This window comes from Mandrillus leucophaeus, unplaced genomic scaffold (genome assembly GCF_000951045.1).
Source record: "Mandrillus leucophaeus isolate KB7577 unplaced genomic scaffold, Mleu.le_1.0 Scaffold249, whole genome shotgun sequence".
Taxonomy (NCBI): domain Eukaryota; kingdom Metazoa; phylum Chordata; class Mammalia; order Primates; family Cercopithecidae; genus Mandrillus; species Mandrillus leucophaeus.
This window is the reverse complement of record NW_012102576.1, coordinates 721,067-787,772: the sequence shown is the minus strand read 5'-3', so window position 1 is coordinate 787,772 and position 66,706 is coordinate 721,067. Positions and strand designations below refer to the sequence as shown.

Here is a 66,706-nt window from a genome sequence, read left to right as displayed (position 1 = left end):
ATTCTGTAAAGCAACGCTGTGCAGTAGAAATATTATGCCATACACAATACGTACGTACAGTTTTACTTGTCACTTAAACCGAAAAAAGATCTTGATGAACATGGATGGCATAGATGTGAGAAAAGCACCATTATTAAAGAATATGCATTTATGTAATGCATTAAAAGGTAACAAAATGGATAAGCAGGTAACAAAATATCAAAGACCTAGAGTGAACTGCAGTCATCCACTGTGGAACTGAGGAGTTAGGGTTTCCCATTACAAAACTCCCTGATGGAAGACTATTATTTATCAACTATTTATTGTCTTTCCACTAAATAAAAAGTGATCGTCATCTTTTCAGATGAGCACCACAGGCTTTGCAAAAGGTAATTGCCGATTAACCTTTGTGCCTGGATTTTCTCATTCCTAAAAATAGATAGTACTACATGACTCCAACGTGTGTTGTGAAGTCAATTGGGGTCATGTATACTAAAGTAACAGAAATGTTGACCACATAGGAGGAGGTGGTTAGTGTAAGACTCCCTTTCTGTCAACATATATACATTAAAAGTGTAGTTTAGGTTTACATAAAGACAAAGTATCATGAAAAGGGGTCTTGCAATTGGTAGTACTAACAAAATTTTTAAACTCCAAGATCTTCAATTTTAATGTATAAAAATAATTTAAAAATACCGATCAATAACAAAAGCCCTATAGTCAGACAACATAGGTTCAAGTTTGGCCTTGATCTCAACCAGCGTTTCAATGTTGAAAACAATGCCATGTGGTCTTTCCAACACCATTTCCTTATCTAACATTGGAGATGATAAATTCACCGTTATTAAGAGTTAAATGGAATAGTTCTTGGGAAGGTGTTAGATTGGTTCTAAGATACATGGGTATTATGAGCTAATATTTGTAATACCATTGTAGCATAAGGAAATACCATCTGCTGAGAGAGGCACAATAATGATTATCTTCATGATAAAAGGTTAAGAGCTACCAGATACAGAACGAAGGAGCCATAAAATGATAACGTTATGAATGACTTTAATGCTTACACCAGAATCCTTTCTAGGATAGCTCTTGCCTGAAAAGAACTGGGTCTCATTTCTTTGGAATCACAGGACACTGAGTGTGGCAAAAAGAAAACAAAAGAAAAATATGGAAATCACATATGTGATTTTAAAAGTAAAAAGTAACAGAAGAAATTAGTGATCCATTTTATTTAATCCAATATATCCAAAATATGGTCATTTTAGCATGGAATCAATACAGATTTTAATGAGATAGTCTATGTTCTTTTTTCCTACTGAGTCTTTGGAATTCAGTGTGTATGTACACGGACAGCACACCTCAATTTAGACTGGCCACATTTCCAGTGCTGAGTGGCTGCATGTACCTGGTGGCTGCCACACTGGACAGCACAGGTCTAAGGATTTCATTCCTGGCTCAAGTCCAGACTCCCAGCCTTGGTTTTGGGTGTTTTTCACAAACTGGCCTCTCTTTATCATTCTTTTTCCTGGTACTTCCTCAAGGATGACTGTGTCCCCGCCACTCAAGACCACTTGCCGTTTCACTACATACCTCTGTTCGAGCTGTTCCTTTTACCTGGGATGCTCTCTCGGTTTGTTTTTTTTGAGACAAGGTCTCACTCTGTTGCCCAGGCTGGTGTACAGTGACATGATCATGGCTCACTGCAGCCTCCATTGACCTCCTGGGGCTCAGATGATCCTCCCCCCTCAGCTCTCCCTAGTAGCTGGGACTACAGACCTGCACCACCACGCCCAGCTAATTTAAAATATATATATATATATATTTTTTGGTAGCGACTGGAGTCTATGTTGACCAGGCTGGTCTTGATTCTCCCATCTTGTCCTCCCAAACTTCTGGGATTATAGGTGTGAGCCACTGCTCCCCACCTGGAGTGCTGTCTCTGCACCTTCTCCCTGGGCCTGGTGGAGAGGCACACATTCTGCTAAGAGGCCTTTCCTGACTTCCCTAACCCCAGAAGGGATCTGTCCCTCCTTAGTATTGTACTCATGGCTGGATTCGAGTTTAACTGTTTTTGAGGCTGTTTCCCTGGCTGTTGCATAGTGTCTTATTCATCTTTGTTGTGATCATGGTCTGCACTGAATAGATGATCAGTAGATGTTTGCAGACAGAATGAATTAACCACCAATCAGTCTCTTACTGCTTGAATGGACTTGCTACTTCCTTGCTTAGATTCGTGTCTGTACAATCTTTTCACATGGGTAGTACAGTAAACACACACAGATACCCTCAGATGTGGTAACTAACAAGGAATTCATCTTAAAATGTGTACAGAAAGTATGTCACATCTTTATCCTCCTCCTCATCTTACAGGAGGAGATCTTACAGGTGGGAGAGCTGGGGTGCAGGACTGAGTTAAGATGGCCAGCAAATTACCATCAGTATAAATACAAAGAAGAAGGGGAGGAGAGGAACATTCTTGAAAGGGGTGGGTGGTCTCACACGGTTGGGTTCCTCGGATGGTGAAGGATCAGTTGGCCGTGCCTTGGTTATCTGACAGGAGGGAAGAGAAGTGGGAGGTGAGGAGTAGCTCCTGGGCTCTCATGAGTATTCGAGGCAGGTTCAGGTCTGAGAAGCAGAGGATATCCTTCCTGGAAGCCTGAGTTAGGACGAGGAACTCACTGCTGCAGAAAAAGTTGAAGAGGAAGGAGGACGGACATCTCAGATCATGGGGAGTGCTGGCCTGAGGAGGCTAGGAGAGAACCATCAGGGTAGAAGAAGGGGCTGAGGAAGCCGGCAGGGGGAACAGAGGAGTAGGCGCCAGCATGGTGAAGAGGTGCAGTGCATTGTGTATGATACACACATTATTATTATTATTGGGAATAACCATGTGTCAGAATGCAGTTTTCAGCCTGGAGAACGGAAAATGGAAAAGACCAGAAATTCAGAGAAGGCAACTTACCCAAGGTCTCCTAGCCCTTTAAGGCCAAGTAGAGCCTCCTAGGCATTTCCTGCCAGACTCACCCAGGCCTACCCACACCTCCGTTGCAATGGAGGGCCCCACTGTAGTGCCCAGGAGAGCAGGTCTAGGGCACAGTGCCAGGCCTGATGAATGTCCTTCATACCCTTTTCAAGCAACAGGCTATGATTAGGCCTAATTATGGGGCCTGGTCCCTTAATATTCTGCTGGGCATGTCTCTTGTCAGTCAAATCAGTACCATCTGCAGTGTGATTCCTGCTTTAGTGGCATTGGGGGGAGGAATTTAATTCAACCCAATGTAAAGAGATTCTGCCCTCACCTTGCAATTTGAGGATTTGTCCCTCCTTTCCTGCACCCCCACATGCACCTCCTTCCTTCTGGCTCCCTAAGCTCTAGCCTGGGTGAGCAGCACCTGGACACTCCTGTACCTACAGTCACTAGCCACTGCCCAGTCTGTCTTGAACACAGGCCTCAACTTCCTCAGGGTTAAAGGAGGAGGAACAAATGTGTGCACATTTGCTTTTCCAACCTGGGCACCATTTGGCAGTTGATTCGGGCCATTCTCGCACCACCACCACCCTGCCCATGTATCCCCGTTTCCGGCCTGTTTTCCTCTGCAGCCAGCGCTCCTTTCTTGTGTTGCCAAGTTGGAGAGCTGAACTGCGATCACGTATGGACAGGGTGCCTGGCAGGTACCAAGCACCTTAGTACCAATTCCCCAGTCCCTGGTCTTGCCATCTCCCTCCCTCATTCATTTAGCAGGCATCAGCGGAATCCCATCTCCTATGAGCTCCTGGCCTCCCATCAAACGCTCTGCTGCCACCCACCCCCACCTGATCAGAGGGCCACACCCTGTACTGGGCAGTCCTCTCTCCAGTCCCTGCGACGCAACCTCTGGGAGCAGCCCCTTTGGGGATTCCTGGTCCTGGAGGACCCAGCCGGCTTCCCTGGGTGGGAGGGGATAAGGGGAAAGCCCGGCTTGGAAGCTTTCGCTCCTGACAGCCAGAGAGCTCACCCACTTCCGCTCCACCTAGCCTCCGGATTTCCTGTGGTGGTTCTGGCCCCCCAATCACGCTCCTCCTCCCACGAGGGTAGGGGGGTGTGAGGGTGCTGGGGGGGAGGGGTTCGTCCTGCACTCTTTCCTGCAGTCAGAAAATATGTACCCAACAGTACCTGTGTGCAAGGCAGTGTGCAGTCACTATAGATGCAGTGATGAACAAGGCAGCGTCCCTGTCCAACTGGTGTATACCCTCTAGCAGGAGAGACAGACCTGCATAACCAACTAATGATCAGTTATGTAATTACAGTTGTGATAAGGCCTATTTACAGTATTCTGCAATCACTAATCTTCATTTATCATGGAGCGTGCTCCACCATTGATCTGAGTGCATTAACTCATTTAACCCTTGCCACATTTTATGAGCAGGCACTGCTGTTACCCATTTTATAGATGAGGAAACTGAGGCATAGAAAGAGATCTGGCCAAGTGGCAGAGCCAGGGTTCAAAGCCAGGGATCTTGGCCCTGGGTTCTGTGGGTTATTACCGCCTCTGTGGAGGGGAGATGAGGTGCGGCGAGGCTCGTCATGGGGAGCCTGGCTTGGTCTCAGGGATCAGGGAAGGCGGATGTAAGGAAATAGCATTTGTGGTAAAATCTGAGGGTGAGTGGGTAGGTCAGGAAGAACATTCCAGAAAGAAGGAAGCCCATGAGCTGAGGTGGAGGACCTGAAAGGAGGCCAGTGTGGCTGGAGCGCAGAGAGGCCGTTGAGGGAGCCGAGTGGGAGGGCTGCGGCCTCTTGTATCGGCAGCACTGACCCCGCACAGTCCTTGGGCTCTAGTGACTTTTCAGTGTTTACCTAACTCAAATGAGTGAACGGTGTTTGCTGTTTCCTGCAAAGGTCCCAGGGGTTGTGAGGTACACAGGTCCCGTGTTTGGCCATAAACAACCTGAAGTGAGGCTTGGTCTCCTTCCCTGGAGCCCAGGCTGTGCCTCACGTGGGGTACCCCAGCGTGAAGTATGACTGCCTGACTCAGGTCCCTCTCCTGGTCCAAGTCACCCCCACCCAGCCCCATCCCTCATTGTTGGAAGACCTGGAGTCCCTGCTGCTTCACTGTGCAGGCTCCTCTTCTGTCACCACCTGTCGTCAGGAGGTGACAGGGATGAGGCTGCAGTCGGGACTTGCAGGCAGAGAGGGTTGGGTGAGACAAAACGACAGGATATGGTGACAGACTGGGAATGAGAACGAAGGAAAGGGAGGAGTCGGTGATGACTGGAGTAAGGTGGGAGCACTGACACCGCTCCCCCTCCACTTGCCCCCATCCTGCGGTAATGGACAAGCATGTGGGCTTTTCATTTTCTGTGGGGATGTGACCAACTTAGAACCTCCCCTCCTTACACATGCTCCTGTTTGGAAACCTCCTGCACCGAAGAGACAGGTGGACAGACCTTCCTCCTTGCCCCTTGTCCTCACTTCTTCCATCCTTCTCTCCCATCCTCTCTACTGATTGGCATCTGGTGGCCCCCAAGGTGACACAGCACTGGATCGGCTGCCTGCGTAATTAGCAAATCATTCTTAATTGCCCCAGAGTGGAGAGAATAAAGGTGAAGGCAAGAGCCCAGGTTCAGGATCTGCTTCTTTGGGTTTATGGCAGAGACGAGGGAAGCAGCAGTGAATCTGGGTCAGGAGTGGGTGCTCCCTGCTCCCTCCTCCCCAGTAGCTTGTAGGTCAGCTGCTGGTCTGACTCCAAAATCCACCATCCCTCAGCCACCCGGCCCTCTCAGAAGCTGAAGTCCTTTCCTGTGTGTGAGCACCAAGCTGGAGCCTGAGGATGACGGGGAGGAGGGGCTCGGGGGTCTCCCCAGGTCTCCACGCTGCTCGTCAACACCACAGAGATCCTGTATGGCAGAAAATGGAGTCGCGGCGTGTGGGTGCAAGACCCAGCCTGACTTAATGGGGTCCCAGGACATCACACTCAGGTGCAGTACAGAGGCGGGAGCCAGAAGGTGAGCGGCGTGGCTTGGCTTGGTGGCCTGGGACCCCTCACTGCACAGTGTCCCTGACGACGCGGGAGAGGTAGGTCAGGAACATGGCCTCGGGACAGCAGATGCCGGCTTGCCTGACTTCCACGTCGCCCCTGGAGATACAAGAAGTCTGTCTTCCTGGACCGATTGGCTGGTGCTGTAACAAAGACCCATGTGATGCTGGGGGCAGAGATGGAGGAGAAACTGTTCAGTGTCCCTTGTCCATCAATAAGAGCAGCTGGAGCAGCAGGTGGAGAGGGAGCGGGCAGGGATGGAGGCAGGTGCAGGAGCTGGAAGGCCTGCCAGACTCTTCTCCAGGAGAGGCTCTATTGAACCCCTTATGCCACCACAGCTGTGCAGGGTGCACCTGAGGCCTCACTAGCTGCTCCTGTATGTCCCTGTCATCTCTCACATGTCCCCACCTAATCCTGCAGGTCCCGTCCCAGAGAACCACTACTACATGCCAGACCTGGGCCAAGTGCCCAAGGTCAATGTGCCATCCTACCTACTTGACCTGCCTGGCCGACAACCTCATGTATGGTGCCAGCCTGGGCTCCGGCATCACCCACTCTGCCCCTGGCAACAGGCTCAAGCCTCTCAAGCCAAGTGAGCTGGGTGCTAGGACGGGAGCCAAGCTCCCTGCTCAGCCACCTCCTTCCCTAGGCACCCCACACTCTCCCATTTCCATTTCTGACTTATAAGATGGCACGCTAACAGCACCCCAATCTCCCCGAGCTGCTGCGGTGCTGGTCAGTGCACCCTCATCCCCGCCCCAGGCCCTGGCCACCGCAGTCCAAGGCGTCGGGCAGAATGACAGCAGCAGCATCCTCTTCAGGTGGGAGTTTTCTGAGGCCACCTCAGTCTCATTTCTGGACCCCTGGTGGATTTTCCGTGGGGCTGTTGTCAAAAATCCCTTATTTTTTTTTAATAGTTCTCATTTCGTGTTCTACTTGGCTCATAAAATAGTGGTTTTCAAACGGTAGAGCCCTGGAATGCCCACCTCTATGGGAGAGGGAGCCTGGACAAGTCTGGCCCCGGGGCCCTCATTCTTAAACCAAAGATAAAAGAGGGTCTAATAAACAAAAACACTATAGGGGCAGGAACACAGAGCTGGGGGTTGAATGTGACTGAACCCCACACCCCCCTCTGTGACCTTCCTGTTGCAGTGAGAATCATAAGCCAAAGTAGGGAGCTGATGTGGGATCTCAGCAAGCTGGTTCTGAGATGCACGCGTGGGAGGCAGGGCTGCTGTCTGCTGTGGGCTGGGGCATCATTAATCCCCTCTTGCCTTTTTCTTCCTGTGTTTAAGTCTCTGGGGCATGGGGGAACCAGCGCTCCCCACAAACCATCCTCACTCAGCCTTTGCCCTCCAGCCTTTTCACCACTGGGGCTGGTGAGGGGCTGAGAGGAGAGAGCCCCTATGTCAGATGACAAACCATCTCTGCCAACCCCCAGCAGCCACAGACACAGGAAGAAGAGGACAACTGGAAATCCGAGGGGGATGTGCCATGCCTTCCTCCCCTAAACCCAGACTCTGGCCGTGGCCCGGACGTGGACACAGCCAGAATGGGCTCCTCAGCCCTGCTGCCCTGGAAGGGGCGGGGATGGAACTGGCCCAGGTCTGTGTGAGGACCACCTTCAAGGAGTGCGAGGCTGGCTTGAGGCCACGTGGCTGGGGCGGGGGCTTCTGTCTGCCTGTGCTTCGTCCAGGGATGGCTCCACCCAGCCCCTGCAGCAGTGCGCTCTTCGATTTCCTAAAGAGGCTTCCAGAGAAAAAGGCAGCACAAATCAATTAAAAACTCAGCAGAAACCAACAGTACACTTTTAATTAAGGACGTGTAGCTGTGCAGGATGCACACATCTGGGCATCAGTGACTCTCCTCTGGCCCCTGTTGGTCCCTAATGGCGGCAGAAGATGCCAGCTGGCCATGGCCCCTTTCTCTGGGGTCAGAGGGAGAAGACAGGCGCAGTCAGCAGGGGCAGCTGTTGCAGGTGGGAGGGATATTTTCCCACAGGAAAAAAGGTCTCCGTGATGACACGGGGTCCCTATAGTCAAGTTGAGAGCCTAATGGCCCTTGGCATAATTGATGGTGTGGGGTAGAAGGTGTCTTGGAGTTTGTTTAAGTGGTTGAGAGGGAAGGAGGTGCCACGGACTTGGAGGAACTGGTGCGAAGCCAGGGAGACACAAATCCAGGCAGGGCTGTGGGACGGGTTAGGGAGCAGGGCTGCAGGTGTGACTCAGGAAGGAGGGGCAGGTGACAAGGCCCTGGGCAGGAGCCCTGCGGCCATGGGATCATTTTAAATTGAGACCAGAGAAGGAGGGGAAGGTGACAAGCCCTGGGCAGGAGCCCTGCGGCCATGGGATCATTTTAAATTGAGACCAGAGGATGAGCAGTCCAGGGCAGTTAACCTTGGCTAGAAACGGCAGAGGCAAACAGGCCTGCTCTATCTCAACTCTTAAGAAGGTGGGCAGGATGGAGATGCCACAGTGGATGCCACAGTCGCCACAGCCTCCTGTGGAGACTAGGCAGGAAGCCTGGCTCTCAGCCATGCAGGATGGAAAGGAAGATTCTGTGCCAGGAGGGGAGCTGCCCTGGAATGCCCCAAGGCCAGCCAGGACCCACTGTTTCTTCAGGATTCCCCCATTTTCTCCTACAGGGCTAATGCCCGTGCCTGGGCGCTGGCAGCGCTCTGGACTCCACACTCTCCTCCCGGGTTTCACCCTTGTAACAGGATCCCTGTAGACCAGGCCCACGACAAATACTGTCTCCAGCAGGCAGGGCAAAGGAAGGGCGCGGCGCCAGGCGGTGGTGTGGCTGCCCATCAGGAAGAGGCCGACTTCTCCCGGTGAAACTGGACAGACAGAAGGCAGTGAGAAACGAGATCTCGGGGTGGGGAGGCTCTCAGAAAGAAAAAGGTGGGACTGACCTTCTGCACAGCAGCAATGGCAGGGCCAAAGGTAGCTTTAACCTCCACACGGGCTCGGATCCAGGCTGGCAGCTTGGCCAGGACAGGGGGCCGGGCGTATCGCTGGTCCAGGAGCACTATGCTGGCAAAATCCTTCTGGTGCCTGATGGCCCTGCCTGCACAGGAACAGAGGCTGCGGCTCCGAGTAACACCTGCCTCCCCACAGCACATTCCCATGGCGTCCCCTCCCCTTCCTCAGACTTATTTAGGAGACAGAGCAGGCAACCCCCCTTTCCTGTTCTCCCCTTCTCCAGCTCCCATCTGTCCACCCAGTCGGAGGCAGCCGGGCTCACCTATGGACTGGTTGACGGCCTTCATGCACAGGTTCTCCACCAGATTCTTCCCTGGGGGCGCCTGGCCTGGGGCTCTGGGCTGGGGGTGGAGGGGATGACTCATCAGGACGGTTTCCTGCCTGCAGCTCTCCCTGGGAAGAGACCCTGCCAGGCTTTGGAGCCAGACCAGGAGGCTTCGTGGCCAACGCCAGCAGCATGGGCCCAGGTGACATCACAGAGAAGATCAAGAGGGTGTGGAGGGGCATCCAAGCCTCCGGAGGGGGCAGGAGACGCCAGCACAGTGGGGAAGGCCCGGCTGTATCAGCCCTAAGGGCGACGCCACTCCCACCCACCGCCCACTCTCCTCTCCCGCTCTGCGACACTGGGGTCACTCACGAGGGTTTGATCCAAGTAGGCCATCTTCTCCTGCAGCTCTGGAGACCTGATGTTGGGGAAGGGCATGCCCACCATCACCACACACCTGGAGAGAGGCAGGAGCCCAGGCCGGGTGGGTGTCAGGACCTCCCGGGTCATCACCCACATTTCACCAGCTGCTCTGTTCTACCCCTTCCTCAGCCCTCTCCGACTGTGATCAAAGCTTTGACCCTCCCTGCTCTGTACCTACCGCCTGGAGAGGGCTTGTTCAGCTGAGAGATCCCATCTAGGCCAATGGATTGGATACTGATACCGCAGTGGCCAGCCTGATTTTCCACCTGCTCTCCCAGGGCCAAACCCAGAGCTGCTGAGCCCCTCCTTCCAGCTGGCTGGTCTGAGCAGTTGTAGCCCAGTTGTGGGCTCTAATGGCAACAGACACAGGCAGGGGCCCAGCTGCTGGGAGTGAGGGCCGGCCAGGTATCATAGTCCAGGACAGGAGCAGAACCACTACTTACCGGCCTAGGTTGTCAGAGAAGTTGATCCCTTCACTCATCTTTCCTCCAACAACAGAGAGGAGAAGGGCCCCCGTCACCCGGCCTCTCTCCTGGCCACAGGCCTGCGGGAGACACCCAGATGCTGAGTTCCCGAGCCAAAGCTTGGATGTCACCCACGTTTCCAGCTGCCACCCCCGCACAGTCTCAGACCCAAGCTCAGCATTAACGGCCGCACCTGAATGCACCTGGAATACGCCAGCAGCACCTGCTCCACCTGGTGCGCGCTCTTAGGTTCCTGGAATATCTGAGAAAGACAGAGGACATCTCCCAGAGACAGGTTCAGGGTGCCAGGTCTCGGTTCTGTTGGTGGCCTTGTTTTCTGGCCAGGGGACTGAAAACCTCACAGCCAGGGGCTTTGGGGAAATCCTCTGCAATCAGGGACTGGGAGCACCGGGCATGAGGAGCCAGAAGCCTGTCCTGACTCGATGAGCACAAGAGCTCCCAGGAGGACTCAGTGGCACTGTCCTCAGGAGTGGGAGGGCCGGCGGACAGGCCACTCACCTTCTTCCTGGCAGCCAGGCGGCCCAGCAGGCCACCCTTCTCCCAGTGGGCATGGACCTGGCGCAGGTACTCGTAGGAGGGGAAGAAACAGACCACCCCTCCAGGAACCACACTGCACAGGTTACAGAGGATGCGACCCGCCTCGTCCATCTAACAACGGAAGAGAGGAAGCCCCCATGGAGCCACGTCTCAGTCACCCACAAACCATCTTAACCTGAGACCTAAAACTGAGGAGAGACCCACAGCAGGACTACAGCCAAGGAAGAGGACTTGGCTCCCCTGGGTGGGAACCGCAGGGTGGCAGGTGCCGCCTCCCACCAAACACACCCAGCCGCTGCTGCGGACTGCGCCTTTCTGACACACGTCACAGCACTAGTGTCCCTGGGGGCCTTCCTACTGCCCTGGCACTGAGTCCTCCCGTCTTCACTCCAGGGTCCTGATGGGCACCGCAATGACAATCAGGGGCTGCACGCCCCAGGAGATGCCCCCCAAGCCCCGCATCCCTGCCACCGGCAGGAGCAGATATAACCAAAGGGCAAGAGAGCTAAAGGGAACCAGCAGCTTTCCTCTGCATGAGGCATCCTCAGGGGATGCCTGGAGGTTTTAAGAATATGTACTTCACAGCCTAAGGGGTGAGGGGCGGGGAAGCTCAGACCTTCCTCCATAAGCATCTAGATCGATGCCGCTCGTTCTGTGAGGCTCTATAGTGGGTGCCCTCCTCCCCCCCCAGCCCCACGCAATTTCCCCAACACCTGAAAACACTCAGGGTGGGCCAGAGTGCCCCTGCCCCGGAAAACCCTTTGCTGCCTGAGCCCAGGCTGTGGCACGGCGAGCTGGCTGGGACTGACCATCTGAGGCAGCTCTCTTTTCTGGAACGTGAATTCCAGTGGCTGGTTGGAGATCCCGCTGCAGATGACAAGGGGCAGGATATTGTCTGGAGGGATCACGTGACCTGGTAAGAGCCAGGGAGGGGCCGAAAACTGGAGATGCAGGGGTGCTGAGACACAGTGCAGAAAGGGCATTTCCCCGCCCCATCTTCCAGCACAGGAGCAGCGACTGACAGCGCTCACCCACCCACCAACGCCAGTCACACTGGGCAGCAGGCAGCAGGGAGCAGAGCAGGAGAGCCTGGGCGAGCGCACAAAGGGCAAGGCTCCCATCCCGGGGTCTCCTCCGCCCCTGTGCCTTGTTGCAGTAAGAGGTTACACGCAGAAAACAGGAGCCAGAACCTGACCTCTAGCCTGCCCCACCCTGGGCACGGCTCCTCACCACAGGAAAACTCCACCACGCGTTCAGCTTCCACCCCGGCACAGGCCAGCAGCTGCTGCCGGAAGTCAGACACCTGCAGACCAAGGCCACAGCGTCACGGCCTCGTGACCCCTCAGAGGCCCGGCAGAAAGGAAGCGAGAAGTCTGGGCTAAGAGACAGCAAGTACACACACACTGAAAGAAGAGGTCAAAGAAAAGGCTGACGGCAAACTAACAAAAAGAAAAATGGTGACTGATACCCAGTGCTGACAGCCTCGTTTAAACTATGTGCAGGAACAGCAAAGGAAATCCAGCAAATCTGGCACAGTCAGTCTCAACCCTGGCTATGCAGCAAAATTATAGTGAAAATTTTCAAAAATATAGGTGGCCAGGTCCCAGCTCAAACTACTGAATAAGAATCTCCAGGTTTTCACCTGTTAGACGGGCAAAAATCCAGAAGTAACCAATCCAAAAGAGAAACAGGCATTCCTAGACGTTACTGGTGGGATACAGAATGTCCAATTCTTATGAAGGGGAATTTCACAATAGTTAACAAATTAAATGTATTTATACTTTTAAACCCAGGATCCCATATTTAAGAGTTTACTGAAAATATACAGCCACAAATACCAAACAGCATGTGCCCCGGGCCTTTCCCTGTAACCGTGCACCTGCCTCTCCAGAGAGTACTGGTTGAATGAGCTCCCTACATCTGCCAGACGGAGAACCACGCAGCCCACTAGAGGAGCAATGGCTGGGACAACTGACTAAGATGCCTTCTATGTAAATAAAACAGGAAAGGGAAAAATGAAGACACATTTTTGCTTATTTGGGGGAAAAAGAAAGACTGCAAGGACAGGCTAGCAAAACTGACTCCCTGTGGGGGTGGGGAATGGGCTGGAGAAGGACGAGAGTGAGGCTTTCCTGAATAGATCTTTTTATATTAGCTTTGACTTTTGAACCACACAAATATTTACATAGTTAAAAACTACAAGTCAGAAAAGAAAAAAGCATATTCTAAAATTGAAAAGAAAATGAAACAAAAACAGCCTAGCTCTCTATGAAACGGACAATAGAAGCACACGGAGAGAAGCCTGGCTCCACGACTTTAGAGCCTAGTGACCAGACATCCTTAGTGCGTCAGACTGTTAAGGGCAAAGAGGAAAGGCAATTTCAATCAGATTTATTGTTAGAAGTAATATTGGTATTATGATTTCAAAACTTTTAAGTATATTATAGGATAGAGCAGATAAGTATGTTAATGTACCACAAATGTTCAGGCTTAAGAGAAAAAGAGGTACAATATAAGCTCAAGTAAACAAATGCTTTGATTTTTACTTAGAAATACCAATATGCGCCAGGCGTGGTGGCTCATGCCTGTAATCCCAGCTCTTTGGGATGCCAAGGCTGGCGGATCACCTGAGTTCGAGACCAGCCTGACCAACATGGTAAGACCCCATCTCTACTAAAATACAAAAATTAGCTGGGTGTGGTGACACATGCCTGTAATCCCAGCTACTCAGGAGGTTGAACCACGAGAATTGCTTGAACCCAGGAGGCAGAGGTTGCAGAGAGCTGTGATCCACATCTAGATGTGTATAAGAGACAGCTGCACTCCAGCCTGGGAGACAGAGCAAGACTCCGTCTCAAAAAAAAAAAAAAAAAAAGGAAAAAAAAGAAATACCAGCATGGATTCATTCTGAAACATTTCCTAGATCTGTCTACTGAAATGTCCCAGGAGCATGACAAACCCCTAGCACCCACAGCTTGATTTCCAAACGTCATTCCCCATTACAAGAAACCAGGGCAGCTTGGAGAAATGAATCCAGTGTGGGGGCAAGGACACCCATGGTGAACCCTGGACATTCTGTTGTGCTGGAGGCAAGACTGACTGGGCCACAGCGAGGACCTGAGCTAGCAGGAAGGGGCTGTCACATCAGCTGAGACAACGTGAATGTCAGAAACAATAATGACTATGAACAACTTTAGTATGCTGAATGAATAGAACTATGAATCTATAAATACAAAAATATAAAAATCAAAAGCTAAGGCAGCTGGGGCTGGGAAGCACTGCTTCAGGATTCCCAACAGCTTTTCGTCCAGGAGACCCTTTCCTAGGTGGGAGTCACCACTGTGCAGAGATGCCGTTATATTCATCCCAATCATGCTCAAAACAGAAAACTGCAAATAACCTGCACACCTAGTGAAACAGGAGCACCTACATGAAATGCTATATATCTGTGTAACTGGAATCCAGCACAGCTCCGATACTGAAATACGCACATGCTTGCTGACAAGGAGACAGGTTTATGACCCTCTGCTGCTGAGTGAAAAGAGCGAGTTCCAGTGACAGCACGTGGAGGGAGCCGCACTTTTGTTTTTAAAATAGGTATGCACATAAGTAAAAATTATGCCTACAAAGACTATTATATTCATATACATCAAAATGAACCTTTTAAAAGTGGAATCCTAATTTTTTTCTTTGAGTTTCAAGCCACAGAACAGCTTTCTCTGGGAGACATGTGATCCTGGCACTAGAGAATGGAGCAGCAGAGGAGTCCCTGCTGCCCCTCCAGCCTAAAAGGCACAGCAGTGAGACAGAATAGCAGTGTCACCCAGTGGACACCACTGGGCCTGCTCGAGCTGACCCTTTCTGGCTTGGGGCCCCAGGAGAGAACAGGACTGAATATGCATCTCTCCAAAGCCCCCATCTCATCCCAACACATGGGGCACAAGGGGCTGGGAAAGGCGTCCTTACCGGCTGCATGGTCCCCCCTGCAATGACCACTGCCCGGCACTCCTTCACCACTTGGGCAAAGTGCACAGCTGGATTCAGGAGCAAAAACTTAAGGGTGCTCTGACTGAGGCTGCCTGGAAAAACAGATCGGTGGGGAGGTGAGTGCAAGCCAACAGACACTTCTACTGTCCCAGCAAAGGGGGTCCCCAGGTAAGTCCAGGTCTGAGGCACAAGTGCTAGTGCCTTCTCTTTAAACACCATTTAATCTCTAGGACAACCAGCCCACAGAGGTGGACCATACTATCCTCTCCATTTTCTTTTTTTGAGATGGGGTCTCAATTTGTTGTCCAGGCTGGAGTGCAGTGGTGCAATCTTGGCTCCCTGCAACCTCCGTCTCCTGGGTTCAAATGATTTTCCTGCCTCTGCCTCCCAAGTAGCTGGGACTACAGGTGTCCGGCTAATTTTTTGTATTTTTAGTAGAGACGGGGTTTCGCTGTGTTAGCCAGGATGGTCTCAATCTCCTAACCTCGTGATCCGCCCACCTCGGCCTCCCAAAGTGCTGGGATTACAGGCGTGAGCCACCGCGCCTGGCCTATCCTCTCCATTTTCATACAAGGAAACTGAAGTTGAGAAAGAAAACAGTCCAAATCACAAAGCTCATAGATGACAAAACCATGACCCAAACCAAAGCCCATCTGCCCCACAATGTAAGCTTCCCTAGGACTCTTGCCCGAGAGGACTCCCATCCCAGCCCCTCGATCTTCTCCTGTCCGCCTCCACTGCTTGCCCAGGTCACAGCAGGCCAGTGCCCACTGCACTGCTTCCTCCTAACCCGGAAGTTCCCACGATGGAAGGAAAGAATCCTTTCACACTGCGGCTCCCTGGCTCAGCTTGGCTCCTTCCTGGGAACTGAACCTGGCCAAGAAGCACCTGATTACCTTGGCGGCTCAGGATGACCCTGCCGTCCTGGTTGGCTGTAGTGAGAGCTGCCAGGAAGCCTTCGATGTGCATCAGTGGGGAAGCTGGTCGCGGGGCGCTAGCCTGACTCTCGTCTGTGGGGGCTGCAGGAGCTGCACAGAGCAGAACGGGGAGGAGGCCTCCTTGTGGTCAGGTCCACATGCAAGGAACCGACGTCCTTGCCCAGGTTTGCAGCTGGCTCTGCTTGCCCACCCCACTGCCTTACCTTCAGTCGTCCTGGGCTGCAGGCTCTGCAGGAATTGCTGAAACCCAGCCAGTTTGGGCTGCTCCCGGGATGAGAGCACTGCTCCATACCGTTCTGTGAATCCAAAGAGCTGGGTGGAATGAGAGCGAGCAGCGGAGAGGAACGAGGAACAGCCGTGAAAGAGAGGCTGGGCGGATCGGAGGCTCTGCCAGGCCCAAGACGCCTGCAGCACACATCCCACCACCCCAGCAAGGCCCACTGCACCAAGGAGGGTGGAGATGAAGGGGACTCCGGAGTTCCCTGAGGGCAGGGGAGGAAAGCATGGCAAAGGCAGGGGGTCGGGGCACAGTTGGGTCACGTTCAGGACCGTAAGACGTGAGCAGTTACCTTTCTGCTGATCATGCTCTTCTCACAGTATCGCTGCACCTGCAAAAACCAAGTCCAGCTGTAGGCATGTGTGCAAACTGAGCAAGCTGTAATCTTCAAAACAAAACAAAAAAAACACACACCACTTTTACCACCCAGGCAGCACAATGCAGTGCCACCTTCTGAGGCACCCAGAGCCTCCCTGCCAGCAACCCTGTCATCCCCTCTCCGAGGCCACCCCCTCCTCTACTGCCCCTGCCCACAATGCAGTGGCCTCCTCCTTTCGGAAAGGGGAGACCCTCTTTCCAAAAGTGTTTCTCAAGTCTAAGAGTGCTCAGTACAATCTAGGTCCCCTTGGCTTTCCTTCCAGGTGACAGAGTTAAAAAAAGGAACTTCTATGAGCAAAGCCACCAAGTTGGTGCATCCAGTATGTGTGGTTTGGTGCCAGATCTCAGCTGGGGATGCAGAGAGGGGAGTTTGGAGCCTTTAAACTGGTTTCTAAAAAGAGCGACATCCTTCGATGAGGATTCCCTTGATGGTGGGTGATGAGACCCATGGGAAGGAGAGAGAAGGAAAGCAAGAGGGGCAGAGGGATGGCGAGGAAGGAGCGCCTGCATCCATGTCCCAGCTGTGAGTGAAGCGCAGTGATGGCAGGACTGTCTGAGGGCTGTTGGGCCTGGCGGCTATCACAGGCATGTGGCAAACAAGGGAAGAAAGGCATCAACGATGACCTGGATCCAGCCTGTCTGGCAGGGATGGTGGCAGTGACAGTGACCCAAATGGGTAATTCAGGGGGAAAGCTGGTTTTAAGAAAAAAAACGCAGGCAGGATGGGATGAATGCGGGGCCCCGACTCAATGTAGCCAGGTTTGGACGCTGTCTCTGCCGTGTGCTATTGGCTCACTTGGGGGAAGACTGTGCTCGTCACCCTCTTGAAGTCACCTCCCTGGGCCTGTTTGCTTTCCTTGCTGGGGCAAAAGGATATCCTAGCTCAGAGCCACAGCACATGGCATGCCGCCTAGAACACAAGCAGAACCCTGTACCCGGGGACAGTCACTGTTGCTGATCTGAGTTACAAAGTTGGGGTTCAGGCGGCAGTGGCCATGTTCCATGTGGGGAGTGCCGGGTATGCAGACCTGGAGTGAGCAGAGGTCTGAGGCTGCAACCAGACCCAAGGTCCAAGTGGGAAGACGTGATGAGTTGCACAGAACAAATCAATGTCCTGCTCCTGTCCATAAGCCTGAGAGACTGTGCCAGAGGACGGAGTGAGGCGGCGAGGACCTGGAGTCTCTATCTGTTCTATGAGGCACCAAGAAGTCTCTTTCTCACCCATCCCTGTCGCCCTCACCCTAAAGGAAGATGACTTTTGTCTCGCAGGCATGCTGCGGGTTAAGGGTTATTACATGTCTATGTTTTGCTTTTTCTTCCTTCTATAGTCTTAACATAGTACTCTACGCACAGTGGTGATAGGAAGGAAATTGGATGTGGAACGTGGAAAGGTGGAAACCCCTACCTTGAACAGGTTGATGTTGTCAATCTGGCTCTGGAAGAGAAAATCGTTGATGGTCTTCAGCTCTGTCCCTGAGAGCAAACACACGAAGGGCCTTGGGAGCTTCACCCTGAGCCTCGGGTTTCAGTCCCAGGGTTAAGCTCGGAAGTGGCTCAGATCAGCTCTGGGCCCTCTGAGGGCAACTCTCTTACCTGTCTGTGAGAGGCTCTGTGTATTGGGATTTTGCTTAATGTTCCCTAAAAAAGAGAATGGAAATTGGTCACAATGGTGGTTCTCTGGCCCCTCAACCCTTCCCTATCTCCTCTCCCTCGGCACTGCACGTCAAGTGAGAAGAGCATCCATACTTGAAGGGCTTTGTTTTGTTTTTCGCTATTTATAGCATGCAAAGGACCCACCAAGAGGGCAGGTGGCTCCAGGAGCCTCCCACATCTGACTCACGTACTTCCACATGGAACCCAAAGCCCTGTAAGTTCATGTTTTTCACCCCTTCTCTAGGAGGCCAGGACACAGTGGCCAGACCAATGCATGCAGGGCACGGGACCACACAGGAGCTGCCCAGGCCACGTGGGGAGCCTGAGGCAACGCAGAGCTGGCGGCTCAGAGCAGCAGCACGAGACCAGCTCCCGCTAGAAGCTCCCACAGGCTTTCTGCAGCTTCCACTTCCACAGACGCCTTCCAAGGGGGTGCCCCATCATAAAAGAAGGGGACATGACAGGGTCATGCAAAGAGGCATGGGAGCCGGAGTCAGAAGATCCCAGGCTTCCGTGCTGGGCTTGGGAACCGTAAGCAGCCATTGCACTGAGGTCTAATTTATGCGTCATCAACAAGGATTCAAATGCCAGCACTACTTTCTCACAGGGCACACAAAACCGCATATGCAAGTGCTTCGAACACCCCACAGCGCTATGCCCATCACGGAAACACTGTGTGTTCATATGATGCTGTATCCTTACTATCCCCCCAGAGCAGGGCCTGAAATAGAAAGTCCTCAGAACATGGGCAAAGAACCCAAGGGCCTAAAAAAAGCTCAAGTCAGACGACTCAACTAAGCTACAAAGAACAAGAATTTTCTCAATCAATGACCAAGACCCTTCTTTTTTCTTTTTTTTGAGACGGATTCTCACTCTGTTGCCCAGACTGGAGTGCAGTGACACGATCTCGGCTCACTGCAACCTCTGCCTCCCGGGTTTGAGCAAGCAGTTCTCTTGTCTCAGCCTCTGGAACAGCTGGGACTACAGGCCACACCAACACTCCCAGCTAGTTTTTTTTGTATTTTTAGTAGAGATGGGGTTTCACCACGTTGGCCAGGTTGGTCTCAAACTCAGGTGAATCACCTGCCTCAGCCTCCCAAGTGCTAGGATTACAAGCGTGAGCCACCGCGCCTGGGTGACCCTTCTTAAAAACAGAGAATTGAAGCATCCTGATGGGCAACCAAGGAAAAAGCTGCCTGGCAGGTTGTGCAGACCGAGGGTCAGCAGGGGGATGGGGCTCTCACCCCCCAGCACGGCCACGAATTTCTCCAGCAAATACAGGATCTGCTTCAGGTACATCAGGTTCTTGGCCTTCAAACGCTTCCTGAGAAGAAGCCAATGGACATTAAGTGGTGGTGCCCTGACAGTGACTCGCCCCGCCCACCCCAGTGGAAGCCTTGTGCCCAGTGCCTCTCAAATTGGGTCACAAGCTACAAATCCTTTCCCAGAGAGCAGGCTGGCCATGGTGCCAGGCCTCAGAGCCAGTGGTCGGTCCCCAGCCTTCCAAGTCTGTGTGTAGCACACACCATGATGTGCCCAGGACATGAATGGCACGCAGCTCCACCCCACCACAGCCCAGGCCAGAGGCGGGAACCAAAGTGCTGCCTCTCCGAGGCCAATGCAGGGGGCCGCCAAGGGACTGTCCCACTACCTCAGAGGGTCACATCTCACCCGTATCGCTCCATGTACTGCAGCAGCTGGGAATGGGCCTGGCAAAGCTGGGGAAAGAACACAAACCAGGCTCTGGGCAAGCAGCCGAGGGCTGAGCTGTTGACATCTTAGATTTGCCTAGAAGATGCTGGCCCTGGACACACAGGAAGCCACCAAAGGGAGGAGAGGGGGCTGGGTGCAGACAAAAGGTATGGGTTTCCACAGCCCTCAGGCTGGTGGGAGCTAAGAGAGAGGGGAAGGAAGAGAAGTTTTCCTCCAGCGTCCACTGTGGGTTAGAGAAAAGCAAGAGGCTGAATCCCTCAAGTACGGAATCCCCTGCTAGTTTCCACCGGGTTGGGAAAAGACCTGGAGTCTACAAAGTGATGGTTCAAGGTCACCATCACATCCCGGCCTCAATTCAACCCAGGCACGGGTCAGCAGAGCTGGTGGGATGTTGTGGGGGGTTTCACAGTCAGAAACCAGTGGGCACACCCCAGCTCCACACTCATGAGCTGCATGACCTTAGGACACAGCTTGACCATGTCTGAATCTCTAAGTTCTCAATGTAAAACAGGAACACCACCCCCATGGCAGAGTTAGCGTGAAGACCAGGGACACCTGGTGCCATGCAAGGCGCACAATAGGTTGGCAGGAGGAGCCTGCACTGATCTTGAGCATTCCTCAATTCAATTCCCTCCAGGCAACTGCAGTAACAAAATCCAGTCCTGAGGGGACTTCTGCCTCACTCATGCCATCTCCTTGGCTTACAGAGCTGGCTGCTGGTATCCAGCGCTGGAGGGACACGGGAGCATGGAGGCAGGTAAAGTGCAGGGAAATGAGCCATTCTGCCGTAGCGGGGTCCCCAGGATGCAGTGGAAAGCCATGGTCAGCCTCCGATGAGGTCACTGCCTTGACTTATGCACCCTCTAGCAAGCCCCACCTCCGAAGGAATTCTTGGCCCAGGTGTCTGGAGGAACCATGCAAGTCCCTTTACCTCACGGCAGCCCTGGCCCGAGGAGGGGAGGCCCACGCACCTGGGAGCCGCTGACCTCCACGCTGTGCATGCCCGTGATGGTGTCTATCAGGTTGTGCGCTTCGTCGATGATCACCACCTGTTCCTGCAGCCGGATGCCCGCAGCCTGCCGAGTGGCAGCATGCAGCAGCATCTGATAGGGCAGCACCACCAGCTGGGAGGGGAGATGAGGCCACCTGAGCAGGGCGGGGCTCCCCTGCAGAAGCCTTGCCTGCCTGACACTGAGGTCCTGATGTGAGTGCTTCTATTTCCTGCCTGGACTATGTAGCGCCATTCGAAAGTAGAGTGTAGCAACGGACAAGCTTTCCTTGAGCTTTAAATGAAACGCCAACATATGAAACACAGGAAACGGGCTGGTCTGACTCCTGAGTAAACCAAGGGCAGGGCTGGGTGAGGGGAACCCCTGCTTAGCCTTGTCCATGTCCTCAAGGTCGCCCCGGAAGCCCCCGAGTTTCTGCAAAACACCTGAAAACCACTGGTGCGCCAGGAAGGGGCCCCAGTTTCTGCTCCTGGAGCTGCTACTTCCCAGCTGTGTGACTCTGGGAGTTGTCTAACCTCTCTGACCCTTGGTTTCCTCATCTGCAAAATAGGGTTGATATATCTCAAGTGAGGGTTGAGTGGAGCTGGGGTAACAAAAATAAAAGCAACTCTGCAGATCTTTAGGTGTTTGTTGTTAGGAAAGTTTCCAGTTAAAGGAATACTCATATAAAAAGTGAAATACCAGAAAACTGAATGGCTCCATCACTCACGGTTGGTGAGAAAATAAAAGTCGCTTAACTTTTCTGGGCTCCAGTGTCCCCATGCATAGAATTCCACTGGAATACTATTAATATAAAAGCAAAATATGGTCAAAGTGCTTTAAAAATTCAAAAATTGTAAAGATTTTGAGCCATATTAGGATATTTGTGTATAAATGCCTACAGCACTAATCTTGCTCTAAAGGCAAACAGACCGGAGGGAAGGCCTGGGACATCATGGGGCCTGGCAGCTTCTCTCCGTTTCTCTGCCAGCGCCCACACAGCTCAGCAGGTATGCTGGTGAGCATTCAGCTGCCGTGCAAAATGGTTACTTAGTTCCCCGAATCTTTTAAAACTTTAAATTTTTTCTGGATTATACAGCATTTTCCACAAGTGATATCCTGTTTCCAAAGTCACTCAAATTAAAGTAGCAAGAAAACAGTGGAATTGCACCCACCAAATAACCGTGAGATACTCTTTTTGATCTGCTACATTAGCAGTTCTTCCTTCTGTTTAAAAATCAAGAGAAGTTGAGGCAGAGAAGACAGTATTGTCACGTGCTGCAGGTAGGTGTATGCTAGGAAAGCTTTCCAGTTACAAAAATGAAAAATAGGAAAACTGAATGGTTCCATCGCTGACGTGCGCCATCACATGATAGGCATGGAAGTTGGGAGCATCACTTGGAAAGCCATTTGTAAACAGATTTAAGTACCGCACTCTTCTCAGCTCCTGGCATCCTCTCCCTGTGGTTTCACTAGGAATGCACATGCTTCCTGGCTCCTAAATACTATCCCCAGTAATGCCAACTGGCCCTGCTGCCTGGAGCCCCCAAGGGATCCCACGCGCCACCTCCAACTCACGCATCAGGAAAGAATGGGTTAGGTACTGTCAGTCTGAACTCGGTAGGTGGCATCCCCCAAAATACGGTGTGATGAAGACTCCCCTCATGTCCTAGACCACAGTGAGAGCAAGCGCGGCTTTCCGGCCCTGCAGGGCCCTCACCTGGGCTGCAGGGATGGCAAGGCGGCTCCCGTAATAGGGACAGGCCCGGGCCTCCTTCCCAAGGGCCAGCAGCTGCTCAATGTCCTTCACCTCTGCCAGGGCCTCATCCCGGAGGAGGCCCATCTGCTCGTGGTTGTAGAAGGGGCAGGCCGCCTGCTTCTCCTGCCTCCTTCTCTTTGGCTTCTCCTCCTCAGCTCCTTTCTTCTTCTCTGAGGGTGGCACAGGCACCAGGAGAGAAAAGAGAGAGGACAGCAACTGTCCATGGGCCCAACAGAGGGCTCTGTAATGCTGAGACCCACTTCCATGGGGTAGGGTCTATAAGACCCTCCCAAGCACTGCCTACAGTGGTCTCACTGGAACACTATTAAGGTTTTACTTTTGTTCTCCAGAAAGAGCCTATAAAATCATCTCCAAACCAGTGATTCCCCGACACTGACCCAGAGAGTAGGAACACTTTTAACCAAGGAGAGGGGCCTCAGGAAGGAACTGGGGTCTCCTCTGCCATTCTTTCTATGAAAGATACTTAATGGTCTTCGGTCACTGCTACCCCTGCCTCACTCTCTCCAGACTGCCTGCGGCTACGCCATGGTCCCGATGGCTACCGTGCCTGCTTCTCTGCATGTCCACACAGCGATCGTTGATAAGCTGCACAGAACCTAGGCTTTTCACATCTTCGTTGACACAAAGGTTCTGCAACAAAGGAGAAAGAAAGAGGCAAAGAGATGGTGCCGGCTAAATGACATCTAACCAACACAGGTGGACCTGCCCCGCCTCTCCTTTGCCTTCCAGTGATGGGCTGGCCAGGCCAGGGAGGGGGCTGCTCCTCGCACTGGTCTCCCAGGCCTGGACGAGGAGGACAAAGCTGTGGGGAAAGGAGCAGGATGGCCGCTGGTGGAAACACTGGCCACTGTTTACCTGCCGGGAGCCAAGGGAGACCAGCCGAACATCCTTGCCAAAGGGGCTCTTCTTCACCTCATGCACAAACTGGGCCAGCTGGGAGTGTGTCCGACTACAGTAATAAATCTAGCAGAGAGAAAGAAAGGTGCTTCAAAGACGGAACCAAAACATCCCATGGCATTCTGTAACATCAAGGCACGCCAGGGCCTGAGAGGCTGAGGGAAAGGGAGTGGCTCTAAATGCACAAAGCTGAGGCAGGACAGCGATGTCCCACATCAGGCATCTATCTATCGAGGGACCCAGGGGTTCCCAAGTCACCCACAGCTCCAGAAGCTGCCCAAAGGCAGCTCCTTCCACGAGTCATATCCAGTCTCTAATCAACCACTTTGGAGGGTTGGCCAATCTTAGGACACGGGTGACCATCTCCCGTTGCAAACAGTCCCCACTTGGGGAGGGTGGGTTGTCGGTGGGGGTGGGTGGGGAGTGTGTCACACACATCCCTCAAAGGGAGAAAGGAAGGCTGACCAGAATACCCTCTCTCTACTCCTCTAAGGCAACAGTGAAGGGAGGAAACAAGAAAAATACAGAGAAAATACCTACTTCCGACAGAAAACAAAAGTCATAAATCAATGAAACCAAATGGGAGATGTCAGACCACACATAACCCATAGCCCTCCATGCAAATCGGAACACGGACAAGGGGAGAAGCACCCCAAAGGGTAGGACACTCGTGTCTGTCCTACCCACACCACCCAGACTTCAGCCCTGAACAGCTGCTCCTTGATGCCCTGGCGTGGCAAGCATGGCCTTGCCCCCAGGAGAGGTCTCCCCAGGCCCCGAACCCGGGAAAGGTCTCCAGGGTCCACTGCAGCTGGCCAAGGGAGCAACTTGGGACCAGGGTTGCATCCGGGAAGCCACAGAGTCCAAGTGCTGGAATCTCTTTTGTAGAAAGAAGGGTGAGAAGCAGCTGAGTGACTCCAGCTTTCTCCCCGGGGGTGCAGGGCCCAGCCCATAGGCCCCAACACAGCACCAGCTGAGGATACTCGTGTTACCTTAGTTACATGTTCTTCCTCCAGGTCATCCTCATCCTCATCCACTCTGTGTGAGACAGAAGAGAAAACAGTCTTCTCTCAGCAAACTCAGCAAAATGCACTGAGCATCTGCTGAGCGCTGGTGATGAGCCCTGGCCATTCCCAGCGATGGGTTCCACCAAGGCAGCAGGTGCTGCTCGCTCAGAAACTCCCCCAGGCAAATGCCAACCCCAGCCTCCCATGGCCACTTAGGTCTGTGGGTGGGGAAATATAAAAAGGAGAAAGGGGCTCAGCACCCCCAACCCAAGTCTTGAGTTGGAAGCCTTGGGCGTCATGGCAGGCTGCTCTCCTCTCTGCCCTCCCTCCGGCAAGCTGGACCCCTCTGAGGTCCCAGGGGGGATATTTGCTCTTCATCACCTCGGGCCTTTGGATGCTCTGTGACTGGAATGCTGTCTCCCCTCACCAGCTCTCAGTCAACTCTAAGATAGCAGCAGAAATGTCACCTCCTCCAAGAAGCCGCCTTTGACCTTCCCCGGTAGGTCTGGCTGCTCTGACACAGATTCATGGCCCCTGCTCTTAACACCTACCTCATTCAAAATCGCTTTCTCTCAGTCTATCGCCCTACAGACTGTCATGTCCACAAGGGAGGACCCAGGTCAGCCTTGACTCTGCTGAGTCCCTGTGGCCTCACCTAGAGCCTGGCATGCGGCAGGAACCCCCTGGCCATCTCCTGGATGAAGCCACAACTGACTGACCAAGTGAACAGAGGACGCTCTCACTTATGACCAGTTACACCTCTTCTGTCAGCGCCTCAGTCTGCCCTTTCCAGCAATGCAGGAAGAGCCGATCAGCACTGGGTGTTGGTGGGGAGGCCAGCCCTGCATCCCATGGCCCGAAGCTGAGCCAGCTTTACTAGTCTACGCTCCTCAGAAACACAAAACCATCTGACAGGCACACACTACCTATGGGAACATCACACAAAAAGAAAACATTTTTGTTCACCTCGAAATTCCTTTCTAACAAAACAGAACACAACTGCCTTGGGTTATCAGAAGAGTAATTATTACAGGCTTGGCTTCATGGTCACTAAAGGGCAGGCAGCTCTATCTTAAAGGCTTGGATCAATCTTATGTCGCATGCTGGACAAAGCCAGCAGGAGCTCAGTGAGCGGCTGGGTGTGTGAAGAAATGAACAGCAAAAGTTTTCTATTCACAACTCAGGTCCTCTGAGGCTCACGTTATCTCCTGAAATGCGAGGGCATGGGAAGCCCCGGAAGCTGACCTACAGGATCCATGGCTCTTGCCCAGACCTGAAGGAGCACTTTGTTCCTGTAATATTCGCCACCTCCACGTCCACTCAAGTTCTCTGCCTTGTCCTCACGGGCTCTAAGGAAGAGGAGGGGGAGCAGAAGCACGACCTTGGAGGCGGGCAGGAAGGGTTCATGGAGCACAAGCTGTTTATGACCCTCTCTCCAGTGAGGCACAAGGCAGCACGGTGGTCTCTGCCCTGGGCAGGCGCAGAAGTCGAGATCCGCATGGGCAGCCTGGAATCACACTACTGGACTGGAACGAGGAAGCATCTGCTCATTCATGTCAACTCGATTTTACTGAGCACACCCCTACGCCAAACGCTGGGTCAGCTCTGGGAACACAAAACTATAAAGACGTGGTTCCTGCCTGAAGCAGCTCGAGCCCAGCCAGGGAGAGGAGGCAACAACAGAAGCACAAGCGGGTGCATGAGCAAAACAGAGCAGCTGACACCCGAGGCCACCCAGATGACACCTGAGCCAGGCCTTAAAGGAGAGGAAGACATCTGCCAAGGGAGGAGGGAAGGGTGTTTGGCTACAGCACGTTGCATGAGCAAATCCTCGGACAGGACAGAGGACGGCCTGGCACGCTGGAGGAAGGTCAGGGCAGCGGGGAAGCTGGCATCTGGTGGAGGGAGGCTGGAGGTGGCGTCAGAAGGCGCCCTGCAGACAGACCGTGAGGGCCGGGGATGAACCTTCAGGAACATCCACAGAAGGTCTCTGGTCTTGCAGTTACCCTCTGACAGATGCGGTGGCCAGGGTGCCACGGGACACACGGGACCCATCACCAGGTGCAGCCCCCCATCCCATCCACATCACCGTTTGGTTTTCCTTGTAGGCAAACACGCTGATTTCACATAGGTGCTATTTGTTTTCATGTCTATTAACTGTCCCCTCCATGTCTTCTTCCCTTCTACGTCCACAGCATCTGGACAGTGCCACACCCAGAGCAGACACTCAGGGATGGTGGTGAGGTTCCAGTGTGAATGGGAACAGGGCTGTCACCAGGGATCCTGTGGGCCCGAAATGGCCTGGGTGGCCTGTTCAGGGCTAAGTCACCCAGCAGCTCATGGCTCATCAAGTGGAAACCTCAAGTCTAGACCAACAGAGGCCTTATGGGAGAAGAAAAGCTCAGGCTAAGGACGCCTTGACGGCTGACACCGCACAGGTTACCCAGCGCAGTCAGCTGCCTCAGAGCCTGAGATCTAGAGCCAGGCCGGCCGAGTTCCAGCCCAGCTCTCCACTGTCGAGGCTTGTGGCCTCAGCCAAGGTGTCTCCCCTTGTGGGGCTGCAGCCTCCTTGTGTATAAGGCACAGATCCAAATGTTCCTGCCCTGCCTGAGCTGCCATGAGGACAGCTGAGAGGACACAGGCCAGGCCAGTGACTGTCCTCACAGCCATTGGCACTCATGGATCCTAGGAAGGACCCGGCTTAGAGCAGAGGGCAGAGGCCACCATGCCTCTTACCAGGTGCTTCATGGCATCTGTGGCATGAGGGAAAGAGCTGTCTTCAAGGGTGTCCCCTGGCCTGGGGCCGGGTAGCGCTGCCACCTCTGTCTCACCCGCTCGCTGCCTTTTTCTCCTCGTCGCTCTCGTATTCGGCAAGGACCAGCTCCTCCTCCATAGACTCCAGCTGCTCCGGCCGCTCAGCCCCTGGGCCTGTCTCTAGCATCTCTCTGCTGAGGCGGAGGAGATTCTCCGTTTCTTCTTCTTCCTGCCTCTGGACAGGAGGAGTGGAGGTGGGGAGGGAGGAAGAAGTCTCAGCACCAGTACCCGCCTCCCAAGTGCCAGAGACAAAGCACGCTACGCCCATTCACAGGGGCCTGGCTGCCTGGCTGGAGAGAGGTCTACTCCCAGGATCCACGCCTCAACCACTCACAGCCCAGCTCCTGTACAGGAGCACATAGCCAGTGAGGATCATGCAGGGGAGACTGAGGCCCTGGCCACGCATCCATGGGCCTCCAAGCAGAGCGACCCTGCCTGGACATAATCCTGCCCCCCAAGAAATGAGGCTCACCAGGCGCTTGGCTGCATATTTGAACTGCGCCCTGTGCTGCAGCTGCTGCAGGCGTTCTTCTCGCTGCTTCCTCCTGGCCTGCTCCGCCTAAAGGAGGCAGACATGAAGGAAAATCACCAGGAAGCCCCTAACCAGGCCTCTCCTAAGGAGTCTGGACGGCTCAGCCCGGCGCCTCCTCACCTGGGGCAGCTCTCCTTCCCCAACCAGCACTCAAGGGCTGCCACATCCCCCACCAGGACCTCAATCCCGCAGGTCCCAGCCTCGCTGCTCACTGCGCAAGGCTGCACACTCCTCCCAAAGCCACACGCTCTCCATCAGATACATTTGCAGCCACTGAACCATGTTGCCAATGGCAATGAACAGGTCCTTTCCCAGGTGAGTAATAAATGGGAACCGACAGTTCGTTGTGTGGAGAAGGCCTGCTGACCTCCAGCTCAAAAAAGATAGCACCAGGGCAGCACCGTCGACCCAAGGAGCTGATGAAGAGCTGAGAGGCACGGCAACGGCAGAGGAACACACACTACCTGAGTCTCGGAATTGCCCCAGAACAATCGCTGAAGCCATGTTTCCTCCATCACTCCCACTTCGGGATACCCCTGGTCTCACCTTTAGTCGATCCACCAGGTCCCTCTCTTCTTTCTTCTGCACAAACTGAGTCACCCAGGCCGGCTCTCCAGCAGGCCTCGCGGTGGCTGCGGCCCCTTCGCAGGAAGACGACAGACACAGGGATTCATCTTTCTCATCATGTAAGGGGCCAGTTCCAGTTTCAAGGAGTCGTGCCTCTTCCTCACGCTTCTTCTGTTCAAAGTCACGGAGCCAGGAGAGGGCTCCACAAATAAGACTTAAGGACTTTCCCTGCAGAAAGAAAAATGATCTTCAGAAACAGGAAAACAACAAAGCGTCCCACATGACCTTTCCCCATTTTAATAAAAGCCTGAAAGAAGGTCTGGCTGTACATATGAGAGGATGCTCTAAGACCAGCCTAGGAAAGGAAAGGAAAGGAAGGAAATTAGCATTAGAATAGCCTGGAAAAACAGAACAGAAGGAAGAAATGAAAACTGGGCCCAAGAAGCAGGAAAGAGCTTCTTTAATTATCCAGCTCACTGTTCTGAAAACAAATTTAAAGCAGTTTATCAGATTATATGTAAATATCACACAAAATCAGAAGCTGAGACATTAGACAAAAAGCCCCCCAAAAGAATTAAGGCCCCCAAATGCTAAGCAAGAAATCCCATGCACTTGTCAACGCGGAGCCTAGCAGCCACTCAGCCTTCATGCGGCTCCTGTGCAGATGCAGGATGATGAGTCACGAGGGCCAGGGTTTACAAGTTTTTTTATTTTTTTATTTTTTAAAGCAAACTAATCACTCTAGAGGACATCACTCTCTCTGTCTGTTTTTGAGAGGAGGTCTTGCTATGTTGCCCAGGCTGGTATGGAACTCCTGGGCTCACACAATTCTCTGGCCTCAGCCTCCCAAGTGGCTGGGACTACAGGTGTGCGCCTCCGCACACAGACTGGAAAACACTACTCTTGACTTAAGACCAGAATTTTCTGTGAGCCTGATTGAATTGTATTCCTCCAAATTCCTATGTTGAAGTCCTAACCCCCAGTGTCTCAGAATGTGGCCTTATCTGGAAATAGGACCATCGCAAACGTAATCAGTTAAGATGAGACTACTAGGACGGGCCCCAGCCTGAAGGGCGAATATCCTTATTAGAAAGGGGACACGTGGATGCAGACATGCACAGAAGGCAGGCGATGTGACGACACCCAAGAAGACGCCACCTATAAGCCAAGGAAAGGGGCCTGAAGAGATCTTTCCCTCGCGACCCTCAGAAGGGCCCAGGCACGCGGACACCTTGATCTCAGCCTCCAGCCTCCAGTGCTGTGGGATGTCAGTTTCTGTTGTTTAAGCCTCACTGTGTGAAGCTTTCCTCCGGCAGCTCCAGGGAACCAATACAGTTCTTCCGGAGAGGACCCTTCAGGGAGCACCACAAGGAGGTGGCCCTGGTGTCCACAGGGGGACTCAGCTCAGGGGAGTCTCTGGAGGAGCCCATGCCTTCTGCTCCAGGCAGTCAGCTCTTCCAGCCTGCTGAACCCAGAGGGGATCTCAGAGTATCGGGTGCGGGGTGAAATACCTGGTTTGACCAGGGTTGGGGCAGCAGCGCAGCACAGGTGTCAGAGCCTCAAATTCCACAGCCAGGCGCCAGGGTTCCAGCTGCCTCCCCAGCCTGCAGCTCTGTGGCTCAGGCTGGCCTCACTATGCTTGTTTCCACGAGTGCAGAAATGGGAATGGCAACAGTAGCACCCTCCTTATAGAAATGGTGCAAGCAGGACATTAACACACATGAAAGGCCAAATCCTCTGGATTAGAGGATTGCCTGGCAAATAACAAGTGAGCAGTTGGAGTTAGCTAATTTTTTGCTATCATTAAGTAATAATAATACAATTATTAATAGCATTATTCTGGGATATGGGATCTATCAGTTTTCATCAGAATCTTGAAGGGCCCTGGGATAGGATAGAATGACACTGTTGACAAATGGATGGATCCCATATTTTTACAAAAGCCCCGTATGTACCATTTCCCTCAGCTTTTGACAGAAAGTAAACGGCAGAGAGTTCCAGGCAGCACTTCCCAGCAGCACCTGGAGGGCGGCTCTTACGTGCTGCCTGTGACATTGGAAGCAGTCAGCTTCAGCTGTCACTGGGCTGGGAGACACAATGGTTAGAAAGCCAGTGCCCTCCATCTGAAAGTGAGCTGAGGAAGTTCCTGAGGGCATGGTCAAAGTTATCTTTCAAAAACAACCGTGGGTACACTCCGGCACAACAACAAAAGAATAACTGAGGCCCATCGTTTTCTACATCCAGTAATGAGACCACAAAACTTTGAGATTGGAAAATGTTAAAAGGATGCATAACCAAAGGCTCACCTTCCTAGGGTATCGTCCCAGATAACACAGTTAAATGATTTATGCCAAGATAAGCAAATTCATTCACTCTGAACACCTGCTGGTGGTAGCAAGCATGGGGCTCAGAGCTGAGGACACAAAGGTGCAGAGCCCCTAGCAAGAGGCCACAGGCCCACATGTAACATACAATTCGAGGGCATCAGAGATCCCTGCAAAGCATGCACTCCAGGTTCGAGGACTCCCAGAACTGCAGTGTTACACAAGGCACAGCACACACCAAGCTGTAATGGTGACTCCACTTCATAGACCGATACACGGCTTAAAAGGTGACTATCAAGGATAAACAGCATCTCAGGCAGCTAAGGTGGGGGCACCTGTGCATCCAAGGCAGGGAAGGGCATGGTAGGTACAACAGGTAACAAAAACCCCACTCAGGGTGTCCCCCAGCACGGCTGCTCCTGTGGGCCGCAGGACACCCGGGACAGGAGAAAACACTCTATTCAGAAGATGATTTAGAAGACAGAAGAATGTCAAAGGTAATAAAGCCACAGGGTACGTTCCCAGAGAGTGCACACAAGATGAGGCTATAGAACCAGAGACATCGACAATTAAAGACTGAGCAGAGGAAGACGACGCGGAAGCCTGGAGTGCAGAAGACTGAGATGGAAAGACCTGAGAGGGAGAAGATGGGTTGTCAGGCTACACAAGGTGAAAGGGGTCAGGTGCAGTGGCTCATGCCTGTAATCCCAGCACTATGGGAGGCCAAGGCAGGAGGACTGCTTGAGCCTGGGGGTTTAAGACCACCGGCCTGAGCAGCATAGTGAGATCTCATTTCTACAAACTAAAAAATTCGCCAGGTGTGATGGTGCGCACCTGTAGTCCCAGCTGCTCAGGAAGCTGAGGTGGGAGGATCACTTGACACCAGAAGGTCGAATGATCCATGCAGTGAACCATGATCTTAACACTGCACTCTGCCCTGGGCAGCAGAGAGACACCCTGTCTCTAAAATTAAAATAAACAAGGCAGAATGAACATGCACTCAACTGTGTTCCAAAAAAACAAAGAAAGTGGAAGGAGTAATATGTTTTAGGAGAGAGGGAAATGAAGACAGAGACATCGAAGTGATTCGACAGAGACACTCAAGCCCAAGTGTCCCCAGAGATCTCCCCTATTCACTCTCAGAAAGACTCAGGAAGTGATAGGAAAGACAGGTCACTGAAAACAAAGGGACGGATTAAAATTCTTTTCAAGAACAATTAGATCCCCAGGTTGCAATCCCTGCTCCTGCTCCTTGCAGAAGACAGGAAGTGGGCTCTCAGTGGAAGCTGAGCTAGGAGAGCCCTGGAGGCAACAGGCAGAGTGAGGAGGCCAGGGGGAAGGGGAGGAGGGCCAGGCTGAAAGCAGGCACTGAGGCGGACTCTCCACCTGGAGCCTCTTCCCCAGACCACCTCTAGGAAGACTGGCTGTCAGATTTCAGCCCTTGTACCTGCTGGGCCAGAGCGTAGAGGCACCTGCGCTGGAGAGACCGAAGACTCTAGGGAAAATCCCACAGATGTGCTGGCAACTGGAGGCCCCCAACAAAGGAGCCCAGCCTGGCAGCCACAGCCAGCCTGCCCTGCAGACTCAGTCTTTCTGTATCCTGTTCTTCAGCATACACAGGCAGTCCAGGGCCGCTAGACGTTTGAGGAAAGCCTCCAAATGGACATATACCCTGCTGTGGTGTGGGTGCGGCTGTCTGTCCCAGCAACACTCATGCTGAAATCTGTCAAGTCAGTCTGAGGAGCAACTAATTCAAATGACAGGGAAAGGATGGAGGATTCCAGGAGGGCTCCAAGGTAAAAATGGAATTGGTTACTGCTGTGGATTAAATTGTATCCCCACCAAAATGCATGTTAAAAAAATGTTTTCAAAGAACAAAAACAAAACAAAAGAAGCTGTGTATGGTGGTGTGCACCCGTAATCTCGGATCTTGCCAGCCACTAGCTACTTGAGAGGCTGAGAGGCGAGGACGCCTGAGTTCGAGACCAGCCTGGGCCACACAGTGAGACTCCCCATCTTAACAAACATATGTTGAAATCCCAACCCCACCATGGGACTGTACTACAGATCCGGCCTTTAAGGGTAAAGGAGGTCATAAGGGAGCAGCAGTAAGGGAACAGCCCTTGTCCTCATAAAAGAGAACGACACCAAAGATCTGTTTTTCTCCTCCTCTTTTTAGCTTGTTCCACAGCAAGAAGGCAGCCATCTGCAAGCCGGGAAGAGACCCCCTCCCCAGAACCAGAACCCTGCCAGAACCTTGATCTTCAACTTTCCAGCCTCCAGAATGGTGACAAATAAATTCCTGTTAAGTCACCCGGTCTATGGTATTTTACTATGGCAGTCCTGGCCGACTAAGACAGGAATTTTCTGTATGGAAAATTGTATTGAGAGGCCATGGGATGATGTGGGAGGAACTGGCATAGGTATATTAAAAACTGAACTAACTTTAAAAAGGCACTTATTAACTCTGAAAAAACAGAGTATTAAGACATATTGTTGAAGACAAGATTATGCTCAAAATGTACACTGAAGGATGGGGAAAGAGAGGGAAAAGAGTTTGTAAGGAAGCCGTCTCATCTACCATAATAGGAAGGCACCAATGACTTCAGCCTAATTTTTCTCAGATCATGGAGCTATGTTTAAGACTTCAGGCCAGGCACGGTGGCTCATGCCTGTAATCCTAGCACTTTGGGAGGCCGAGGTGGGTGGATCACAAGGTCAGGAGATAGAGATCATCCTGGCTAACACAGTGAAACCCTGTCTCTATTAAAAATACACACAAAAAAATTAGCCGGGCTTGGTGGCGGGCGCCTGTAGTTCCAGCTACTCGGGGAGCTGAGGCAGGAGAATGGCGTGAACCCAGGAGGCGGAGATTGCAGTGAGCCGAGATTGCGCCACTTCACTCCAGCCTGGGCGACAGAGCAAGACTCTATCTCAAAAAAAAAAAAAAAAAAAAGACTTTAATAGAGGAAGTGACTATTACCCAGAAAGATAAACTGAGACTACTCTGCCCAACTTCAAACTATGAACACCTCTAGACAGGCAAACAGGAAAAGCTAGCATGGCTGCCGTTACGTTGTCTTTATCAGTATCTCTCACTATTCATACTCACAGTGCCAGTTGGACTCTCAAATATCCCAATCTTGCCAGCCTCCAAAACCCGGTAAAGCTCTGCCATGAAGTCTTCCTGGATGGAATAGGGCGTGAAGGGAAAAGGAAAATGGATGGTACCAACTTTCTGTGTTTCATTAGCCATGGACCTAGGAAAAATAAATACAACATGTTAAGCTCTCTCATGGTCCAGGAAGAAGTGGCTTGAAATCTGCAGCAGTATCTAAGAGCAGTTTCCACACTTGTTACCAAATTTCTCCTTGGGTTGTACATTTTTCTGGGAAGCAGAGACCTTGTTCTTTCCATCCTTTGCAGGTCCGCATGAGGCCATACCAGAATCATGCAATCCACCTAGCGACATGTAACGAACGACTCTAGCAGAATGCAGACCGGGAAAGCCCCTAAACTGAATCTCCCCTGCCATTTCACCGTGGCTCCGACACCTTCCTAATGCCTCTACAAAAGGCTTAGAGCTCTCTTCTCAAAGACAAGCACCCCTAGGATCTAGGGTGTTGCTTATAATTACTTTCTTCTCCCACTTCTCTGCAATGCACATTCACAAGCCGAAGTTACTTCACTTTATCCCGTTGTGAGGTCCTGGAAAATCATGACTCACAGGCAGAGGACCACAAACACAGCTTGTTTGGATGGTGCAAGTTAACGTACACATCCTTATAAGTATCTTTAGTTTGCTTCTTAGTTCATCCTAGCCTCCATTTCCAGCACCAGCCAGAGCCGCCTCCTACTAATTTTTCTGGCCTCAAGACGCATGAACTTTCTGTTTGGCTCCAGACAGGAAAGCTCTCTTCACAGTCACGGATCTCTGGCCGGAACAGCTTCCCAGTACTGAGACAAGGCATTTCTCTTTCCTTGCTAGGCTAAGGGCTAAGAAAAGCTCTGCTCCGCATTGACGTCATCTTTTTTTCCTCCTCTTCTGAATCTAATTATCTCTGAGATAGTGTTTACCTCTCCTCTCTTCCTTGAACTGCCATCTGGAGGCCTGACTCTTCCATCCTGGTTCCCACACCTCTCTCTTTGGAATTCGCTTCTCCAAGCTATTTGCCAGGTCTGTCTCTTCTAAGCACAAATGTTAGTAAGTCCCAAACCTATTTTACTAATATTAATAGATCGAGAGCCTATCTTTGTAACTTTGGCCTCAACAAGAGTAGTGATAGTGTCACTGTATTTACGAGGGGAAAGGTAGTTGCCACGATGCTTTTCGGTTTAGGGGCAATTAACACCACTACAGATTGGTGGCAGTTTATGGATTTGCACAGGAAGAGAGAACTCACAGAACTAGCACTATTTTACGCTCTGTCTTTACAGAGGTGTATCTGGCTGTTTTGTCAGACATTCTGGGGACAAGAAAAAATGAAAAAAGAAAAACATGACTACAGAGGTAGAGGAATAATTACAAGAAGGGTAATTAAAAAACACTATGACAATTCAATCCTGAGCGAGGGGTATGGACTAAAAAAGCTTTACCACATGAAGGAAGGGGAAGAACGGTACCTAATAAATTTTGAGGATCTGCTATGTGTTAAACACTCTACAGGGCCTTTTGCTTTTCTTATCTCATTTAATATGGCCGGGCGCGGTGGCTCAAGCCTGTAATCCCAGCTCTTTGGGAGGCCGAGACGGGCGGATCACGAGGTCAGAAGATCGAGACCATCCTGGATAACACGGTGAAACCCCGTCTCTACTAAAAAATACAAAAAACTAGCCGGGCGAGGTGGCGGGCGCCTGTAGTCCCAGCTACTCGGGAGGCTGAGGCAGGGGAGTGGCGTGAACCCAGGAGGCGGAGCTTGCAGTGAGCTGAGATCCGGCCACTGCACTCCAGCCTGGGCGACAGAGCGACTCCGTCTCAAAAAAAAAAAAAAAAAAAATCTGTACAACACTATAAGGATACAGCTATCGGATACTGATTCTTATAGAAATTAATTGCTCAAAGTCACAGCTAAAAAGTGGAAAACCAGGGATTCGAATCCAGGTCCAAATGACTGTGCTTTAGTGAAGCTCATCCGGTTGCAAGAGATATCCAGCGTAAGTAAAGGGAGGCTCACTGAAAGGAGGTTCACAAACTGAGAGTAAGAATTGAAACTATCTGGGAAAGCCAAAAACAGAAGCAGACTAAAGCGGCAAGGGAGCTCAGACTTCAAGACAGCTCCAGAACGTCACCAGCAACACGCACCCACGGGGTTCACTCTCCTGCTCAGCCGGGCGCCGGACACGCCACAATCTCACTCCCTCGGCGCACTCGGTTTCTGCTTACCCCACACTGGAGCTTGCACGTGGCCTCGTCAGCCCCTGGACCTTTCAGCTTCGGCTCCCACTGCCAAATAAAAAGTCTTGATGTCTCCCTGTTCTGAATCCCAAGAGAAAAAGCTGACCAGCAGCTCCTCTCCAGACAGAACACTGGTCAGCCTGATACCGGTCAGGCTCCCGGCCTCATCTACTCAGCTCGGGTCTTGCACTTGCTGCTCCCCTTGGCCTGGAGAAGGAGGAGTCCTCAATATCCAGGCCTCGGCTCAGGCTCACCTCCTCAGAGAAGGCTCTCTGGCTGTCTGGCTACTGGACAGGGGTCAAACACCACCCCCACTCCTCAACCCCTAGCTTGCTCTAAGTCACTTTTTAAAAATCACATTACTCTGTATTTAACTTACTCATAGCTCTTAGCACCATCTGAACCTATTTATTCTTCCTCACTGGAATATAAGTTCCATACATAGAGGAACCTTGTCTGTCTTGTTCTTCTCTGGCTCCAGGACTCAGAATGAGGTGCTTCAACACCTCATAGGCATTCAACAAAAATGTGATGAACGAATGAGTAGCCAGCCAGACATGCGGGCTGTATAAGTAAAGGTTTCTGTTCCAAGGCTGGGTAATGGAGGTCCCACGACTTCAATACCTATCTAGTTAAATGGCTAGTTCTTTAGTGGTTTCGAACCGTTTTCACATAACCCCACAACAACCCTGTGTGGTCAGTATTTTTATAAGCTCTATTTTATAAAGAAAGAAACTGAGACGCAATAAACTTAAGTGACTAGCCCAAGGTCACTCAGCAAGTGCTTGAACTCAGGATTTGAACCACATCTGCCAGATGGCCATGGCACCTGAAGCTTTGTATCTCCTCACTTTTTCTCCCACCAGGGTAAGTGGGATAAAAAAGACAGACTTGGTTATCAAACTCTAGAATGACAATACTAAACAATACAGAAGAAACGTTAAGTATTATTTCATTTCCCCGTCAGTGGTAATTATAGATCTCATTATTCCAGAAGCAGCACAGGCTAAATCATAGAGGTTTAGATAAATCTGAGTAAAACGGATTCACTAAGCCAGATTAAAAACATTTGCAGTGACTTGTTCAGCCCTCTTCAGGTTGGCTGTGTGGACGGAGGACAACCATCACCTCCCTGTGCTAAGGCACACACCAGGACAGCAAATCTCATGCTCATTAAACGAGGTAAGAGTTGTGAAAGCACTTCAGGAACATATTGGTTCTTTTCTTTCTTTTATTTTTTTTTTGAGACGGAGTCTTGCTCTGTCGCCCAGGCTGGAGTGCAGTGGCGGGATCTCAGCTCACTGCAAGCTCTGCCTCCCGGGTTTAGGCCATTCTCCTGCCTCAGCCTCCTGAGTAGCTGGGACTACAGGCGCCCGCCACCACGCCCGGCTAATTTTTTTGTATTTTTAGTAGGGACGGGGTTTCACCGTGTTAGCCAGGATGGTCTCGATCTCCTGACCTCGTGATCTGCCCGCCTCGGCCTCCCAAAGTGCTGGGATTACAGGCGTGAGCCACCGCGCCCGGCCCATGTTACTTCTTAAAAGTGTTCGTTTTCTTCGGTCCCCAATTATCACTCATTACTGAGTACAGACTATTGCTATGGGCTCAATTTTGTCCTCCCCACGTTGATCTTGGACGTCCCAAGCCTCTGGGACTGTGAGAAAACACATTTCTGTGTCGAAGCCACCCAGTTTATGGTCTTTTGTTATGGCAGCCGGGGCTGACCAGGACAACTATGTGGCAGGTACTACCTACCATATGGCCCTAAAATGTTTTAACTTCACACACCTGGAAAGCACCACAGCCCCAAGAGAAAAGCTTTTCCGCACTGCTGTTAAGCCAGGGCCACACACTGCAGTGCTGTGGTGCTCCACCAGCTGGAGGATGGCCTGGCCCATAAAACCCACATTCCCACCTTGCTCTGGCCCTGTCTCCCCTCCCACCTGCATCCTGAGCTTGCACCCTGTGTGGAACCCACCAGCGGCTTATGAGCATTTAAGTCCACGTTTATGACACTTCCGTCAACAATCTGGTCAACTGCACTCATCCCTGGCCTCTGTACTGTACCCTGCTCCGCCTCGATTCCGGCCCTAAGGGAAGCTAGAGCCATGGAGCCCTTAACTTTATCGGCTCTGGGCTCAGATTGCCAAGTTTAGGATCCCAGCTGTATCCTTGCTAAAGTTAGTATCTCTGGGACTCAGTTTCTGCATCTGTAAGAGACAGGTGGGTCACAGTGCTCACTCACTGCTGCAGTGTCTTATCTACGTAAGATAATCCATGAAAAGCTCAACATAGCTGGGCCAAAATAGCTGGGCCAAATGTAAGACCCAGACGCGCGGCTGCTGTAAATACCGACTCCTGCGCACCGCCCAGTTCCACCGCAGGCACAACCTTCGCAGGCCTGCCCAGTCTCCGCACAGGGTTCTCGCCTGTCAATCACGCTGGCCCCGCCCTCCACTTCCGGAATAATTTCCCGCTCCGAACTGGCCACCTACCTTTGCATACAGGGGTCCCGCAGACGTCTAGTTTGCGATTTCACCAGAGTCGCTCTTCCTTGTCCCGCTGCTCCTCGTCCTCAGCTCTGCCGCGCGCTCACCTTCTTCGCCGGCAGAATTGCTACGCTGAAAGCCAGGCCCAGGGAATCGGGGCAAACGCCGCTGCATTTGAAACTGGCGGCTCCCCTCAATGAAAGGCTGCCGGAACAACCCCCGCCGCTGCGCATGCGCACTCCAGGACGCGCGCGAACACGCAGCCGCCGTAATCTGGAGGGGGCGTGGTTTGCGCGCTCCGGAACTCGGAGCTCACCTCAGGGTTCGATGCCTCGTCCCGCTGCTTTCCGCCCGCTGCGGGCTATGTGATTAATCCCCGCCATTAGCGCCAGTTGTACGGAGCGCTGGACGGTTGCCTGACCAGATGAAACATCAGCCGATGTTCCAACGCCCAGGGACGGGCGCTGTCCCCGAAACGGGAAACCTGTCTTCTGGTCCCGGCTCTAGTCGGCCTCTGGAGATCCGCAGCTCGGTTATTTTACCTCTGAAACGGACGACACCTGCACTGCGCATCCCAGCGGCTCCTCCACGCGGAGAGACAGTGTCAGTGAAAGGCCGTCTAGATGACGAGTTGATGAAATCGTTTCTGCCCCGTGCGGGGCACGACCTTGCGGAGGGCCCGGAAGACCCAGCCCTGCCTGGAGCTTACCTGCTAATTAGGAGGACAACGCATCGCCTCACCTCCCTGGACTTTGCTTCTCCTTTATTCAGTGAGGGATTGGACTAGCTGATCCTTAAGAACTTTTCAGAAAGTCTGGTTCTGGCAGATGATCAATGGGAGCATCTCATGCTACGGGCTTTCGTGAATGACAGGTAATTGGTGCACCTTCCCAGCAGGGTCAGGGGGAGTTGCTGGGACTTGAAGGAAAGGCTTCTGGGGAGAGGAGCCAGTGTTAACAAGCTGTCGAAAAGCTTGGAGGTGGGAATTTACAAAAGGTGATTCCAGGATCAGTTATTTTTTGTCACCTGCTTCCTTATTGGGCAGTTTGGAGAGGGCGAGGAAGTAATACCCTTCAGGGTCTTGGGATGTGGCCAGCAGAATCCTTAGAGGGTCTTTGAAGTCTTAGTTTTAAGTGTAGAATTCATGGGCAGAGTACTTAAATACACTTTTCTCCAAAGAAGATGTACAGGTGGCTCACAGGCCCATAAAAATGTTGCATTCTACCCTATAACATCTGTGTGTGTTTTTGCATAAAAACAGAGTTTTAAAATAACTTGTCTAGTAAATTGACATCTCTAGAATAGAAGGTACGCTAGGTTTTTTACCCTATTGCTTCAAACACCATCCCACACAGCCGCACTCCTAGGGTAGGAATCGTCCAGTTTAAGAAGCACCATTGGAGGAATAGAAAGTGATAGGACGTGAAGGTCGCTCGGGGTCTGGTTGTAGAAGGCTTTAAACAACAAGCTAATAAATTTAGACTTCGCACTGTAGACAAGTTACAAGTCACTGAAACATTTTTAAACAGAGGAGTGGATTTGCAAATGCAACCTCTTGGAAATACTAAGCTGGAAGCGGTGTGAAGGATGGTTTGGCGGGGAGACCAGAAGCAATCAGCCAAGTTGGGTTGTGCAGTAAACCAGACAGTGTGCAGTAGGGGCTTGGACCTCAAGAGTGGCAATAGACACGGAGAGGACAAAGGCCGTTCCCACCAGGCTGTAAATCTGGATTGTGTCCCTCCATCCTCTCCTCACTTCTGCCCTGGAGGCTTATGTTTAGAGAGCTGTACTCCTAACATGAGGCCCTGGGCTTTGTCTCAAAGGTAAAGGCAAAAGTTCCTTATGTGGACTACCTCGGCATTTATTATTAAACAGCCTTAGATGATGCCATTGATGGAATGAACTCAGAGACCTTCATAAACTCCTCGCAAAACTCAGGGCTAGGAAGAAAAGTTCTTGTACTAATGTAGAAATATTTTCTATAACCGCACAGTGAGAGCTATAGAAACCCATTATGCATTCTTCTTTGCCTTCACTGCTAGTGATCTCACGGCTAAATATGGTACATTGTTTTAGTTTTCTTCGGCCAGCATTTTTAAATTTTGTTGTTGTTGTTGTTCTCACTCCTTCTTGCTAATTTTAAGTACATGTTCTAATAAAGTGTGACTGCCTGGATCCAGATTCCCTACTCCACCATTTAACTAGCTGGATGACCTTGGCGTATGATTTAAGCCTTCTGAGTCTCTGCTTTTCTCACGAATGAAATAAAGATAATAATAGAACTTATGTTCTAGAATTCTTACAAGATAAATGAGATAGTCCTGGTAACATAAAAGGCTTAACATCTAACATATCATTGTGGAAGCTTAACAAATGGTAGCTATTACCGATATAAATTGGGTTTGGTTTCAGCATTCCTGTGCTTTTATTATAAATTTCCTTAGATCCTCTTCTAGAAAGAGAGCGTGTAGAACGTACAAGTTTGTTTTCAACAAGCAATTCTCTCGGGAGCTGAGAGTGAGAACTCAGTCACTCCTGCCGTGATGGCAGCAAGCCTTTCATGAGGGATGTACCCCCATGCTCCAGACATCGCCCACCGGATGCCACCTCCAACACCGGAAATCAGATTTCAACATGAGACTTGGTGGAGCCAAACAAACCATATCCAAACTGTAACACCTAGGTAGTGGAAAAGGCTCATGAAATGTGCCTGTGCTATAAGAGAAAACATCATTAAAGACAAGATTGTTCTGTCCCCAAGGCCCTGCATGCCTCACTCTGGAACAGTGCAAGATGTACCCTAATAATATTTGCTTCTCTGAACCCTAGTTTCTTGGATTATTATGTCTATCTTGATATATTACTTTAGCTCATTAAGCCACACCATAGTGGGGTGGGACATATTATTTCTTCACATAATAGGTTGATGTACTTAGTCAAACTAAATTTTCAGTAGTGTTTGAAAATGGGCACTAGAACTCAGGAAGGTGGTAAAATCTGGATATATGAATTTGATCACTCCTGGGAAACAACAAAAACATCTAAACTGAAGCTATGGAGGTAGTAAGATTGCTGAAAGGAAGTTTCCAAAAGGAAGGAGGTATCCACATATAAAAGAATGAAGTAGGATCCTTGTCTTATACAATATATCCAAATTAACTTAAAATGGATTTTCTGAAGTTGAAGTTAAAGTTTAAAATTAAAGTTAAAAGCACGCTGTAAAACTATAAAACTGGTGGAATAAAATAGAGGGGAAAAACTTTATGACGTTGCATTTGGCAATGATTCCTTGGCTATGACACCAAAAGCACAGGCAGCAAAAATAAAAATATTGATGATGAGTTGAGGGATTTGTAAAATAACATACAAATAGATGAACTGGACAACAACAAAAGCTAGAACTTCTGTGCATTGAAGGACAAGATCAACAGAGTGAAAAGGCAACCTACAGAATAGGAGCAAGTATTTGTAAATCATCTGTCTGATAAGGAGTTAATAACCAGAATCTATGAAGAACTTCTATATCTCAGCAACATGAAAACAATCTGATTAAAAAATGGGCAAAATACTTAAATAGATATTTCTCCAAAAAAGATGTGCAAATGGCCCACAGGCACATGAAAAGATGCTCGACATCCCAGTCACTGGGAAAATGCAACTCAAAGCCACAATGAGGTACCACTGCAACCCATTAGGATAGCCACTATTACACACACACACACACACACACACACACGCACACGCACACAGACACACAGAGCCAGGCACAGTGGCTTATACTTGCAATTCCAGCACTTTGGGAAGCTGAAGTGAGAGGATCACTTGAGGGCAGGTGTTCAAGACCATCCTGGGTAACATAGTGAGACCAGACCTCTACAAAAAATTTAAAAAAATATTATGGGGGAATGGTGACACACACCTGTAGTCCCAGCTACCCAGGAGGCTGAGGTAGGAGGATTGTGTGAGCCCAGGAGTTCAAGGCTGTAGTGAGTCATAACTGCACCATTGCACTACAGTCTGAGTGACACAGCAAGACCCTGTCTCAAAAAAAAAAAAGAAAGAACCTCAAAAAACCCAAAAGGAACAAAACAAAAAATAAATGATGGCAAGGATACCCAGAAATTAGAACTTTTATACATGGCCGGTGGGAATGTAAAATGGTATAGCCACGATGGAAAAAAATTAAAAATAGAATTACCATATGATCCAGCAATTTCATGTCTGGGTATATGACTAACAGAAGTAAAAGCAGTGTCTTGAAGAGACTTTTGTACACCCGTGTTTATAACAGCATTATTCATAACAGCCAAAAGGTGGAAGCAACCCAAGTGTCTACCGACAGATGGATGGATAAAGTGTGGTGTATACATACAACAGAGTACAACTCAGTCCAGGAAGGAAGTTCTGACACAGGCTACCACAAGGATGAGCCCCGAGGCTATTATTTGTATTAGGGTTCTCCAGAGAAACAGAACCAGCAGGGTGTGTGTGTGGCGGGGGTGTGTGTGTGTGTGTGGGTGTGTGTGTCTACCCAGAGATAAAAAGAGGTTTAAGGAATTAGCTCTTGCAGTTGTGGAGGATTGGTGAATGAAAATCTGATTGTATTGGCTGGCAGGCTGGAGACCTAGGGAAGAGTTACAGTTCAAGTCCAAAGGCAGTCTGCTGGCACAATTCCTTGTTCAGGGAAGGTCGGTCTTTGCTCCAGTAAGGTCTTCACCTAACTGGGTGAGGTCCACCCACATTATGGAGGGTAATCTGGTTTACTTAGAGTTCATTGATTTAAATGTTAATCTCATCCAAAAAAAACACCTTCAGAGAAACACCCAGAATAATGTTGGCCAAATATATGGGTATGATGGCTCAGCCAAGTTGACACATAAAATTAACCATCACATTATACTCAATGAAAAAGCCAGTCAAAAGACAAATACTATATGATTCCACTTACATGAGATTGCTAGAGTAGTCAAATTCATAGAGACAGAAAGTAGAAGAGTGATTGTCAGGACCTGGAAGAGGGGCAAATAGGGAGTTGTTTTATGGGTATAAGAACTTCAGTTTTGTAAGAGGAAAAGTTCTGGAGATTGGTTGCACAACAATGTGAATGTGCTTAACATGAATGAAGTGTACATTTGAACAGGGTTAAGATGGTACATTTTATTATGTATATTTTATTACAATTTTTTGAAAAACAAATGAGGAACAGAGAATGACCTTCAAGAAATGTCCACATTTGGGCCAGGCATGGTGGCTCACGCCTGTAATCCCAGCACTTTGGGAGGCTGAGGTGGGTGGATCACCTAAGGTCAGGAGTTCGAGACCAGCCTGACCAACATGGAGAAACCCCATCTCTACTAAAAATACAAAATACAAAATCTACTAAAAATACAAAATGCTTCCTGGGCATGGTGGTGAATGCATGTAGTCCCAGCTACTCGGGAGGCTGAGGCAGGAGAATCACTTGAACCCAGGAGGTGGAGGTTGCAGAGAGCCGAGATCGCACCATTGCACTCCAGCCTGGGAGACAAGAGCAAAACTCTGTCTCAAAAAAAAAAAAAAAAAAAAGAAAGGTCCACATTTGGAGGGAGATGGGAAAGGAGGATGAGAGAATGATGAATCAGTGAAATAAAAGGCAGTTTACAGCTATCTGAGCCAAAGGACAAAATGATCAGCACTGAAATATAGTACACTCAAGGTGAACAATAATTAGAAAAAAATCTCCTGGGTGTGATCATTCCAAGGGCAGCTGCATTTAGTGTTAATATAATAGTTTCAACAAAACCACTCTGCAAGGTGAAGATGACTCTAGGTGATGCGGTTAGAGGAGGAACCCTGGAGGGACAGAGAGAAACAGGAGAGGAATGGACTTGAGGGTGGAAGGAAAGGAGACCATGCAAAGGAAGACCCTGGAGATACAGACAGACTAAGTGAGAGGGCCACTTTTCCCTCTGCCTTTGACATTTCCTCCTGCCGTGTAGCCTGACTTGGTCAAGATCCCAAAAGGTATGAGATAAGGGACTAAGTCAGTTGCTAAGAATGTGCAACCAGGGACTGGTGGCAAGAAACAGAGACCGTGGTGGGGTCGGAGAGATCCTCAAGGAGTCCAAGCTTGAAATAAATTGCAGTGGAAGCCGAAAAGTCAAAGACAAAGTACAAAGCTAGGCTGAAGACCAAGTGGACAAATGTCAATGCACTGTCACGGGCTGCATAACAACATTTCAGCCAACAACAGACTGCATGTAGGATGGCGGTTCCATAGATTATGACGGAGCTGAGCAATTTCTGTGACCTAGTGGCATGGCGACTTTTATCACATGGTAGCACAACGCATGACTCACATGTGGTCCTGGTATAAACAAACCTGAGCTGCCAGTGTATAAGAGTATAGCTTGGACAGTTACATACAGTACATAATACTTGATAATGATCATAAATGACCATTACTGGTTTATGTGTTTACAATACCTTTATTGTTATTTTAGAGTGTATGCTTTCTAGTTTTGTTTTGTTTTTGAGACAGTCACTCTTTTGCCCAGGCTGGACTTCAGCAGCATAATCATAGCTCACTCAAGTGTTGAACTGGACTCATGCCATCCTCTCACCTCAGCCTCCTGAGTAGCTGGACAACAGATGCACACCATCATGCCCAACTAATTTTTTTAATCTTTATTTTTTGTAGAGACAGCTTCTTGCTCTGTTGTCTAAACTGGTCTTGAACTCCTGGCTATATGTGATTCTTCTGCCTTGTCCTCCCAAAGCGCAGGGATTACAGGTATGAGCCACCATGCCTGGCCTCTGCTTTCTAAAAACGAAGCTGACTGAAAAGCAGATTCAGCCAAGATCCTTCAGGAAATATCCCAGAAGGAAGCACTGTTATCATAAGACGCGGCAGCTTCATGCGTGTCATTGCCCCTGCAGACCTTCCAGTGGGACAACATGGAAGACAGTGACATTGATGATCCTGACTCTGTGTAGGCCTGCGCTAATGAGTGTGTGTGTGTCTTAATTTTTAACAGAAAAATTTAAAAACTAAAAAAAAAAAAAAAAAGTTACATAGAAAAAAGCTTATATAGTAAAGAAAAGCTCTACAGTTGTGTTTTAAACTAAGCGTTATTACAAGAGTCAAAAAGTTTAAAAATTAAAAGGTTTATAAGGTGAAAAATATATAGAAACCTAAGGTTAATTTATTGAAGAAAGAACAATATTTTAACAAATTGAGTAGCGCCTAAGTGTCCACTGTTTATAGTCCACAGCAGTGTGCATTAATGTCCTAGGCTTTCACGTGCACGCAACACTCACTCCCTGACTCACCCAGAACAACTTCCAGTCCTGCAAGCTCCATTCATGATAAGTGCCTGTGTGTGGAAAAACCAACTCTAGTGTGTTTTTCTTCTGCTCTCACACCACAAAAACCATTAACATGGAAGACTTCTGTGACCACTTATAGGGGAGTTTCTCCCCACACACCAAGCAAGCAAGCAATTCTGGAGGGGACACCAGCTAGGTGTCCTCTAGTTCAATGTTGACACTGCCTACCTGGAGATAGTGTCAGATCCCACAGGTTGTAGGCTCAGTCTCCCAAGACTGTCCCCTCCTTCCCACGATAGCAAGTCCAGGCCTCCAGAACATCTGACCCACCAGCTTCAAGTTGGGGTTTCCATGACCTCTTCTTTGTGTTTGATTAATTTGCTAGAGTGCTCACACAACTCAGGGAAACACTTACGTTTACTGGTTTATTACAAAGGGTATTTTACATGATAGAAATAAACAGCCAGATGAAGAAATACATAGGGTGAGTCTGGAGGGGTCCCTAGCCCAGGAGCTTCTGTGGAGTTGGGGTGTGCCACCCTCCTGGCGTGGGGATGAGTTTTGTCAGCCTCCACATGTTCAGCTTTCCAGAAGCTCCCTGAACCCGGTCCTCTTGAGCCTTCAATGGGGACTTCATTGGGTAGACATGATTGACAACCATGTACAAATGCAATTGGACCAGAAGGGATGATCTAACACTAGTTGTCTGAGATGGGGAAACCTACCAAGGTTTATCCAGATTCTTCTTGGCCTCTCTGTGCAGCATTCCCACCTCCTAAGGATGGGGCAGGACCCTCTCTGGGATGAGGATCTTGTGATGTGCAATCAGAGTCCTGCCTTGGGCAGGTGAAAGGAGGGCAGGAAAAAGTCAGAGAGAGAGAGAAAGAATGAGTCTGTTTTCTGAGCCTAAAGTGTCCCAGCACTATAATAAGACTATAATGAGGGCTATAGAAGTTATGAGCCAGGAACCCTGGACAAAGACATATACATACTGTAATGCTATAGTGCCCTTTAGAGGCATACCACTCTTATCTTTCAACCATATGTTTACTGTATCTTTTCTTTGTTGAGACATTTAGAGACACAAATGCCATCATGTTGAAGTTGCTTGTGGTATTCAGTATAGTCACATGCTGCACAGGTCTGTAGCTTAGGAAATGTAAACTAAAGAAAAACGACCACGGTGAGTCCCGATCATTTTAGGTTTATTTGTCGAGGTTGAGGACGTGCCCAGGAAAGAACATAGATCGGCAGGAAATATTGTGTTTCATGCTTTTTCCAAAGAGGGTCTTGGGATCCCAATATTTAAAGGGAAAAGGCCAGATATTGAGGAAAGAAGAAGATACATTTTTAGAAGGGTGTGGGTAGATAAGAGGCAAGCAGTTGCATTCTTTTGAGTCTTTGATTAGCCTTCACATGTAAGAGAGGGTAGGGGAACAGTCACTTAAACATTCATCTAGCTCAATGAATCTGCATTTTTACATAAGACACACAGGCAGGGGGAGCAATCAGATATGCATTTGTCTCAGGTGAGAAGAGAGATGACTTACGTCTGTTGTTCCATGCCTGTGAAGATAAGCCATCAATTTACATGGTCAGGGTGAAATTCAACGTAACTGTCTTAGGGTAAACATCTTGGGGACCCATAAAAATTTCCTTAGTTTTTCTTTAATGTTATTGAATGACTGTTGGCATTCCACTGTCTAATATAAAGGTTCTGACTCTGACTTTTTAAATACCTCAGATAAGCGCTTTACTGTGAGACCAAAATTAGGGATCAAAGGTAACAAAAGCCAACTATACCTAAGAATCCTTTCAGCTGTCTGATTTTTGAGAGCCTTGATAGTGGCTATTGCTTGTTACCTGTCAGGCATCAGACTCTGTCTACCCTATTGCAGGCAAACCCCTAAAGAGACTACCTGCTCTTTGCAAAGAGATATTTGCAAAGAGATACTTTATGATCCAATTCCACCAGGCTGTTTAAAACTAGTATTGGCCGGGTGCAGTGGCTCACGCCTGTAATCCAGACACTTTGGGAGGCCACAGTTGAAGGATCGCTTAAGCACAAAAGTTCAAGACTAGCCTGGACAACATTGTGAGACTCCATCTCTACGACAAATAAATTTTAAAAATTAGCCATGTGCAGTGGCACACACATGCAGTCCCAGCTACTTAGGGGGCTAAGTTGGGAAGCTCGCTTGAGCCTAGGAGGGCAAGGCTGCAGTGATCCATGATCACACCACTGCACTCTAGCATGGGTAGCAGAGTGAGACCTTGTCTCAAAACAATCAAACAAACAGAAATTAGTATAAACAGTCTTCATAAGTGGAACTAGCAGTGAGTAAATACCATGCATTGTAATAATATTCCCCTGTTTAATGGCAAGCTTCTCAAATCTTTTGGTAAGATTTTTTCAAAAATGGTAGAGGAATATTTAAATCTTTGGGGCAGTACAGTCTAGCAGTTTTGGAAGTTTGCCCTAGTCTCCAGATCTTGCCATTCAACTGCAAAAACAAGTGGGCATTCTTCTCAATTGGTAGACACCGAACCAAAGCATCCTTTAATTCCTATGCTGAGAACCAGCCATAATCCCCGGGGATAGCTGTAAGTGGGGTATATGGGTTAGCCACGATTGGGTGGGTATCTTGAACAATATCATTAATAGCTCTCAAATTTGCACATACTGATACTAATTGGAGTTTGGTTTCTTCACTGGCAAGATAGTGGTATTGTATTGAGACTGTCATGATTGAATACATCTGCTTTAGAAACCTGTGTAATCCCCTTGTATGACTTGTAATTCTTTACCTTTTAAGTGGTGGTGTTCTTATGTGGAATTAATGCTTTTTAAAATTCAGTGTGCACAGGCTGAGCTTTGACTGCTAGTTCAGGTTCCCTGTCTTCCCAAACAGTGCTACTCACTCTGTTGGAGACTTTCAGCAGGAATGGTTCTTGAGTTCTTTTCTCTGGCTGAATCACCAGTGCCTGCACGCATAGGACGTGTTTGGGTGATACCTGGATTCTTACATGTTGTTTCTCAGGAGCAAAAGTGACTTGGGCATTTAATTTACATAACAAATCTTGGCCCAACAATGGAATAGGGCAATCTGGCTTATATAGAAAGCTATACTTCAATCTTGTATCCCCCAATTTGTATTCTTAGGGCTTAAGAAAGAGTCTCTGTTGTAACTTCCCATTGACTCCAGCCTTGGCTGGAAACATTGCTACAGTATCAACCAGTAAGTCAGTCATTTTGTTCCCGACTGTCACTGGTACCCAGGGCTTCTGTAGGAAAGTTATTATTGCTCTGTTAAACCAAGCGGAGTCCCTGCGCCCCATCAGTCTTCATCAGACTCACAATCCTGCTCCACCATCTGCTTCTTTGGCTTGTATTTCCCTTTTCCTCCCCCTTGTCTTTTTTATTACCATCTTTTCTCTGTAACTTATAGTGGCACAGTTCTCATGTCCAGATTCCCCCACTGTAGGCACACTGGTCCTTATCTAGGGGTTCCTTTCTGTTTCACCCCTCATTCTCTTCTACCTATTTGAACAGTCTCCACAAAAAACGGTTGCCTGTCTAGTTTTTCTTGTTTCTCTAGCATTGAAGTCTTTGTAAGCAATATCTATAAATTGGGAAGGGTTCATTCCAACAGTCCCTTCTTGCTCTTCTACTTTTCTGTTAATGTCAGAAGCACTTTGACTGATGAAAGTTATGTTTATGACCCAAACATGTTCCAGAGGCTCTGGGTCAATATCTGAATATTTTCTGTAAGCCAGATATACTTGTTCCAACCAAGCAGCTGGGTCTTCACTGACTTCCTACCAGAGGTCATGGATGTTTTTTATTGAGACTTTGCGGCTGAGGCACTTCCTTTCTTAGGAGTAATCCTGCAGTCAAGATATAACCTCATTATTAAGGTTTCATTTGAGTTTCACTAAGGAAATTGCCTCTGGGGTGTTGGAGGACGCAGCAGGGTCTTCCTGGTGTAGCCTTCTGGCTCCATCATTAGCCTTGTCTAAAAATAACCCCCTTGCATCATAAAATTTAATAATGCTTGTACACCTGCTATCGTGGAATGATGAGTAGAAAAGTACTGGTGAATATTTCAGTCATCTCCTATGGATCATCCTTATAGGATGGACTTGAATTTTTTTCAATTTATTTAGTCAAAGATGGAAAATGCTGAATAACCAAAATAGTCCGGGAGCATGGCCCTGTGCGTTTAGTCCTCCAGCAGAGAACTGGCGTAACAGAAATTGTTCTGCCCCATGAGGGTGTATGCTCTGGCCAAATTTAGTTGCCCTGTCAGGTCTTAAAAGGGGAGCCTATTTCTTGGCTACCTTTAAAATGAGGAGGGGCCACCACACCCTGTACGTCTGAATTGTCTGGATAATCCTCTGGTGGAGGGGGCAGAGGTGGGGCAACTCAGGATACTATGCTGGTGCTGCAGCCGGGGCCTCCGTGGGAGCCTGCACAGGCACCAGAGCAGGCTGCAATGGGACAGGCACCTGCAAAGCCTCAGCATCATTTGCCCGTGGAGGGTTTATAGTTGACAAGATTATCCTGTCTCCTTCTGTTCCTCGTCGGTTGGTGGAGAGTGAGGAGATTTTACCTGATTTGGTCCTATTTGCACCATCAGCTGGCAACCTTTCTGGGAAGCATGCTTATTATGTACCAACATAAAAGCTTGAATATAAGGTATGCAGTCCCAATTTCCTGATCTCAGATAGACATGTTCAAGCCGTATAACATTAAATTCAAAGAACCATGTCATGGCCACCTATCTTCCTCATGTATCATGTCCATTGGCCACACTGTGTTGCAGCAGATTATCTTTTTTGTCATAGGGTTATCACTGTAGGCTGACCAGTCAGCCAATGTGAACCACAGTGGGCTCTGAGAGGGCATTGATGAAAAAACCTCCCACGGTGGACACAAACAAAACACAACCAAAACAAATGAAGCACTTTTCAAACCCAAGCTTTCACAAAGGAAGAGACTGGTGTGGAGTCACTATGAGTCATTTCTTCTACCAGTGGTACCACAAATGGTCCAAGGCCCAAATGGTAAAGAAAGTGAACTACTACTTTGCACCCCAGTAGACTTACCTGGTTATAGAGCTCATCAGCTCATCCAAAAAGCTAGTTTCCCAGCACTTTGGGAGGCTGAGGTGGACGGATCACAAGGTCAGGAGATGGAGACCATCCTGGGTAACACAGTGAAACCTCATCTCTACCAAAAATACAAAAAAAATTAACCGGGCATGGTGGCAGGCGCCTGGAGTCCCAGCTACTCGGGAGGCTGAGGCAGGAGAATGGCGTGAGCCCGGGAGGTGGAGCTTGCAGTGAGCTGAGAGCGCACCACTGCACTCCAACCCGGGCGACAGAGCAAGACTCCATCTCAAAAAAAAAAAAAAAGCTAGTTTCCTTTCACCAACTAAAAGCGAAAGTAGGCAGTCAGCACTGATTGGGGGAAAGGAGGAAGTTTCCCTGAAGCAGAAAGAGTTTTGGCAGCCTCTCTTTGGCAGACTTTGGGGCGGTCTCTGCAGTTCCCTTCTGCCATGAGTAGCCAGTGCCACGGAACATTTGCTGCTACCCTCTGGTAATGTCGGTGAGTTAGCCCTGACCTGCTGCCGCCATCAATTGCTCCACCTCTTGGGAACCAGGAAGTCGTCCCAACAACATGGATGAGTTAGCCCTGGTATGATGCTGTGACCAATTGCTTTGTCTGTTGGGAGCTGACAGGGTGCACACAGCCCAGAGCACACGGCTTCTGGCTGGGCTTGCCCAACTTTGTAACCAAACCCAGATCTAGGCCACTTGTTGCTTGAAAGCCAAAAGTCTAGAGACAAATGTTGGTGAAAGGGAAAGTTAGCTGTGTTCAGGAAGCCAAAAACTCGAGGGAGACTGTGAACTCATCTTCAAAGACCACCTCTCTGATCCGGGAGGTTTTAAGGGAAATTAGGAGCAGTGCAAACAATGATCGAAGCATTTCACAAAAAGGTTTTGTTACTAAGCCTGACCTAACCTGAAAACAGCCTTAGCTTCTTTTTCTCTCTCTGTTTTTAGACGCAGGGTCTCACTTTGTCACCCAGGCTGGAGTGCAGTGATTTTATCTTGGCTCAGTGCAGCCTTGACCTCCTGGACTCAAGTGATCCTCCTGAGTAGATTAGATGACAGGCATGTACCACCATACCTAGCTATTATTATTATTAATTGTTATTATTATTTTAGTTTTTGTAGAGGCAGGGTCTCGCTTTTTTGCACAGGCTGGTTTCATCCTCCTGGTCTCAAGCAATCCTCCTACCACAGCCTCCTGAAGTTTTGGGAATACCAGTCTGAACCACTGTACCTGGCTGATCAAAGCATTCTTGTGAAACATGTGCAGTCTCAGGCAGGCAGGCAGGCAATCGCTGTTTTCTTGGTCAATGTTGTATGACCTGCAGGTACCATTAGGCTATTCTTATCAAGCCACTCAGCCCATTCCCAGAGTTGTTTGTCAGTGTATTTTCTTTTATCTCTGCTGAAGATCCTGTATTTCGGAGGCTGTCTTTAATGAATAATCTATAGTCTCAAGAAAAGCAGTAACTATATTCAAGCAAACAAGCTTTTCTCTAACATGGAGTCAGTACTGTTCCAGTTTTATCCAATAGTGCATACAATTTAGAAGCCGTGAAGAACATTCTGATTATGACCAACTTCGAAGATGTAATGTCAGTCCATTCTGGCCAATGTGGAAACAGGTTCTGTGGTCTTTCCGTATCTTTCAGTGTTCTCAGAACCAAGTTTCAGTAGCCTTAATATTTCATTACTTTTGAGAAAAAAAAAAAAGTTGCCCTCTGACTTCATGCCAGAAAAAGTGCTAAGGATTTTATATTATCTCCTTAAATCCTCACAGCAATGTTGATAGACTAAGTCAATCCATCAGAATTGGGTTTGCCTGTGATGGAAAACTCACACTCCCTTGCCCCTTATGAACAAAGTCTGAAGGCAAACTATGCAAAATGATGAATAGCTCTGCTAGCATAAGTCATCTAGGTTCTGTCTATCTTTTGGCTCTTCCACCTTTTAATATATCACTTCCTCCTGATGGTTTAAGATCACTGTTTAGCCCCAGGCATGATGTTTCATTCTAGTCTTGAAGAAGTCAGGCAGGACAGAAATGGATGTGCCCTTGTTCTTTAAGAATACTTCTTGAAAGTGCCATATGGGACTCTGCCTTCCACTGCTTGGTCAGAACTCAGTTACAGGGCCACACCTAGCTGCAAGGGAGGGTGGAAAACATATTCTCCATTCCAGGCAGCCAAATGCATGTTTTTTTTTTTTTTTTAAAAAAGGAAGAAGGATATTGGAGGAAAGTTCCACAGAGGTGTTAGAAATACCATTTTGTAGATAAGAAATCAGGTGCAAGGAAATTGAGCTCTGACCTTTGAAGGAGCATAAAGAACTAGTCAGTAATTCCTGTGTTCTTTTCCGGTGAATTCACAGCTGGAGCCACCCCAGCAGTGGCATCTGGCATCAGGGAAGTTCCCACAAGGGAGTACCCCAAGCCATCCCAAGATGGGACCCGTTGGAATCCCAAAGAAAGAAGCACTAGACGCCAGGGTGATCAGTTCAAAGCATTTATTATGAGAACTTAGGTAGAAACTGGGTTTCACCATATCCTCCAGATAGACAGTTAGGGAAAGAGGTGCTACCTAGTGAGGTCTGCAGCACGAGGATCAGGGAATGGAGCTGATGAGAGATTAAGGCATTTGGCTCAGGGCCTGGCCAGTTCCTCTCAGTGTTTGGGGCAACAACCTAAACACCTTTGTAGGTGTCTGGGAATGTTCAAAGCCTAACCTCGGGTTCCAGCCTGCAGGGCAAATTGTGCAGCTGCTGGGGTCACAGAACAGTTGAGGCATGCTGTGTTTCTTGATTAGGACAGAAAAAGGGAAAACAGAGCACCCTGCAGCTACTATGTGGTAGGGGGGACAAAGTTTCAGAATGATTTTTAAAAATAAATTAAAATGGACTTCAGTTATTCCAACAATAACATAACTTGCTCTATGGCAATCTGATGTGCTTTCTTACATGATGGGGACTATAGTCAGCAGCACTCCGCCGTATGTAACCCACAGCCCACCTTCTTATGCTCTCATTCATAATCCAAATACACCCACGGGAGTGTGGCGCGGTGACCCTGTGAATTTCGGCCAACACGTGTGGAGATGGAAAAGCGAACTGAAAACTAAATCTGATGCTGCTCTGCCACCCTGCTCTCCTCTTGTGTCTGTGAAATCTTTCCTGAAACCTCAAGGAGATGCTTCCAGAACTGTTCCTGTCACTTGGGCTTACCCCTAGTATAGAGACTGACAGCCAACAGTCTCCTAGGGAGATAAGAGACAAGAAGCCTAAGGTATCTTCCAAGATCAAATCTCCCTCCTTAGTCCTAATCCAAAGTTGTCCATCCCATTAAACCAAAGGTGAGAGAGTCTACTATGGAGTGGCCTCATTGATATCCAGACAAACAACTAGAATAAGCTTTAGGCCGGGCGCGGTGGCTCAAGCCTGTAATCCCAGCACTTTGGGAGGCCGAGACGGGCGGATCACGAGGTCAGGAGATCGAGACCATCCTGGCTAACACGGTGAAACCCCGTCTCTACTAAAAAAAAAACCAAAAAACTAGCCGGGCGAGGTGGCGGGTGCCTGTAGTCCCAGCTACTCAGGAGGCTGAGGCAGGAGAATGGCGTGAACCCGGGAGGCGGAGCTTGCAGTGAGCTGAGATCTGGCCACTGCACTCCAGCCTGGGCGACAGAGCGAGACTCCGTCTCAAAAAAAATAAAAAAAAAGCTTTAGCCCCCAGTTCTAAATATTCACAGTGACTCACAAGTGGTTCGTAGATAGACCCAGCTTCTTCAGGTGGACTTTGGTGCTTGTGCCTCGGTTGACCTTGTTAACCACAAAGTGACTGCGACATGTCTCAATCAATTACAGGTTTATTTAACCAAAGTTGAAGACATGCTGGGTCCCTGTACTGCCTTCTTCCCTGTTGGTCTCCTGAAAGCCTCTGCTTAAGGAGGGCTCCATGACCATCTTTAGCATCTCAGGGTGAATTAAATCCCCCCCTTCTAAGGGCATTTTCCTGTGAAGCTTTGTTCTCAGTGACATAAGGGGAGAGGGACTTTTAGAGAACCTGGGGTGGGGGGTTTAGAGGAGATGGGACATTCTCAGGGGATTTCCCTCTCCCCAGAGCTCCATCTCTCCATGAAACAAGCAAACAGAAAGCACCCAGCACAGCGCACAGCACACAGTCAGTGCTCATGAAGCGTTGGTTCCCTGTCTGCCTACTGCAGTTGGTACAAACAACACTCAGGGTGCCAAGCTTCAGTTTGGTGAAGAAAAGCATAGCCCACATTCCAGTTCCCGGGCCTTGTCCTCAAGGCTAAGGGCAGCTCAGGCCCTGGCATTGTTTGTGCTGAGAACAGGCCAGCATGTCCTGTGCCTAGTGGTCTCCAGAAATGCTGTTGCCTGCCTGCTGCCACTCTGCATCTCAAGCTTATCCCCCCACACCTTGCCAAAGCCCACTCCACCTCCCTCTCCTCCCAATCCACCTGGAGCTCCACCTCTCATCTTTCCTTCCCATTGCGGGGCGGGTGACGATCTGCAGGCCTCCCCGAGAGAGAACTGCCCCTACCCTGCCTGAGATCCTCAAAGCCAGGGGCACTGATCCAGCACTCAGCTCTGAGAGGATGGACTGGGATCTTCCCTTGATGCCTTCTGGGGTCTGAGGATAAAGACGGAGGGAGGAACTGAGCTGAGCACAAACTGGAAAAGGAAAAGCTCATGGCTCAGAGCTAAAGAATCACGACCCAGTGAGCAGAGGACCCTGTCCCCATAGGAAAAGACATGTTCTGTTATGGGCGGGTCTGGAGTTCAGGAAGGATTCAGGCTCAGTAGGAACTCTGGCTCACTGCCCTCTGCTTGGGAGAGCAAACCCTCCTAGGTGAGGTTTCCTCTCTGTGCCTTTACTCCAGGGAGCTGGTGTTAGAATCAAGGGCACCATCAAAATAGGATGCCACAGACATCTCAGCTGTGCCAAACTAATGCCCAAAGGCCCAGCTATTGCAGCTGGGAGTGGGAGGAGGGGCTTCCTCACAGGCCCACCCTGCCCTTTATGGCACAGCCCAGGACCCTTAGGTCAAAGCTGGCTCTGCCCAGTCTCAAAGCGCCATCTTATCTGTTTCTTTATTTGTAACTCACAACAGGCCTTTGAGTCAGGCAGGGCATATGTCACTCCTATTTCATGGAAAGAGAGACTGAGGCATGGGGTACTCTAAGTGACTTGGGCCAGAGGGTAAGTGATTTGGAGTCAGGACTCAGATCTCCTTGGATCCACACCAGATATCCTCCCACACGGAACCCTCTCCCTAATCTTAACACGTCCATGGCGCCGTGGCTTCATCAGCCATGACAGGAAAATGAGACCACAGAAATTGCATGCATGTTCATGTGTGTGTGTGCCTGTGTGTGTGTACGCATGTTCATGTGTTTGTGCATGTGTGATGCCTTACTTGCTGAGGGAAGGGGAGGAGGGTTGTCAGTCCTGATGATTTTCTCTATCTTGAATATTGTAGGTGCTTTTCCCAGGACAGCCAGATAACCAGGGTGTGTCAGGAGAGGTCTCAGAATGAGGCCTATGAAGTGAAGACGAACAATGACACAGAGGCCTGCAGTGAGCCCAACCTGCTCTCCACAGAGATGTGAGCTCTGCTGTCCCTCTGCCCAGGCCGGCTTTGGTGTGGAGATGGGTCTGGGGAAGCAGGGGCAGGTCCTCAAGATCCCTCCTCTGGGCATGATTTGTGGGAGGAGGGGAGATCACAGAGAAAACACCTGCACAGCCTCTGTCATCTTCTTAGTGTCATCTTAGAGTGGAAAGGGAGCCCCCATCTCTCTCTCTCTCTCTCTCTCTCTGTCACACACACACATACACACACACACACACACACACACACACTCACACAGAGCCCTTTTTAGTTTGGACTTTCCTGACCAGGAAAACATCTAAACATGATTTCTTAAACTTTTTAGGCTGTAACCAACAGACATAAATGTATTTTCTGGTGACACTGAGTGCACAAATATATATATTGACAATTACACAAATGTTTCATGACACTACTTAAAATAAAGCTGCCCAGAAGAGGGCACTGGTGGCAAATGTAGACCTGAGATTATTTTATCCTTGCTGGAATTTTTGGAATATTTTAGCTGCACATCTAGATGCATTAGAAGATTGTGGCATCCATTTGGCTTTTAAATGCCAGCTATGAGAGAGGAGGTGGCCACAGCCCTGGCTGAAGGGCAGAAGGAAAAAGGGAAAATTCTCCTCCAAGGGAGCAGACCAGTGTTGCTTAGACCCTAGCTCTGATCACCCTTCTCTCAAAACTCTGCCTCCGAGCCTCATCCTCAGGTTGATCTCTTCTGCCCTTGACTGCTCTGTTCCCAGATATACTGGGTTGAAAAAATTCATGCCCACCCAGAACCCGGAAAGTGACCTTGTTTGAAAATAGGGTCTTTGCAGATGTTACCAAGGTAAAGGGAGCTCACAGTGGATTAGAGTGGGGCCTACCTAGTCTAACGATTGCCGGCTTTATTGAGAAGAGAACACACACACCCACACACACACCCACCCACACACGCACACACACACACGAATTTGCCCTGTGAAAATGGAGGCAGAGCTTAGAGTGGCCTGGATCTGTGTGTTGTCTCAGTTCTGGGCGCTCCCATAAGCCTGCAGAGAGATTGCAGGGTCTTCCTGAACATTGCCTGAGGAGGAAAGAGGGCCTCAGAGGAATGCCCCGATATCGCCCCTCCCTCCTCCTAAACTCTACTGGGCTCTCCCAATGCCCCAGGAAGGCTTCCTTGCTAACTTCTGCCCTGCAAGTTGACCCCTGCCTTTTCAAGTGCCACCTGCCCCTGTGAACTTGAATGGATTGCACCGTTCTTTGCATAAGAACAGAAACATCTGCCTGGGGTGCAGCTTGTCCTAGTGGCTGGGACTTCCCTGACACACAGCTCCCCTTATCTGCTGTGGAGCGGTCTCACTGACATCTGGGCAAACAACTGGAAGAAACTTCATCCCCCGTTCTACAGGTTCACAGTGACTGGCAGCTGGTGTTGAGACAGACCCACCTTCTGCAGGTGAACTTTGGTGCTGGCCTTGGTTGTCCTTTTATAGACCCTACCTATTGTAAGCGGCATGATTTTCACCCTCCTGCCCCACCAGTGCAGCAGTGCATTTTTTGTTCTTTACATTTTACTTACTTTGTATTCATGTTATTTCTTGTTCAATTGAAGATGTACTTCTTCCTGGGTGTGCCTGTGGCACAAGAGGCTTTCTGAAAGAAGCTGCTCAGGCGACTCAGCCTGGAAGCTGGGGCAGGCTGCAAGGGTGCGTCTTCCTGAGCCCTCAGTATGGCATCCGTGAGGGACTGGATGGGCTCTGGGGGCTCATTCTTCACTCCTTCCAGAGCTGAAACCAGAATGAGGCCAATTCAGACTCTGGACCCTAAGCACTGCCTCTTCAACCCCCTTTTTCCCACCCCACACCAGGTCAGCGTTGCACAGCTCTGCTTAGCATCATGTTTCCACTATAAAAGCAATACTTGTTTCACTGTAGGAAATGTTTAAAACACAATGTTTTTTAAAAGAAAAGAAGAAAAATCACTCACCCCAGAGATAACACTGCTAATATTTGGTAGCTGTCCTTGCATACTGTTTTTAAAACAAAACAAAACAAAACAAAAAAAAACAAAAAACAACAAAAAAACCTAATGTTGACAGATTTTTTTTTTTTCACAAAATGGAACTAACAATTGTTTTCATTCCATAATATATTCCTCTATACAGCATAACAGGCAATCACATGATTCTACCATAACTTTTTTTAAAAAAAACAGGGCCTCAACCAGTCACCCAGGCTAAAGTATAATAGCGTGATCATATCTCACTGCAGCCTCAACCTTCTGGGCTCGGGCAATCCTCCTACCTCAGCCTCCTGAGTTGTTGGGACTATAGGTGTGAGCCACCACATCTGACTAATTCTATCATAATTTTTTTGGTGAGTCCCCTATTTCTGAATAATTAGATTCTTTGTAATCTTTCACTGTTATAAAAAAGTAATCATAAATTCATTCAGCAACTATGTATTGAGGACTTACTATCACCAGGCACGAGGACAAGAAAGATTCCCACTCTCAAGAAGTTAACATTCTGGTGGGGGAAAGACAAATCAGCAGTTAAGTGCAAATTAAGTAAAAGGGAGGAAGTTGAGGGGAGTGCTGAGACCGAATGGGGAGGAGCCCTTAGACAGGCCCATCAGGGGATATGTTTCTGAGAAGGTGACGTTCCAGCTTGCACCCGAAGTTGAGAGCCAGCCTACGAACACGCAGGGCAAGGGCAGGAGACTTCCACATGGTAGGCGGGGGGGTCTCTTTGTGTTGTAGAAAGTAGCAGTGTGACTGCAGTTCCCAGAGGGGCAGGAAATGGTGTAGGCTAAGGGTGAGAGGTCTCAGAGGCCAGGACATTCTGAGTCTGGTGAGTGAGAATATGGGAGCAGACTAAGACCCTAAGAGCAGTAGGGAGCTGCTATGGGGTTTAAAGCAAGGAGTGGTGTGGTCCAGCATGCATGTTCTAAAAAGAATCTGGCTGCTAAGAGCAGAATCGTGTAGAGAAGAGGAAGAGGGTGTTGGGAGGCTGTTAAAGTGATCCCGTTAGGGAATGGTGAGGATGTAGAGTAGGATGGGAACAGACGAAATGGAGACAGGAAATTCCTTAGCATGTAAAGGGTAAAGACGAGAAAGAATCTTGGCTCAACAAAACTTGGTTGTTTTAGGCCTTCAAACCCGTCCATGTCTATAGCATCATGTTTGTTTCATTCACTTAGAACACAAGAACGGGGCTGAAGCTCCAACAGAAAAGACAGAAGACCTTTGAGAAAGAATTTCTTGAACACAAGGTTTCTGGGGCATTAAATATGAGTATAAGTGCTGCTAGATTACCCTTCTGGGGAAGACTTCCTCCTATCTAGAGTACTTAGGCATCATTATCAAAGGCAGGGTGGGATGAAGAAAGCAAGGTGAGTGCTCTGGTAGACTGAGGAGTCTGGGATATGCAGGGGGGACTTCAGGTGTGAAAGCAAGGAGAGAAGGCTTCAGAAGTACTCAATGTCAGGGTCAGAATTGAAGCCAGGTTGCAACCCAAAGGGGACAGGTGGCCCTGCCAGTTATTGGTGCTTCAGAGGTGGCACGGCTGCTCTCGGAGAAGCAACTGACTATTTCAGTTTTCCCTGACCACAGCTATAAGGACACTCCCTACCTGCTACCCTCCATATCATCGCCCACCCATACCTAGACACCTGAATCAAGGCAAGCTCAGCACATTATATGCATCTTTATTCAATAATGACAACAGTGTTCAAGATCAGCGCTGTTACTCTCATGACACAGATGAAGAAAGGCCTAGAGATGAAGTCACGTGCCCAAGTCTGCAGGGTCCTGACTCATGGAGCTGGTATGGAAACTGATCTGACCTGTTCTGGAGCCCCTAATTTTCCATTTCACCACTGACTTGGAGGAGATAAAGGACCCTGAAATACCGTTTAGTGCAATACTTGACTCTCTAGACTAAGAACTGGGAATGACATATAGAAGCAATAAGGACTTCTCTGCAGAGGTCTGCTAGGCATTTTCTCTGAGGAATCAACCGTTCACCATTCTCTCAAAAGCAGCTTATGCAAAATATGATCTCTTAGCAGGCACGGTATTCATTGCCCTGATGAGGTTCAAATCAGAAGGCAAACACCTCAAGGACGAGTGTTTGTTTGCAACAAAAAAGGCAACAACAGCACCCTGGACACTCATATCGGGACATTCCAACGTGCATACGCATCCTTAAGCGCAGAGGGACTCCGAAGATGATATACAAAAGCAAACTTTCTTTCTGTTTTGTCTCTGCATCAAAGGAAGGAAATTGTCACATGGAAAACAGGAACAAATACTTTATAACCCATTTCTGCTTGGTCCTAGAATGAACTGACTATCCTCACACCCTATCACAAGCACTGTTCACCCCTCTCTTTCTGCTTAGAGGAGTTAAAGACTGTGCTTCAGGGAGCTCCCATCCCACTCAAAGTAAAACCCTCTATCTTGACTGTGCCTAGAAGACCCAAGAGGATTCTGGCCTCACTGCTCTTCTCTCATCTCATCTCCTGCTCTTCCTTCTGCTCCCTCCATGATCATCATACTGGCTTCTTGATCCTTGAACATGCCAAGGACTCTTCCCTTAGCCATAGAGTTCCCTTTCTCCCTTCCTTCAAGGTGTCAAAGAAAATACTGTTTCAGGACCCTCCAAGTTTATTGCACCCACAAGGATGTTAAGCTCCAAGACTGAGTCACAAGACTGTTTCCAATTCTGCTTCTCAGATTAAAGAGGAACTCTCTTCCCCATTGTTCCTCTTCCGTGAATGACTAGGAGAGACCAGAGACCAGGCCTTCCCCACTACCAAACCCAGATCTTTGTTATAGATTAACTGACTCCTTTATTATCCTGTACCTAACTCAGACGAGATGACACCCGAGATGCCAAGACTGTTAAATCTTCAGTGAGGAATGTTAAATCTACCTTTCCCCAAAGAAAAAGACCACCTGGACTAATTAGATCATTTAAACGATGCATTAAGCCTTACATGGAAAGATGCTGAAATTCTGCTAGGCTTTCCCAAGCTTCCTCTGTATAAAGGATCCCAAACTTCACTTTGGAATACAGACTTCCATTCTGTGGAATCTGGGCTTCCCAGACAGGCCTGTCCTCAACATTTGTGCTTAAATCAACTCTATTTAAGGTAAATTCTGACCTTCTTGCATCCTTTAGTTTAACACGGGTCTCTGGTGACACGCCTCCTTATTGGAGAGGACATCTCTGTCGCCTCACCCTCATACACTGCTCAGCTCCTCCCCTTGCTTTATTTTCTCCATGGTGCTTCTCTGACATGTATGCCCTTGTTGAGGGCCTGCTCCCTCTCCTGGTTAGAATGTAAGTTGCACGAAGCCAGGGACATCAGCTTAATTCAGTGCAGCATCCCCAGGGCTTAGAGAATCATCTGGCACACAGGAGGTTTTCAATAATTCAGAAACAAATTTGTGTAAACTGCAAGAGTGGGAGTCGGCAGAAGTGCATTCTGTATAAAACACAGGTATTGGTGTTTGGCTATTGGTGCTAAGGAAGGCTGTGAATGGTGAGTTCAAGTTTTGCTTCTGATATACGTTGGAAATATCGACTCCTCTTTCTCCGTAGCCACAATGCCCACTCCCTACCTCTTTTCTTTCTCAGGACTTTGGGAACATTCAAGAACAATGTAGGGAACACGGACTGTGGGAAGAGCCTGAATTGGAGATTCTCTTACTTTCCCAGTCATTCTCTATGTGACCTCGGACAAATGGCTCAGCCTCTGAAACGGGTAGGGCTGGAAGTTAGGATGGGTAAATGAGAGTGAACTGGCAATCTCTGGTGTCTGGATGAGTTGCTCAGGCCCTTTCTATTCTATACAATCTTGGAATCTCTTTTATCTTAGAAATTTATGCCTAATTTGCATTTTACTCTATAATTTCTCCACTACAATTTTTAAAAATGTTCCAATTTTAAAAGAATTTTAGAAATATGCACCAAAATATTTATAGATGAAACAATAAGAAGTCTGGGATCTGATTCACAATAATCCTGGCAGGGAGACAATGTAGGTAAGGAGACAGAAAAGCACGGGTGGTGTGAGTTGCTGTGGTGGGGAATGGGCACATGGGAGTTTGTGACACCATTCTCTATACTTCTGTAGAGCACTGAAAACACAACTGAAAATCTTTGCAGCCATCAGAAAAAACAAGATCGTGTATTTTCAGGGACATGGATGGAACTAGTGTCGATTATACTTAGCAAACTAACACGGGAACAGAAAACCGAATACTGCTTGATCTCACTTATAAGTGGGAGCTAAATGAGAACAAATGGACACATGGAGGGGAACAACACACACTGGGGCCTATCAAACGGTGGAGGGTGGGAGGAGGAGAAAGAGGACCAAGAAGAATAACTGTTGGGTACCAGGCTTAGTACCTGGGTGATGAAATAATCTGTGCAACAAACCCCCATGACACATGTTTCCCTACATAACAAGCTTGCACATGTACCAATGAACTTAAAATAAATCAATTAAAAGAAAAAAAATCTTAAACCACCTAGAGACAAAAGATCACCTACAAAGGAACAAAAATTAGAGTGACTCCAGGCTTCTTAACACCAACAAAGAAAGCCGGAAAACCACATTGTATGATATCTTCAAAGTGCAAAGGGAAAACAATTGTCACTCTAGAATTGAGTCACCAGTACAGTGATCTTTCAAGAATGACAATAAGATAACATTTCAAACAAAAACTAAGGGAGCACACCATCAAGATAACAGCACTAAAGAAACTTTTAAAAGATGACTCTGCGATGAAGAGAAGTGGGCCCCATGGGATGGTCAGACATGCAACAAGAAATGTAAGATGTATGTAAGATGTATGTAAGAATGTATGTAAATCTAAACAGTTTGTATGAAATGATAGCAGTCATAGCCTCTGATAATGGTTTGGCTGTGTCCCCACCCAAAATCTCATCTTGAATTGTAATCCCCCTAATCCCAGGTGTCAAGGGAGCAATCAGGTGGAGGTAATTGGATCATGGGGGCGGTTTCCTCCATGCTGTTCGCATGATAGTGAGTTCTCACGAGGTCTGTTGGTTTTATAAGGGGGATTTCCCTGCTCTTGCTAGCAATTCCACCTGCCGCCTTGCGAAGAAGGTGCCTTGCTTCCTCTTCACCTTCCATCATGATTGTAAGTTTCCTGCCTCCCCAGCCATGCAGAAACCATGCAGAACTGTGAGTCAATTAGACTTCTTTCCTTTGTAAATTACCCAGTCTCTTCATAGCAGTGTGAGAATGAACTAATACAGCCTCTAATTTCTGGGCTAGATAGAACTAAAATATTGGCCATCAAAAGCCTGTAGTTGGGAAGGACAGTGATTGGAATGAATGTCAAGACAGGACAGAAGGTTATAATGTGATTTTACTTCACACTCTGTTAAGTTTAGAATGCATGATAAAAGTCTACTTTTTGGTACCTAGCCCAGAGAAACCTCCACAATTGTGTATAAGGAGGCATATTTCAAATGTTCTGGGGGACAGGGGGAGGGACAGCATCAGGAAAAATAACTAATGCATGCTGGGCTTAATACCTAGGTGATGTGTTGATAGGTGTAGCAAACCATCATGACACACATTTACCTATTTAACAAACCTGCACATCCTGCACATGTACCCCAGAACTTAATATAAAAATAAAAAAAGTTCATGCTGTGCTACCTGAATAGTAACATACTTTGAACAACTTCAGTGTTCATCTACATGGGAAATGATTTATAAACTCTAGAATATCAATACCATGGAACACTACTGGGAATGCAGTAGATCCGTCAGAACCAGCATATCAGTGGGAAACAAACAAGTTCCAGAAACTTTTCATACACATATTTATAAATATCCCTTATGAACATCAGTGCAAAAATCCTCAGCAAAATACTAGCTAACCAAATTCAACAGCGTATCAAAAAGATAATACACCATGATCAAGTGAGCTCCATACCAGGGATTCAGAGTTGATTTAACATACACAAGTCAGGCCAGGCACAGTGGCTCATGCCTGTAATCCTAGCACATTGGGAAGACAGGGCGGGTGGAACACTTGAGGGCAGGAGTTCAAGACCAGCCTGGCCAACATGGCAAAATCCTGACTCTACTAAAAATACAAATAAATTGGTTGGGCATGGTGGCACACACCTGCAATCCCTGCTACTTGTGGGTCTGAGGTATGAATATCCTTTTAACCCAGGAGGTGGAGGTTGCAATGAGCCAAGATCACACCTTTGTACTCCAGACTGGGTGACAGAGCAAGAATCTGTCCCCCACCCCCGAAAAATATATGTTAATAAATGTGATACACCACATAGATGTAAAAGCAAAAATCTATGTCAACAGACACAGAAAAAGCATTTGATAAAAATCCAACATTTCTTTATTATTAAGACCCTCAGCAAAATTAGCATGGAAGGGACAAACTTAAGGTAATAGAAGCCATCCATGACAGACCCATAGCCAACATTATACTAAACAGGGAAAAGTGGAAAGCATTTCCTTTGAGAACTGGAGCAACATAAGGATACTCACTTTCACCATTTCTATTCAGCATAGTACTGGAAGTCCTAGCTAGCACAATTAGACAAGAGAATGAAATAAAGGGGATCTCAATTGGTAAAGAGGAAGTCAAACTGTTGCTGTTTGTTGATGATATGGTCGTATACCTAGAAAACCCTAAAGACTCATCCAAAAAGCTCCTATATCTGATAATGAATTCAGTAAAGTTTCAGGGTACAAGATCAATGTACACAAATCAGTAGCACTGCTATACACCAACAGTGACTCAGCTGAGAATCAAATCAAGAACTCTACCCCTTTTACGACAGCTTAAAAAAAAAAAAACTTAGGAATATACCTAATCAAAGTGGTGAAAGATCTCTGCAAGGCAAACTATAAAACAGCCCTGAAAAAAATCGTAGATGACACAAACAAATGGAAATGCATCCCATGCTCATACATGGTAGAATAAATATTGTAACAATGACCATACTTCCAAAAGCAATCTATAAATTCAGTGCTCCATCCGGATTATTTTCTCCACCCAAATACCAGCATCATTCTTCACAGAACTGGAAAAAAAAATCCTAAAGTTCATATGGAACAAAAAAAGAGCCTGCATAGTCAAAGCAAGACTAAACAAAAAGAACAAATCTGGAAATATCACATTACCCAACATCAAACTATACTATAAGGCTATAGTTACCAAAACAGCATGATACTGGTATAAAAACAGGTGCATAGACCAATGGAACAGAATAAAACCCAGAAATAAAGCCAAATACAGATAACTGATCTTCGACAAAGCAAACAACATAACATGGGGAAAGGACACCCTAACCAACAAATGGTGCTGAGATAATTGGCAAGCCACATGTAGAAGAATGAAACTGGATGGTCATCTCTCACCTTATACAAAATCAACTCAAGATGGATCAAAGACTTATATCTAAGACCTGAAACCATAAAAATTCTGGAAGGTAACAGAAAAATTCTTCCAGACTTTGACCTCAGCAAAGGGTCATGACCAAGAACCTAAATCCAAATACAACAAAAACAAAGATAAATAGATGAGACTTAATTAAACTAAAAAAGCTTCTGCACAGAAAAAGAAATAATCAGCAGAGTAAACAGACAACCCACAGAGTGGAAGAAAATATTTGCAAACTACACATCCAAAAAAGGACTAATATCTAGAATCTACCAGGAACTCAAACCAGCAAGAAAAAACAATCCCATCAAAAAGGGAGTTAAGGACATGAATAGACAATTCTGAAAGGAAGATATACAAATGGCCATCAAACATATGAGAAAATGCTCAATATCACTAATTATCAGGGAAATGCAAATCAAAATCACAGATACCACCTTACTTCTGCAAGAAAGGCCAAAATTTAAAAATAAAAATACAGTAGATGTTGGTGTGGATGTGGTGAAAAGGAAACAGTTTTACACCACTTTTACACTACCGGTGGAAATGTAAACTAGTACAATCATGATGGAGAACCTTATGGAGATTCCTTAAAGAACTAAAAGTAGAGTTACCACTTGACCCAGCAATCCCACTACTGGGTATCTACCCTCCTCAAAAGAAGTCTTTATATGAAAAAGACACTTGCACACGTGTTTATAGCAGCATAATTTACAGTTGCAAAAATATGGAACCAACCTAAATGCCCATCAACCAATGAATGAATTAAGGAATTGTGG

General features: G+C 48.7%; 1 protein-coding gene across 3 annotated transcripts; it reads right to left on the bottom strand.

Annotated features, from left to right (window-relative positions):
* Window positions 1–8,289: 8,289 nt before the first annotated feature.
* DDX11 (DEAD/H (Asp-Glu-Ala-Asp/His) box helicase 11) lies at window positions 8,290–38,659 on the bottom strand. 3 transcript variants are annotated; one of them, XM_011983310.1, is made up of 28 exons: window positions 38,181–38,240; window positions 33,901–34,248; window positions 33,653–33,800; window positions 28,196–28,444; window positions 27,590–27,676; window positions 27,135–27,292; window positions 24,289–24,334; window positions 23,255–23,362; window positions 22,942–23,029; window positions 22,340–22,548; window positions 20,602–20,754; window positions 19,589–19,635; window positions 19,162–19,241; window positions 17,858–17,902; window positions 17,670–17,737; window positions 16,179–16,217; window positions 15,813–15,921; window positions 15,568–15,699; window positions 14,651–14,763; window positions 11,915–11,987; window positions 11,494–11,597; window positions 10,646–10,795; window positions 10,320–10,388; window positions 10,106–10,206; window positions 9,612–9,696; window positions 9,237–9,315; window positions 8,905–9,059; window positions 8,290–8,829 (listed from the first exon to the last, which is right to left on the bottom strand). In XM_011983310.1, the coding sequence occupies exons 2-28, from the start codon at window positions 33,972–33,974 to the stop codon at window positions 8,800–8,802; spliced, it is 2,799 nt and encodes a 932-aa protein (XP_011838700.1). In that variant the 5' UTR covers window positions 33,975–34,248; window positions 38,181–38,240; the 3' UTR covers window positions 8,290–8,799. The 3 variants fall into 3 exon arrangements, with proteins under 3 accessions (XP_011838700.1, XP_011838701.1, XP_011838698.1); XM_011983311.1 differs by lacking the exons at window positions 33,901–34,248; window positions 38,181–38,240 and adding an exon at window positions 38,431–38,659; XM_011983308.1 differs by lacking the exons at window positions 33,901–34,248; window positions 38,181–38,240 and adding an exon at window positions 38,532–38,657 and having other exon boundaries at window positions 8,299–9,059; window positions 33,653–33,727.
* Between the last annotated feature and the right edge of the window lie 28,047 nt (window positions 38,660–66,706).

Excerpts from the sequence above, each read along its gene's own strand:
- DDX11 (XM_011983308.1), bottom strand. The coding sequence starts at position 38,657 with ATGCGCAGCGGCGGGGGTTGTTCCGGCAGCCTTTCATTGAGGGGAGCC. Across the intron at positions 20,755-22,339 it reads TTGCCATCCCTGCAGCCCAG|CTGGTGGTGCTGCCCTATCA; the intron begins GTGAGGGCCCTG and ends CTCCCCTCCCAG. Across the intron at positions 15,700-15,812 it reads GCAGCCCAGGACGACTGAAG|CTCCTGCAGCCCCCACAGAC; the intron begins GTAAGGCAGTGG and ends TGCTCTGTGCAG.